The sequence below is a fragment of the Lygodium microphyllum genome, chromosome 14 (genome assembly GCF_053477565.2).
Source record: "Lygodium microphyllum isolate KBCC chromosome 14, Lygodium_microphyllum_v1.1.10, whole genome shotgun sequence".
NCBI lineage: Eukaryota > Viridiplantae > Streptophyta > Polypodiopsida > Schizaeales > Lygodiaceae > Lygodium > Lygodium microphyllum.
Window position 1 is genome coordinate 31,990,785 of NC_141148.1, and position 72,089 is coordinate 32,062,873.

At 40.9% G+C, this 72,089-nt stretch overlaps 1 protein-coding gene across 6 annotated transcripts; it reads left to right on the forward strand.

Moving 5' to 3' along the window:
- Window positions 1-2,784: 2,784 nt before the first annotated feature.
- LOC148025464 (uncharacterized) lies at window positions 2,785-54,450 on the forward strand. Of its 6 annotated transcripts, none has more exons than XM_087692601.1 (6): window positions 2,785-2,984; window positions 3,075-4,134; window positions 12,742-12,837; window positions 52,956-53,046; window positions 53,233-53,487; window positions 53,571-54,448. In XM_087692601.1, the coding sequence occupies exons 2-5, from the start codon at window positions 3,202-3,204 to the stop codon at window positions 53,484-53,486; spliced, it is 1,374 nt and encodes a 457-aa protein (XP_087548727.1). In that variant the 5' UTR covers window positions 2,785-2,984; window positions 3,075-3,201; the 3' UTR covers window position 53,487; window positions 53,571-54,448. The 6 variants fall into 6 exon arrangements, with proteins under 6 accessions (XP_087548727.1, XP_087548728.1, XP_087548729.1 ...); XM_087692602.1 differs by having other exon boundaries at window positions 2,785-2,960; XM_087692603.1 differs by lacking the exon at window positions 2,785-2,984 and having other exon boundaries at window positions 2,991-4,134; window positions 53,254-53,487; window positions 53,571-54,450.
- The last annotated feature ends 17,639 nt before the right edge of the window (window positions 54,451-72,089 follow it).

Sequence of the window (72,089 nt, forward strand, 5' to 3'; positions counted from 1 at the left end):
ACCAAACCCACTAGGATCGACCTAAAATTCGGGTTCCTAGTTGTCAAGGTCTCCTGTTAGCATTCTAGTGTCGGGTTTTGGACATCCTACTTTACGCATAGATATCCAATCCGAAGCAGATCCATGCCGCACTTGGTTCAAAGAGAATGGGAAACGAGAGGGATGCGTTGCTCAACCTCTTTGCCCATAGGGCATAGTCCCATTCCAGTCCCCTAAAACGGCATGAATCGAGGTTCTATCCTAACAATTTCTAAGGTCGAAGACGGTAAACCTTGTGAGAAGCCTCCCAGTTCTCTGGGACCACCCTGCCATAGGACGGACCCGTTGGGGGTTCCGTCCTCCCGCTTCCCTGTTCTCTAAAAGGCTTAATTAAGTCTTTTAGAGAACAGGGTTCGTTCACATAACTTATAGCACAGACACGAAAACAAAGCAAAGCAATCTATTGACAAACAAGTTCAAACAAGTTCCTTAACTTATCTTCAAGTTAATCTTTGTCTCCCGCCCATACAGGAGAAATTATGTATCGCTTCTATCCAACAGAAGTATCCCTTCTGCTCTATAGAAGTAACTGGTCCAATTCACATGGCACCACAAACTCAATCCTTTATCTAGAATAGGATCTCCCAACATGCCCAGATGTTGGGGGCCACAGAGGTCTTCAACTCCATTCTAGACCTAGCAAGGGGTATCCAGAGCTCCAACTGACCCGCAAGCTGTCTAGGAGCGAAACATCATTCCCGTGGTTGACCTTTTCACCACTCGACCTTCGGCCCATGAATCGAGTAGTGCCCTCTCGGGTTAATACGCGGTGCGATCATGGAGGTGATTCACCCGTACAATATATCCTTCCTTAATTAAATCCTTTAAGAATCAAGCACAAACAAGGCATTTAGCCTAATATCATTTTTCAAGAAAACATTCCTTTATTCCCATGGCGACTTGTCATCACAGACCCTTGCCATGCATTTACTATAAATCACAAGCACTTGGAATAATCATCCAAACAACAACTAACAACCAGTTGAATATAAAAGCACTTAGGATGTTGTTCGTTCAATCAACAAAACCAATTGCATTCTTTCCTTCCAATGCAAGAATAGATGATATAACATTTCCATCGTATATTTGCTCTTCCCCTTGGGATCTAAGAGCAATACTATGCAAACATGATCTTAACACTTCCTTTCTTTGGCTAGGGCATATGTTAAGGGTTCAAACACTATTCATGATGTAAGTTCTATAGGTCACTTACCTTGCTTAATAACCCAACACTGGATTTGGATTGGAAAAAGTCATCGTTATCGGACGGAACTCAAGACATCTTAGTTTTAACCCTTATGATTAATTTCTTGTACTAGCTCTTAGTCAAGTCATGAGGCAACTAGAAAATTATCCTCATATATCAAACATATTATAGGCATATCGTGTAAATACTTGATAAGATAAGTGCGAGATGATCTCAAGTAATTAGACTCCAATAGGCCATGCATTGAGCTAGAATCTAGTTTTTCTTAATATTTGGGCTCTTGGGCTAATTACTTTTGAAGTATCTAAACTTTTAACTAGTACTTTCTATTCATGATTCTCAATGTCATATTCTTTTAGTAATTATGCTATTTGTAACCCTTGACTATACTTTAATCTAGCACTTGTATGCACAATCTTTTAATGTCGTTCTTTTGAGGACTATGGCATTTATAACGCCCGACTAATTCTTCCTTGTAATTGCTCTACTAGCAAATAAGTCATATGTAACTAGGTGCAATTATCTTCCCTTGATATATGCACTTCACAAACTCCATCTTTCGAGTAGGTGAGATGAAATTTATCATTTCCGATGGCCTATACTCGTGCATCATAGTATGGGGCCTAACGTATCTCATACGAGAATCAAAACAAGCATCTATCAATTTGAAATACATTACTTACGACCGGAACCGCAGTTGGATTGACAGTGATGTCTTTGCCCGAAGCCTTGTTGTTGCTGATTGCATGATTGTCATCCGCACGCGACATTCTTCACTTGGAGGCCATCGTCTGCCAGGTAGACTCAAGAGATTAAGAAGGTAGAATAGATTCAAGATGGGAGAGAGTAAGAGAAGATGGTTAAGTCGAGGATCGAGATAGAGGGAATTGAGCTAATTCTCTTCCTTGCAGCCTCTCGGGGTGACTCTTCTCTCTCTCTCTCTCTCTCTCTCAAGCTCTCACTCACAATCTCTTGGAGGGGTATACTCTCTCTCTCCCTCTCTCTTGCAGCCTTTCAGGGTCTCCTTATGTTTTTTTTAATGCCTCTCCCATGCCTCATATTTATAGTGAATTAGAGAAGAGTGCTTGTGGTTGAGAAGTGGAGCTCTTTGTGGAGGGGGATCTTGGAAAGATCAGTGATCTGATGCTCAGATCATAAATATGATGGTTCCATTGGCTCCGAAAGGGGGGTAAAACTCCAAGACACTTGGTTAGAAAGCTCTCAGTTCACTCATTCTTCTTTTCTCTGTTTCGAAGTGCTGTCCACTGCCTGTGTACTGCGATCGCGGCGCGCGCGATTTCGCAAATCCTCGAGTCACCTCTCAAATTCCATATGCAAATCAAGAAGGAATGTTGTTTAAGCAATTCAAGAAAGAAGTGCTCATGGCTTGTGCCAAAAGCAAAAGGAGAGAAAATATAGAGGAAAATATGAGGAGAAGAAGGAGGATGATGAAGGACACTTTGATCTAAATGGGAAAAGGAGTGTAGTTCGATTTGATGCCCCACTAAACCATATAGAGAAAGAAAGAGAAGAAGAAGAGAAATGATAGAGGGTAGCGAGGAGGCCTAAGCCTTGAGGGACAGCATCTTGTAGAAAAGCTTAACAGTCCAACCCTTTACCTTGAGAGAACTCATCACTATGAGAACCTCGTGTCTTAGGGAGGGCATATCCTCGCGTGGGTAAACAATGACCCTAACTATTGCAACCGCCAAGTGTAAGAAATAATATGCCGTGGGTGGTAAGGAGTCGATTGATTTGCCTTAAATGGTGGGAAGTGATTTCGTGACAACGGATAAGAGAAGAAAACCATTGTTTTAATCATGTGCAGGATTTGGCGCAGCATTGGAATCTGCATGGTGATACTGCAGGATTTTGCAAGCATGAGCTGAATTAGTGGGTGACTGAAACCACTCAGCGAAGGGAGAAACGTCCTGCACATTTGACGTACGCTAGACATGACTTGTGTTGATATGGCTGAAGCTTCTGTCAACAGATTATCAGCTCCAATTACAGGACATGAAGGTGCCTTCCCAGTGGACGCGAGATGCCCTATCCGGTCCAAGGGACGTGTCTCACGCGTAGCAAGTTCATATTTGATCACGTTTAATAGCTTATCCACTCAATCCATGCAATGCACATTTGGTATCAGGGTTACAAACAGATTTGTAGCTCAGGCATGGCAGACCAGGTTCAGCATTAGGCTCCCAACTCGTCTCTCTGCTGTTACATTTATGGCTCCAATGAAAATGAGACGCCAGCATTTCGTGGAAGCTATGCAAGACAACTCCGACAGCAGCACCCCTTCTGATGGTTATGATGACCCCCCTAATCCAAGAGAAGGACCCCAAACGATCTCTTATTCGAAACTGAGATTAGGTGCAAGCGAATCCATCCAAGAGGCCCGATCCGAACCAGAGGACGAGTTCGAAAGATTAATGGCTGAGGGTTGGGCTTTGTTAAAGGAAGGGGAGGAGGGCTTGAAAGGTCGGTTAGAAGTCAGTCTTGCTTCTCGCATGCTTAAGGAGGCTGCGGATTTTTTTGAATCTGCTGTGGCATTGAAACCATCAGATTTGGAAGCCATTGAAAGCTGGGGAAATGCTCTACTTGTTCATGGGAAATTAAAACTTAGGTTGAGTGAGCATTTGAGGCTGAGATGGCTACAGCTTCAATCACAAAACCCTTCAAGTAACAGAAGCAATCAGCTGGATACATCTGCTGCTGAGAATGCACTTTATGGAGTGTGTGAAGAGAGTGAAGATTTGCTGGTTGAAGCAGGTCGAAAGTATCAAATGGCTTTGTCCTTGGACAAAACAGATGACTGTGCTCTATACAATTGGGGTTTAGCTCTTTACCACCGTGCTGAATTGATAGCAGCAGACGGGGATGAGGTAATTTCTTCCGCAAATGGGGTCCTTGCATTTTGAAAGGATTGGTGGATTTCTGTATGTATCAGGGACATACTTTAGCAAATGTACATTTAAATTTCTTCAAATAGATATTCATTTTCAAGCTTGCTATTTTATAGTTGTTGTTATATGAATTCATTAGCTCATTCTTTAGTCGTGGGCTATGTGCGGGGCCATTGACCAAATTTTGTACTACTGTAGCTTAGTTAGAGGATTATTAGTCCCTCTTTCCCCTCCTACAGCATCTGTTCTTGAAATATTCAAGCACTAGAAAGAATCCATCTGCAGTCTTGTTTTAACTGAGAGATTGGGAAAATTTCTATAGATCAGTACCAATTTCGTTTTCAGTCTATGTGGTGTCAATAAGTGAACTGGAGAGAGAGGAAGAGGAGAGAGAAGATTGCAGAAGAGAAAGATGGAGTGCAGAAGTGAGAGAAAGAGAGTGACAAGGAGAGAGAGATTAGAATAGGAGAGAGAAAGAAAGAAAGAAATAAGAAGCCATTGAAGCTGAGAGCAAGGTAATGAGGAGAATGATAGTAATGTATTAATGTGTCAAAAGATAGGAAAAATTACGTCCTCTACTTTTATACCTATGTTAGTGTAACATGATATTACTATTATTTTCACACTAAACCACTATTCTTCCTAGCTTCTTACAATCCATCCCAACCCAAGAGTTTTTACCCTAAAAAAAAACTCACAAAGATTGGAAAAGGATGGATAGAATAGAGTACTACTCTTTTTTCAGCTTTACAAAATGGAAAAATGATTGAAACATGAGAGACATATGGATTGAAATGAAGGAATGAAAGCAAGCCTCAACTATATACATAAGCAAGAATGCTTGAAAAGTACTTGGAGCCTTAAAAGTCTTCAAATGATGGACTCAAAATGAAGTAGATAGCTTGCTGTAAGAACAGATCTTGTTGAGCTAAATATGCCATAACTTTTGGTAGAAGTATCCAAACAAAGCGCGCCACATTTCAAAATATAGCTCTTGAAGAATACTTTGACTCTATTAAGGTGGCATAATTCTGAAAATTAGGTAGAATAAAAATTGTTCTAAAACAATCTGCTGTCAAGTCCTTGTTTGCATCATAACTAGCTCCATAGTAGTCAGTAATCTTCAGTCAATGTGTCCTGTAGGCAAGGTGAAACCAACCTTCCTTCCATGGATGGGTGGTAAATCCTTGATTACACCTTAATTACAGCAGCAAACAAAAAAATGCAAATCTAAAAATACAAATTTACCTACTGATCTTGGACAATGCACACTCAATTGGCCCTAAAATTGGCATCCTTTTCGATATTTCTTTAGCTTTATTGAAGAAGAAGTTGATTTACAATGGGATTCTCTCGATTCCCTTCGCAATCCAAACTCCCCTTGTTGTCCAAAGTGACCAGCAAGTCTTCAATCTGATTTGCCCCTTGATTAGGGTACTTAATTGACATTCACCCACTTCATAGACGATGGAAATGCCCCAAATTCAATGGTTGGCTAGTCCTCACCTGAATTTAGCTGAAATTCACGTTTAGCCCTGAAAAATCCAAGTCTTGGAGCTTTTATTTGTGACACGCTTCTCGAGGTTGTTGCTAAACCTTAATTTCTGTTGTAAATTAGGATTTACAGTAGAGAAATTTGCAATTTCTCAGCCTTTAAGGGTCCAAATATTGAGATCTTCGAAGCAAGGCTGTGAAATGATTGGGAGATGAGAGAGAAAGCTGTAGAGAGAGAAAATTCAGAGTTTTGTCGCGAAGAATGATCGAAAATTAGTCGAATGTAGCTGCTGTCTTGCCACAACAGTATTAAATGTTGTCGCCTACAGCTGAGATATTCAAATCAGCTGTCACCTTGTATTTGGATGTAATCGCCCAGCTGTGAAGGTCCGAATGTGCAATCGCCTCCTCAAAACTCACTTGTGGCTGGCTGCAATGGCTGAAAATAGGCTGGCCATGGTTGCTCACAGCTCTTTTACATTTGCTACAGCAAGAATGATCTCATTTTTCCTCTTTTTCAGCCTTTTACCAGCCTGTATGGGCAAATTTGCCAAGTGGCAGCCTTCCCAAATGGTTTTTTCAACATTATCTATCATTAAATATTAATTTTCAGCCTTTAATGACTGAAAATTAATCTAATAATTATTTCGGTGTCCAAAAAAATAATCTGATTGGCCAATAATTAAATTGGCTAGACATCTTTCACTCTCGAGTCTCTGTGTGCCATCTTTGACCATTAAATTAGCATTAGGTACCATTAAACTGTCAGAGTGCAGCGGTGCGGAAGCGTAGGACTGAGAGAGAGAGAACGCAGAGAGAGAAGGGAGAGAAAGAGACAGTGGACGATGAAGATCTGCTGTATAAAGAATGCTGAATACAAAGATATACACGGGCGCAGTGCGCTGGACTGCGTGTCTCCACCTCGACGATGCAACTTGCTGTCCACCTCGAAGTCTGCTGCAGTCTGCACTGTCTGCTGTCTGAAATCTGTGAACAGAGACAGAAACTGCGCGTCACCGGTCTGTAATCTGCGTCAGAGAAGTGTGTACAGACTGCTGAAAGTGTCGGCTATAAATAGCCGAAATCTGCCAGGAAATAGGGCGCCAGAAATAGGGCGCAGCCAGGAAATAAGTCTGCTGCATTAAATGCAGCCGACTGGGCTGCAAACAGTCGGACTGCCACGTGGCAGTCCGACTGCACAGTCCGACTGTGCAGCTGCCCTCCAAAACATGCTATGATCTCTAACACCCCCTCTCAGAGCCTGGACAGGGCAGAAGCCTGAGGGATCTGGAATGTCGCCGAAGCTTGAGGAAGCGCCTTCGTAAACAAATCCGCAAGATTGTCCTCTGTCTTGCAATACTCCACAGTGATGGTCTCATCCAGAAGCTTTTCTCGGATGAAGTGGTACTGGATCTCAATGTGCTTCGTCCGGGCATGAAAAACAGGGTTCCTTGCCAAGGCAATGCAACTTTCATTGTCACATCGCAGCAATGTAGGACGAGTCTGGGTGCACCCAAGCTCCTCCAACAATCTCCGAAGCCACACAACCTCGCATGTGGTGGAAGACGCGGCCCGATACTCCGCCTCAGTAGACGAAAGGGCTACCGTGGGCTGCTTCTTGCTACTCCATGAAATAACACCTGCACCCAAAGTAAAGCAGTAACCTGTAGTAGACCGCCTGTGGTCCACGTCACCGGCCCAATCCGAGTCGCTCCAACCTGCAAGTACAAGATCTGACCCATCTGTCCCTGCGGGGTAATGAATCTCTAAATCAGACGTCCCCCTTAGATACCGAAGTATCCTCTGAGCAGCCTGCCAATGCACCGTCTTAGGTTCACTCATGAACCCTGCCAAGAGCCCAACAGCAAAACATAGATCAACCCTCGTGTTGAGAAGCCAAATCAAAGACCCAATCAACTGTCGATAGCGGGACGCATCCGCCAAAGGAGAAGCTGAATGGGAAGTGGCCTTCCAGTTCGGATCCATAGGAGTAGAGAGGGCCCGACAGTCTTCCATCTCAAAAGACACCAAGAGCTCCTGTACATATCTTTGTTGGGAGAGAAAGATCCCCCTTTGAGACTGATAAATCTCATGGCCTAAAAAGAAATGGAGTAGACCCAAATCCGTCATCTCGAACGTCCGATGTAAAGCTGACTTTGTCTCCTGGACCTGTTGTGCAGCATCACCTGTGACAATCAAATCATCAACATATAAGACAAACAGCACACAACCATCCTCGGAAGTGTGTACATACAGCTGCGGATCGGCCTTGGACCGCCGATATCCCAACTGAGACTGGAGGAACGAATCAATCTTCTCGTTCCAAGCTCGCGGGGCCTGCTTGAGGCCATACAAGGCCTTCTTCAACCTGTAGACTTTCCCATCTGAAGAACCAAAGCCAGGAGGCTGCTCAACATAGATCTCCTCCTTCAAATCACCATTCAGGAAGGCCGACTTCACATCCAACTGATAAACAGGCCATCTCCTATGGCCAGCCAAAGCAAGAACAACTCTAATGGTTGCCATACAAGCTGTGGGGGCAAAAGTGTCATGACAGTCAATCCCTGGGCGCTGTGCAAAACCTTTAGCAACAAGGCGAGCCTTGTGCTTATCCAAAGTACCATCACTGAGGTATTTGGTCTTGAAGACCCACTTGACTCCAATCACCTTCTTCTTCGGGGGGCGTGGCACAAGTGACCAAGTGCCATTCCTCTCAATAGCCTCCAACTCAGCTTCCATAGCTTTCTTCCATGGGGCGGACTGTAAAGCCTCCTTCACGGAGGTGGGCTCTCGATCCTGCATAACACGGGACATCAAACAATAGTTGGAGCAAACAAGCTCCGTAGAATGTGCCTAGTGCCTCCGTGACCGCCGCGGACCATCCTGCGGTCCCCAGTCCTCAGGAACCCCCTCGATCCCTGAATCACGGAGTGTGTCACGGGCCCAGCGAGGAGGAGGCCGAACCTCCTCTCGTCGTTCTCCATCAGCAGAAGACTCTGGAATATCCACCGGTGGTAACTCCTCAGAGGGGTCCGGTGGAACAGTAGACTCTATGTCAGAAACAAAATCATAATCAAAAGGCACGGGCTCCAGTGGAACTGTAGAAGGAGCCCAACTCCCCCCTGGATCTCCAAGAACGGGATGCTCCTCACCCGTTGAAGTAGCTGGAACCCCCACAAACCGCACATCACGGCTAGTGTATACATCCCGCTTGACGGGATCATACAGTCGGTAGCCTTGGGACTGGGAGCTGTAGCCAACAAATACCTGTTTTCGAGAAGCCGCTTCAAATTTATCACGGTGAGCCTTGGGAATGTGAACATAGGCATCACACCCAAAGACCCGAAAGTAAGAAACGAGTAATGAGGAGCGAGAAAGAACAGGAGAGAGAAAGACAAAGAAATAAGAAGCCATTGAAGCTGAGAGCAAGGTAATGAGGAGAAGGACAGTAATGTATTAATGTGTCAAAAGATGAGAAAAATTGCATGTCCCCTCCTTTTATACCTATATCAGTGTGATAGGGTATTACAATTATTTTCACACTAAACCACTATTCTTTTCAGCATCTTATATGTGGATTTAATGCTTGTTGTAATAATTAATTAATGTGTAATCAAGTCATTACAACCCATTTTCAAAAGGATTGGCTACTTTCATGGTTCCATTGCTAGGACACCATCAACTCCCTTGAGTTAGTGGGTTCATGGCACCTAATTGGAAGTCAAAAGCATTGCTTTGGGGCTGAGATTGTATTCAGCTGATCAGTTAACAAGAATGCCTTCATACAGCGAGATGGGATCAAGCAGTGATGATGCCTTTCAGTTTGAACATGCATGATTTCATGCTGAAGCTGAAGGTTGTGAGGCATTATTAGAACTATTGAGATTACTGCTCTAGTGGTGTTTGGGAAGGGCAGGGCTGCAAGCAACAACTATTGGAGCCAATAGGGTGGTTTCCGTCGTTTGTTGGGGTGATGCAATGATCTGCAGACGAAGCTGGCAATGGCCTAGACAAGGAGATGACCAGAGAACAAGCAGCATCAGTCAAGATTGTAGATGAACTAGGGTTCAGACTTTAGAGGCGGCATTGATGATGGCAGCCCTTTGTAGCTTGACATCAGTGTAGTGTCCCACAGAGTGATAGGGAGATGGCAATCCCTAGCCAGCAGAAATGTTGCAGAAAGAGGGAGGGCGGGCTGATAGACAATGCAAGAGGGGCCCAAGTGGCATTGGCCCTATGGAGGTGGCATGCTGGTGAGGTAGTGGACATGCGGCACTTTTGGGCTTAGAGGTAGCATTGCTGATCAAGGGCTGTTGGAGACCTAGGTTGTGACCTTTGCAAGTAGGTGGTGATCTTGGGAGGTGGCCATTGTGGTGGTGGGTGGCTAGGTAGTAGAGGGTAGTGACAACTTGGGATGTAGGGGATACTTTTAGAGACCACATTTCTGCAGAAATGGAGGGAAATATCTGCATGTGCCTCATCTTGACGCTCCTAGGCTTTGGCTACTAGGTGCTAGTAGCACTCGGATTCTATAGGCAGCAGTGTCCCTACCAATCCGTGTTGTGTAGGCCAAGAACCGTGTCCCAAAAGAGGTGCCATTCCAGAACTGACTCCAAGGTACGTAGGGGTCCAATAGCCAAGTCTTCCCTTGGAGTACGATGACATGAATCCTCCTCCAGGGTATAGCTAGTAGCTCCTCATCATGATGACCTCTAATTGACGGCTAGCCTTCCGTGAGTTTGGACTGTGAACATTATCTCATGGGGGACACCGTTCACTGTAACTGCCACTTGTAAGAGGATGCCTATTGGCAAGAACCTAGCTGCCTGGACCTCACTAGGCAGTACCAGCTCCTGAATGGAGGGGTCTAACAAGTCTCGTAGAATCGATGCCTCGATCTCCCTCCTCCTGGTCTTAATGCCACACTAGCAACCAGATGCCTATTGTAGGATTGCTTGGTCAACAAGCTTGTAAACCTCCCTCCACATTGTAACAGTACGAGCAGGGTCACCCTCCTAGTAGTTGGCCCACTGGATGCGAGGGTACCCATAGATCTGGATCTGGTCATGATTTTAAACCTGGGGGTTTCAGACCACTGGAGAGTGGTCTATCTCCTCTTGACAAACTGAAGGCATGCAAATCAGGGCCTTATGCAGGCCCTACCTCACCCATAGTACTAGACTGCACAAGGAGGATCTAGGTGGGGTGATCTATGTTGACATGAAAATTCATCTCAAGGATGGCCTCTACTTCTCGCCGAGTTGTGGTCTACACTCTTGAAGGCCCCCTTATAAAAGGACCTTCCATGTCTATCCCCTTAGCATGAGCCCACGCACCACCAGCTTGCCCAGGAGGGCAAGACTTTGGTACTTTGGGTTGATGATCCCCAGCCCCCTCTTAAAGTGATGCCAAATGATAGGCGCCCATTCCATGTTGGCCTGAGAGTCCCTAGATCCATGCGGATCAGACCAAAGAAAATTTCGCATGAGGTGGCGAAGTTGAGCCACATAGGACAAGGAGAAACACTAGTGGGAAGCAATGTACCAAGCTATTGCTAAGAGGATCTAGTTGACCACTAGGGCCATGCGTACTAGGGAGAGGCAGGTCATACTCCAATAGGTCAACTTCCTTTTGATGGAGTCAAATACTGGGAGAAACTATTGGGATGGGTCAATGTCTAGTCCCACTTGGAAGCGAAGATAATGGATGATCTATCCCCTTCTCACCCATGTGAAACCCAAGTGGAGGATCTAGTTGACCACTAGGGCTTTGGCGGGTTGTGCTCTAATAGGTCAACTTCCTTCTGATGGAGTCAAATATTGGAAGAAACTATTGGGTGGGGGTAATGTCTAGTCCCACTTGGAAGCCAAGATAACAGACGGTCTATCCCCCTCATGCGTGTGATAATGTCAATGTGAAAGGATCGAGACAGAGTGCAGATTAGTTTGAGTAGAGAGTTCAGAGTAGGGAGACTGAGCAGAAAGAGTGAGAGCACAACACACAGTGTTTGGTACAATGACAAGATATACCACTTTAGATTTTGATAATTTATATAAAGTACAAGTGTAAGGGTGCGTGTGCACTTGAATATCGTAAAAGGCATGGAAAGCCCTTATTCCCAACAACCTCCCACTTAAAGGCAATGTGCCTGAAGGTAGATGAAAGAATCAACTAAGTCTATGTATGTACAAAGCTGAAATACACATATACTATCCAACCCCCATCATCTGGCGGCAATGAGCAAACTGCTCTATTGGAAGACCCTCCGTTAGCAGGTCTACAGGGTTATCATCTGTATATACCTTGACAAGCTCAATGCTCTAATGTCAAGCACATCTCTGATTAAATGATACTTCACCTGTATGTGCTTTGTCTTTGTGTGAAAGATAGGATTTCGTGCTAGCATGATGGCACTCTGATTGTCACAATGGAGGATAGGAACCTTTGCAATACCAAGCTCTCACAAGATGTGAAAGCCATTAAGCCTCTTTGCATGCCTCAATGGTAGCCACATACTCTACCTCTGTAGTAGACAATGCAACACACTTTTGCAGCCTGGATTTCCAAGAGACTGCTCCCCTTGTGAACATGAACACATATCTTGAAGTAGACTTTCTGCAGTCAGGATGATCAACATAGTCTGCATCTGTGAAGCCAACAACAGACGACTTCTGCTTCCCAAAGCAAATACACAAATCTAGGGAGCATTTAATGCTGGCCGACTGCATTTAATGCTCCCCCCATTTTATACCTATATATTGTTGGGGCTCCTCCTCTTGAGTACTCGAGTCATCATTTGTGGATTCTTTTGAGGAGAGAGGAGCCGGTGCCAGGGTGCCCACACAGCCAGTGACTCACTGTTGTATGCTGCTGTCTCGTTTTCGATATGGATTCCGTTTCCCGAGCATACATCTGAGTTCTCATCTGTATTTGTGTTTATTTATTCTTGTCTTGTGTTTCAACAGTTTATTTCAGCATGTTGTTTATGCTTCCATTGCTGCACCATTTTTGACATGGTATCAGTTTTCAGGTTTTGTGTTTTTGTTGTGTTTTATTGCTGATTTCAGGATTGTTTTCCCTCTTGCTGATCAGGCAACTGCTACTCCAATCAGGCGACCAGTTTTGCCTGCGTTTTTTGTTGCAGTCAGCATCCGTACAGCCTACGCCTTTATTTCAGCTTGCGTTTTGGTATTTCTGCATCTCCTCTTGGCTGGGCGCTTCTATCATTAGGTCGTTTTTGCAGTTTTTGACAGTTTTTGACTGATTTTTTGACTTTGTGCAGCAGATTTTGGCTTATTTTGATCAGATTTTGGGTTATACTGCATGTGAACTCTTGCTTTTTGCAGTCTGTGCTCGGGGTTTGGCTGTGTTCCCTCTCCCAATCCCTTCTTTTCTGGTGTGGTGGAGCGTGCGAATCGGACCATGGTAGAGATGGCCCGATCCATGTTGGAGCATCAGAGTTTTCCTCATACCCTTTGGGGTGAGGCGGTGTCTACGGCGGTGTACATACGCAACCGCTCTCCTACTTTGGCATTGTAGGACATGACTCCGTATGAGACTTTCTTTGGGAAGAAGCCTTCCGTGTCCCATTTTCGCATCTTTGGATGTGATGCTTTTGTCCATGTAGACAAGAAGAAGAGGAAGACGAAGCTCGACTCTAAGTCGCGCCAGCTTATCTTCGTGGGCTATAGCACGACCATGAAGGGATATCGGCTCTACGACCTGATGATACGGAAAATTGAGGTGAGCAGGGATATGATCTTTAATGAGGCTGCGGCCTTCGAGGATCCGATTGATGGTTCTCTTACAAGTGATTCTTCGATTGACCCTCCCCCAGCTACTCTCCTCTCCCTTCCTTAAAGATGGCTCCTCCCCCTTCACATCCCTTCTTCTTCATTGGCTCCTCCCCCTCCTCTTCCTCCCTCTTCTTTGAGTACGTCCACCTCTACCGCCTCCCTTCAAGAGTCTTCTAGGGATGTACGGCCATCCGATGGGGAGCCTTCTTCAGATGAGGAGGATCTCCCTTCTCTTGGAGGCGGGGAGTCCCTTTTCCAGCTTGGTGCTTTATAGGTTCCGGAGGCTACTCGGTCTCCCTTGCAGCAAGAGGAGGCTCATAGGATTCCTTTGTGGTATCGCCGGCTCATGCAGGATTCAGTTGTTACTCACTTTTCTGCTCCTTCTATAGGTCCATGCAGATCCGCCCAATTACAGGCCCAGTAGGATAGTTCACTCTGTGTGAACTATGCTCTTATGTCACAGATTCTTCAGGATTCCGAGCCTTCCACTGTTAAGAAGGCTCTTGCACAGGATGTTTGGAGATAGGCTATGCAGGCAGAGTTCGATTCCATTGAGCGAAATCATACTTGGGAGCTTGTATCACGTCCCAAGAAGCGGAAGGTGATAGGTGTGAAATGGGTCTTTAAGACCAAGTATCTAGTAGATGGTTCCTTGGACAAGCATAAAGCTAGGCTTGTTGCCAAGGGTTTTGCACAGCGGGCAGGATTGGATTACTTTGAGACCTTTGCTCCTACAGCTCAGATGTCTATCACTCGAGTTATTTTGGCTCTAGCAGCTCACCACTGTTGATCTGTTTACTAGATGGACGTCAAGTTAGCTTTCTTGAATGGCATCCTTGAGGAGGAGATCTATGTTTCATAGTCTCCAGGTTTTCTTGTGCAGGGGAAGAAGGCTCATGTCTACCGGTTGTGGAAGGCCCTTTATGGCCTGAAGCAGGCTCCTTGTGCTCGGTACCAGAGGATTGACCGCTTCTTTCTACAGAGTGGTTTTCAGTGCTTCGATCATGACTCTAACCTCTACTTTCGGGTTGTGGGTGACCTGTGTTTTACTGATGTTGTATGTCAATGATCTTATCATTACAAGGAGCGACACTCAGGAGGTGGATCACACTCGGTCTATTCTACGGCAAGAGTTTGACATGACGGATCTAGGATTCCTTCACTTCTTTTTTGGATTGGAGATTTATCAGATGGCACAGGGCATCTTTGTTTCGCAACACAGGTACATCTCCGAGCTTCTTTCGGAGTTTCGTATAGTCGATTGTCGGCCTATTTCCTGCCCCATGGACCCTGAGTCCAAGCTTGTGGCAGATGGAGTTTTCCTTATAGATGCTGCCTCTTACCGGTGCCTCATTGGCTCTCTCATTTGGCTTCTTTATACTCGGCCGGATATTTCTTTTGTGGTGGCATTTTTGTCTTCTTTTATGAAGACTCATACACGGGATCACTGGAGGGCAGCCTTGCGTGTCCTTCGGTATTTGTAGGGGACTCAATCCTATGGGATCATGTATGGAGAGGGTGTCATTCTTTCTGGTTGGAGTGATTTTGATTGGGTAGGTGATGTGGATTCGAGACGATCCACTACAGGTTATGCTTTCACCCTTGGCTCTGGTGCTGTCTCTTGGAGCAGCAAGAAGCAGCCTACTGTGGCACTTTCCTTATAGAGGCTGAGTATCGGGTCTATTTGATCATCGCTATGGAGGTAGTTTGGCTTTGTCAGATATTGGCGTAGATTGGCTTGCCACAGTCTTGGACCTTTGGAGCTATGCATGGACAACCAAAGTGCCCTTGCTCTTGCGAGGAAACCGGTGTTTTGTGCTCATACGAAGCACATTGAGGTTCAGTACCACTACGTTCAGGAGCGGATCGTGGATTCGGAGCTAGCGGTGGCCTACTATCCCATGGCGGACAATGTGGCTGATCTCTTCACGAAGCCTTGGCCTCAAGCTTCTTTGCTTCATCACATTCGATTGTTAGGTCTTCAGAGTCTCCAAGGATTTGAGAGGGGGTGTGAGCCTGTCTTCTTTCGTTGCTAGTCTGTCATCTCCTGGTTGTGAGCTCCTGTCCGAGTCTGGCAAGAGAGAGAGGAGCTCTGGCATTTCTTGTGTTCTTTTGAGGGTGGTACTCAGTCCAAAATGGCCCTTTTGTGTGCAGTTGGCCCATATTTGGGCAGGTCGGCCAGTTTCTGGCAGGTCGAGCTAGTTTTGATGATGGGGGGCTATTTATAGCTGCCCCCCCATCATTCTTTTTCACTTCTTCCGCAGATTCCAGCACACACTCCTCCATTCCACTCTGACATTGGTGCTGCCATTATCTCCAGCCTGATTGGTGCCCTCACTGACGCTTCGGGCTGCGTGTAGGGACTGATCAGTCCACAATTTTGTATTCAGCATTCATTGCAATTAGTGTAGATTTTCTTCCTTCATTTTCTGCTCTCTCTCTCTCTCTCTCTCTCTCTCTCTCTCTCTCTCTCTCCCTTTGTGTTCGTGTTTCTTCTTTCGTTGCGCACTTTCACATTTCTGCCCTTTAGGCAAATGCACCAAATCCCAAGTGCCATTTTTCATGAGAGATTCCATCTCTGACAACATAGCTTGATGCCATTTCTTGGTGTCTTTTCTGTCCATTGCTGCTTGGAATCATAACGGCTCACCACAATCTGTCAACATGACATAATCGGCCACGTAATTGACACCAGGAACAAACTTGTTTGGCTGTCTTTGCACTTTGGTCAACTTACGTACCCAATGGTCAAGATTTGCTGGCTGTTCAACTTGCAAATTTGCATTAACAGCTTGTTGTTCTGCAGGTTTAGCATGCTGTATAGTTGGTTCTGGTTGTTCCAAAGGCATCTATTCTCGCTGAATTTGTGGCACATCATGGGCAATATCTTGCTGATCATTTTCAGCATTATCCCTTGCATTTTCAGAGACATTTACAGCAGGTATTTGCTGCTGTCTAGTGGGCATCCTTTGCTGTCCAGTTGGTACATCCTCCTAGAATACAACCCTTCTGGCCTCCTTTGTCTTTACGGGCTGTTTGTGAATGTGATCTTCTCAGAAGATAACATCATTACTGCGTACTACTTTTCTTTTCTCAGGATTCCATAATCGATTTCCCATTTCACCTTCATCACCATACCCTAGGAAAATACATTTACAGGACTTTGACTCAAGTTTGTTGCATTCTTCCTTGCGAATATGCACAAATGCCTTGCAGCCAAATACTCTTAAGTGAGCATACAAAGGTGGCTTGCCCGACCATGCTTGAATCCTTCCCCTAAAGACTTGTTTGGTGATCGATTAATCAAGTGTATGACTATCATAACTTCCTTTGCCCAAAATCCATGAGGCAAAGCAGCATGTGACAGCATTGTACGGACCTTGTCTTGAATGGTCCTATTCATATGCTCTGCAACACAATTTTGGGGTGGATTGTGGGGGGTGCTGAGCTCCCTTTTAATCCCTTTGTTGTCACAAAAGTCTTGAAAGGCTTTGTTCACATATTTCCCACCCTTGTCAAAGTGAAGACACTTTAATGTCTTGTTGGTCCGATTTTCAGCAAGTGCTAGTAATTTTTTAAATTTATCCAAGGCCTTGTCTTTATGACGGATTGGATAAACCCATACTTTGTGTGTGGCATCATCAACAAAGGTAATGAAATATTTCTTTTTCCCTAGAGATACCCTTGGCATTTGACATACATTTAAATGTACTAACTCTAAGGGTTAAGACTTTAGAGAAATAGATTTTTTATGTGACGTTTGAGCATGCTTACCATAAATACAATGATCACACTGTTCAAAATCAGCATATCTCAAAGGATGGCAAGTAACCCAAGCGAGAAAGCACTTTCATTCCAGTTTGACTCATGTGTCCTAACCGGCTATGCCACAAAGAAACACTTGGTTGCTTGGTTAGGGCGACTACATGGTCATGTACGCTAGATATATACAAAGGATACAAAGTATCACTTTTGGAGTCCTTGGTAACAATGCGAAAGCCCTTACAAATTTTCCATTTGCTATCCCGAAAGGTGGTGTAATAGCCTTCATCATCTAGCTGCCTTGTGCTTATCAAGCTTTTCTTGAGCTGAGATACATGCTTCACATTATGCAAAACAAACACGGAGCCATGCTGAAATTCCAATTTCACATTGCCAATGCTTGTAATTTTACATGCATAGTTCTTCCTCAAGTGGATAACGCCATGTGCACCACCATTGTAGTTAGAAATCACTCATGATGTGGTGTAGCATGAAAAGATGCACCTGAATTAAGTATCCAAGTGTGCATGTCATCCTCAGAATCTGCAATCAATGCATGTGCACTCAAAGAAGTAAGAAATACATCATTGTCACTATCATTCTCATGAGTGATGGCATTTACCTTTTCTATCTTTACACTGCTTTTCTTTGTAAGCTGGCTGTCCTTTTTCTTAGCCTTGTTGTCTTCAGTGTTTTTGTTTTTGCCTCTCTATTTCTTCAATTGAAAACGGTGCCCTTTTGCTGAAATCTGCCCCTAGTGTGCAATGCATTAGAAGACTTGTTTGCTGAGTTATTTTGTCTGTTGAGTTTTTCCATCAGCAAAGAACTCTCCACATTAGAATATAACAGCTGAGCATTTGAGTTACTCAAGACTGTCCTGAAAGTATCCCAACTTTCAAGCACAGTGCATAGCAAGAAAGTAGCTTTGAACTCATCATCAATATGGAAATCCAAAGCAATCAGCTGACTGAAAATGGAATTGAACTCGTTCAAATGTATAGACATAGCTGTACCTTCCTTCATATGAAAGTCCATTAAATTTTTTAGCCAAAAAACCTTGCTGGTTGCACTTTCCTGAGCATACAAGTCTTCAAGTCTTTGCCACATTGCATATGCCGAATTCAGCTTCTCAATGTTAAAAAGCAAGTTGTCTGACATTGAGAGCTCAATGGTAGATCGTGTAAGCTCATCCAAATCATCCCTCTCTTCTTGTTCCATATCCACTGGTTTTATTCTCTTCGCTTTGATGGGCATCGCTTGTTTCTTCTGCACCAAGACATTGTAGCACTGTTTTTGCCATATTACAAAATTATGTGCACCCTATGTCCAAAAGATTGCTGTGGTCACTGTTTCTAGTCATAATTTGCAGCACTAAATTGACTCAAAAGTCACCAAATATAAGCCCAAATGTCACACAAGTGACCATGGTACACTGCAAGTACCAACCAACAGTGAAAATAAAAAAAATTGCAAAAATTTCAGATCTGCAAATAGATTTTCAGAATTAGAGTGTTTGCTATTGCACTCCACGAGCAATTACAGCCACATTTAGAGGCCAAGGCACCAATTACATGTGAAATACCCAAAATTTGATTGCAATTTCTGCTCCAAAGGCATTCATGGGTACAAATTTGACAATTTCGATCAAAAGCTCAAAATTTTCAAAAGGAAATATGTCCAGATTGCATCAATACATGTACCCAAGTGCATACACCAGGCAGTTGTTGCACAAATTGAAGAAATTTTGCAAAAGCCCCAATTTTCTTGGATCTAGCGTGCACAAATTTTAGTGAAATTAAAGAAATTTCACAAAAATGTGAAAAATCCCAAAATGTCCCGGGCAAATGTGCACCAGTTTTGCAATTTCTAGTTCAGATTGTCCTATCCTGCATCATAGTCCCCAAATCTAGGAAAAGCTCCAAATTTTAAGGCCAAGATTGCACACTATTCTTGTGCACATGAACACCCAGTAGTGGGAGAAGAAAAAGGGATTGCAGGATATTAAAAAAATTGGATAAAATCAGGCTTGTCAAGATGTTGACTAGGCATGATCTTCGCTTGGGCCGAATCGTGGCCTTGTCACTTGCTAGACTTGTGCCGGTTGCCCCTTGGACTTGCGTGCTTGCACACGTGCCACATCTGGTCACCGCCTGGTCGTAGGCCCTGGTCGCAGGCCGTCCCGTGATCCATCACGTGCTCCTATCACAGCTATTGCAGGTCTTGTCCTTTTTCGCCTGCCCTGTCAGCTTCGCCTGCAGAAAACATGCCCCTTGTCCCTGACTCCCTTTGTCAGGGAGCCAACTGTTGACTTTGACGTGTGCCTAGTGAGCCTGTGCACACCCATCGATTGTCTTGAGACGTGTCCACACTTGAGTTGTCTCTTGCCCGCTTTGATATCAATTTGATGTCGATGTGCAAGGATCAAGACAGAGTGTAGATAAATTTGAGTGCAAAGTTTAGAGTAGGGAGAGTGAGCAGAAAGAGTGAGAGCATGACACACAAAGTGTTTGGTATAATGACAAGATGTACCACTTTAGGTTTTGATAATATATATAAAGTACAAGTGAAAGGGTGCGTGCACACCCGAACACCGTAAAAGGCACGGAAAGCCTTTATTCCCAACATGTGAAACCCAAGTGGATGCCCCACTCAGTGCTAGGCTTTGGATCTATGAGAAAACCAATTGACTTTCGCCTATTTTTTATCACACCTGCAGCTATGTAGAATGCCTTCAATGCAAGTCTTACCATCGCCCTCTCTAGTATCACCTCATCGTCCTCAACATAGAGGGCCATGCCGTTTGCATACTTAGAGTCCACTAGCTTTGTCTCCTCTCTCATTGGGAGCCTAAGGCCTTGCAGGCGGCTCTCTCCTTGGCGGAGAAAGTAGGACATCGCCTATGCAAAGAATAGGAAGAGGTAGGGGCTAGAGGGCAGCCCTATCGGACTGACCTCTCCAAACAAAACTTGTCCCCCTTCCTACCTCCTATGAGTACCTTGCTGGTTGTTAACCCATATAGTGCAGATACCCCTCTGATCCACTCTTGGGGGAAGCCCAATCGTGCCATAGTATCTTCCAAGAAGTCACGATTGACCTTGCCATAGGCCTTCTTGAAATCTAGTAGAAACACAATCATCCTCTGGCTGCTATTTTGAGCCCACTTAGTGGCCTCAGAGGAGGTAAAGATGTCTAGGATGCTTCTATCCTAGGCGAAACCTCTTTGTGTGTCACGGATGATATTTGGGAGAATGGGATGAAGCCTGTTGCCAATCATCTTGGCCAGGGCCTTATATATAGGGCACTGACAACAAGGTGATCGGCTACCATTGGGACAACTCTAGACGGTCTCTCCCTTTGGGGATGAGACTAATTACTGCTAACAGGCTGCGTGGCATCTCTAACTTGAGCTGAAGATCTCCTGAAAAGCTTGGAGTACGAGATCCTTCACCACCTCCCAAAACAAGTAGTGAAGAAGACTCTAGACAACCCATTCTCTTGGGCCTTTCTGGCCCATCCTGTGTGTGGAATGCCTTAGCTAGTTCCTTCTCCATGAATGGCTTAAGGAGTGCTTGTCCCATCACCTCAGTCACAAGGGGCAGGATGCACTCCCACACCTGCTGTCTACATTGGAGTACTCTATCTGATACTGCCTCTTGCTAAACAAGATGTTTGTAGAAGATTATAACAAGTGCCAAGCTCCATCACCTCCTCCGAGCAAGAGTAGACCCTCCCATGCTAGTCATGGAGACTCCGGATTTGGTGTCCCAAGGTATGTGGCTGATATGCCTGGAAGAACTCTCTGTACATCATGTCCCCCTTCCGTGCCCAAAATGTTGTTGAGGTGTGGAGGGAGAACTTTGAATGCCTATCCTTTGGGCCCCACGAGGGCCACCCCTGCTCGAAGCTCCTGCATGTGCAAGGTGGGACCTCCAAGAGCCTCCTAGAGCAGTCTCTAGATGGGTGCTATGTCTCTCCAAAGTGCCCTCTTCTCCTCCCAGTACTACTACGAGCTTGGAGGGTTGCCTCTTGGCAAATCTTGGTCGGCTTCCCTAAAACCTCTTCCATCTCCTTTTCAATTTGGTCACCCCTTGCCCAATCCTTGGTCTAGAGCTACTCATCTCCTCCCATCCAAGGTCCAATTTGCAATGCGGCAGGAGTGAGCATCCCCACTCCCCAACATAAAACGTGTCCAACCTGCTCCAAGAGGGTGCCACCTAGCTACCTGCAACCCCAAGAGAAATCTAGTGAACCATCTCACTTGTGGAATGCGGCTTCCCTTCAAGTAGCTTGCATAGCCCCACTAAAAGAAGGAAAACCTCTCGTGCCTCTTGCTCTTCCTTTGCCATACCCTGGAAATCTTTGCCACGCCCCTGCTGATCCTCTAAGGTCTCTAGACTGTTGAAGTCACCCAAGAGTCAACTTTACCATTTTGATCCAATTGTCCAAAGATTAAAGTCCAAGCTTAAAATGGTAAAGTCCATGCTAGAGTAATAGACCATGCTAGAGACTTTGTCATCTGATAGAATCAAGTAGCTTGCGCAAGTAGTCCTCAATCACATCCATTGGTAGGATCCATTGGGGACGAGCTCGAGAGATAACGTTGAGGTGCAGGATCTTTGCACCGCACCGCCAGTTGATGTCCATTTGACATCCTGGCCACTGCTCTGCTAATAGTGCTAGTCTTGCCTTTCCCAGCCCTAGTTGTCCACATCCGACGGATGGGTCAACTTATCCTATCCATCCTGTCTAGTACGACACATCCAATCATGTCCGATGGCGTCTGATGGAACTGTCCGACTGTTTCAAGTGCCTGTTTGTGACCATTTGGGGTCACTTTTGGGGTAATTTGTAGGTGTTGTTTAGGCTTCCTCTCCACAACACACATGTACATACCCAAATCTCTTTCTCTTGGATTGTTGGACAATGGACTTTACCACTTTAATCCAATTGTTGAAGTACACTTTACCACTTTAATCTTGGACAATGGACAAAGAGAGAAGATTGAAGGAAGAAGACCTAGTTCGGTCCATCTGGTGGTACAAGTAAGTGGGATTTGCCATCCTCGATTTATGGACCACAAAGATCCTCACATCTAGGGGTAGTGAAAACTTTGCTTGTCTCACCACTCTCATGTATGGCCATGGGTATATTTCTCAAGTGATTAATTACTTATTAAAAAAAAAAAAGAGAGACTGCAATTAGCTAAAAATGGAGGTCTGACAAGTAAGAAGGCAGCATGGGCTTTAGGCAATTTGGGTATGAGCAAAATAGGTAGGAAACAAAAAGATTAGAACTTTACTTTTCAATTTTCTTGTGGCTGTCCATCAGCTTAGTTGTCCATGTCCAATGGAAAGGTCAACTCGTCCGATCCGACTTGTATAGTACGACATGCCCGACGGAAAGTGTCAGATTGTGTTAAGTGCCTGTTTGTGACCATTTGGGGTCACTTTTGGGATAAATTGTAAGTGTTATTTAGGCTTCCTCTCTACAACACACTTATATATACCCCAAGTCTCTCTCTCTTCCCCCCCCCCCCCCCCCCCCCCGCTCCCCTTCTAGGAATATACTCCCTTTCTAGGAATATACCATTTGGGGTCACTTTTGGGGTAATTTGTAGGTGTTGTTTAGGCTTCCTCTCCACAACACACATGTACATACCCAAATCTCTTTCTCTTGGATTGTTGGACAATGGACTTTACCACTTTAATCCAATTGTTGAAGTACACTTTACCACTTTAATCTTGGACAATGGACAAAGAGAGAAGATTGAAGGAAGAAGACCTAGTTCGGTCCATCTGGTGGTACAAGTAGGTGGGCTTTGCCATCCTCGATTTATGGACCACAAAGATCCTCACATCTAGGGGTAGTGAAAACTTTGCTTGTCTCACCACTCTCATGTATGGCCATGGGTATATTTCTCAAGTGATTAATTACTTATTAAAAAAAAAAAAGAGAGACTGCAATTAGCTAAAAATGGAGGTCTGACAAGTAAGAAGGCAGCATGGGCTTTAGGCAATTTGGGTAGGAGCAAAATAGGTAGGAAACAAAAAGATTAGAACTTTACTTTTCAATTTGCTTGTGGCTGTCCATCAGCTTAGTTGTCCATGTCCAATGGAAAGGTCAACTCGTCCGATCCGACTTGTATAGTACGACATGCCCGATGGAAAGTGTCAGATTGTTTTAAGTGCCTGTTTGTGACCATTTGGGGTCACTTTTGGGATAAATTGTAAGTGTTATTTAGGCTTCCTCTCTACAACACACTTATATATACCCCAAATCTCTCTCTCTTCCCCCCCCCCCGCTCCCCTTTTAGGAATATACTCCCTTTCTAGGAATATACCATTTGGGGTCACTTTTGGGGTAATTTGTAGGTGTTGTTTAGGCTTCCTCTCCACAACACACATGTACATACCCAAATCTCTTTCTCTTGGATTGTTGGACAATGGACTTTACCACTTTAATCCAATTGTTGAAGTACACTTTACCACTTTAATCTTGGACAATGGACAAAGAGAGAAGATTGAAGGAAGAAGACCTAGTTCGGTCCATCTGGTGGTACAAGTAGGTGGGCTTTGCCATCCTCGATTTATGGACCACAAAGATCCTCACATCTAGGGGTAGTGAAAACTTTGCTTGTCTCACCACTCTCATGTATGGCCATGGGTATATTTCTCAAGTGATTAATTACTTATTAAAAAAAAAAAAGAGAGACTGCAATTAGCTAAAAATGGAGGTCTGACAAGTAAGAAGGCAGCATGGGCTTTAGGCAATTTGGGTATGAGCAAAATAGGTAGGAAACAAAAAGATTAGAACTTTACTTTTCAATTTTCTTGTGGCTGTCCATCAGCTTAGTTGTCCATGTCCAATGGAAAGGTCAACTCGTCCGATCCGACTTGTATAGTACGACATGCCCGATGGAAAGTGTCAGATTGTGTTAAGTGCCTGTTTGTGACCATTTGGGGTCACTTTTGGGATAAATTGTAAGTGTTATTTAGGCTTCCTCTCTACAACACACTTATATATACCCCAAATCTCTCTCTCTTCCCCCCCCCCCCCCCCCGCTCCCCTTCTAGGAATATACTCCCTTTCTAGGAATATACCATTTGGGGTCACTTTTGGGGTAATTTGTAGGTGTTGTTTAGGCTTCCTCTCCACAACACACATGTACATACCCAAATCTCTTTCTCTTGGATTGTTGGACAATGGACTTTACCACTTTAATCCAATTGTTGAAGTACACTTTACCACTTTAATCTTGGACAATGGACAAAGAGAGAAGATTGAAGGAAGAAGACCTAGTTCGGTCCATCTGGTGGTACAAGTAGGTGGGCTTTGCCATCCTCGATTTATGGACCACAAAGATCCTCACATCTAGGGGTAGTGAAAACTTTGCTTGTCTCACCACTCTCATGTATGGCCATGGGTATATTTCTCAAGTGATTAATTACTTATTAAAAAAAAAAAAAGAGAGACTGCAATTAGCAAAAAATGGAGGTCTGACAAGTAAGAAGGCAGCATGGGCTTTAGGCAATTTGGGTATGAGCAAAATAGGTAGGAAACAAAAAGATTAGAACTTTACTTTTCAATTTGCTTGTGGCTGTCCATCAGCTTAGTTGTCCATGTCCAATGGAAAGGTCAACTCGTCCGATCCGACTTGTATAGTACGACATGCCCGATGGAAAGTGTCAGATTGTGTTAAGTGCCTGTTTGTGACCATTTGGGGTCACTTTTGGGATAAATTGTAAGTGTTATTTAGGCTTCCTCTCTACAACACACTTATATATACCCCAAATCTCTCTCTCTCTCTCTCTCTCTCTCTCTCTCTCTCTCTCTCTTCCCCCCCCCCCCCCCGTTCCCCCCTTGTTCCCCTTCTAGGAATATACTCCCTTTCTCTCTTTTCCTCTCTAATTTCAAATTCAAATTTCAAGCTCTCTATTCTCAAACTCTCTCTCCTCAATCTCTCTAACCCCACTCCCTCAAGCTCTCCTTTGCCATATCTCCACCTTGCCTCCATTTTCAAGCTCTCTATCAGCCATCCTCTCTATCCTCAGGCTTTTAGTATGTAAACTTGTGGTATAGAGTCTCTAAATGTCTCAAGTGTATTATTTTGAGTCCCAACATTAAGTATAGGTATTAAAATTATATGTACAAATTGTTTCATTGGACGTGACATTGGATGTAGGTCCAAGATTTATTAGTCCAATTAGTATTATTCTAGTGAGAGAAACCAACCTTCCTTCTTGGATAGGGTGGTAAATAACCTGACTAAGCACTAATTACAACAAGCATAAAATTCACATAAATTGAAAATGCACACTTTAACACCTCAATCCTAGGCAATGGATAGCTTGTTGGCCCCAAATCTGGTACCCCTTGTGGTATTTCTTTTTCTTTGAATTGCAATCTTGATAAAATACAATGAGATTCCGTGAATCTCCTTTCCTCTCCGATTGTCTCTTGTTGTTATAAAAGACCAGCAAGTCTTCAAACTAATTTTTCCTTTGTGGCCTTCACCCTGCTTCTTGCGAGACAAATTTAGCCCCAAGTTGACATTAGTTGACTGGCCTCTTGAATTTCCTTGAAATTTTTCAATTTTAGTTGTTGAAATTCAAGTCCTAGGCTTTCAATTCTGAGCACCATCCCATGGTGGTTGTCAAATCCTAGTTTTTGCTATAAATTAGGATTTACAGCGGAGATTTTTCAATATCTCCACCTCTGCTCATCTAAATGGCTGGATTTTGGTAAGATAATTCGAGAGATGGCTATAGGATGAGAGAGAATGAGCTTAGGACCACCAGAAAGGCTGTTGCCTGCTCTTGTATGCTGTCACTTATACTAGGACCTTGGTTTGCTATTACCTCTTGTACCTAGAGGGCCCCAAATGGCTGTTACCTGTTGTAGGACTGATTCTTGGTGGCTGCAAATTACATTAGTAGTATCTCCTTGCTCTCTAACAATCTCCTTCCTCTCTCACAATAGCTGTAATAGACTTCTACCAGGCCCCAAAAACGTTTTTCGTACTTTGTGTGGGCAAGTTTAGCCAAGTGGTAGCCTTCTAATCCCATTTTTCGGCATTATTCATCTTATTAAATTATTTTTCAGAATATTAATTTGTGAAAATACTTGATCATTATTCTTGTGCTAAAAAAATTGATTTCACCAGTCAATAATTAAATTGGCTAAGCCAATTTGTTTCCCAAGTGTCCCTGAGTAGTTATTGACCCTTAGATTGGTATTAATTAATTAACTAATGCTTAGTCTCTAATGTCACCATTGACATTAATGGCCAATGAATTGGTATAGGCCGAAATTTGAGATCAAGCACCACCTAGTATTTGTCAAGTATAACTTATTAAAACTTTTGCCTTTGGCATCCATTGATATCTCGGGGTCCTGGGTCCCACACTGTGAAATAATTAACTTGCACCTCATATGCAAGTCACATTTGTACATTTGGTTAACTTTTAATCAAATGCTAAGCAAAGCAATAAAATTTCACATCCTCATGACAGACCATCACCTTGAAATCCTTGCAATTGTTATTGATTATATTGAAATGTGCCAAAGTATCCGTTGTCACTGTTGGATATATATGATGGCATCATAGTCAAACAACATGTGCTCCTAGTGGGTAACCAGGTTCATGCCCTCTACATGTTTGAAATTCCAGTCACTTAAGCCAGTTTTGTTCTACACACACGAATTATAACCATTATAAAAAACACCTCATAGCAATGATGTACCATATGGTAGTCACGCGAAGCATACATCAGTTGCAAGCCACATGTAATTGATGCAATTGTACTTGTTTTGCATCACTTGCAAATATTCATTGTATGCCATCCATGTATTCCATATATGCCTTGCAAATGTATATCACATTAAAATATACATTCCATGTATTCCATACATGCCTAGCAACCTTCCAAATGTATAGTTTCAGAGCCTAGGTGCAAACCATACCATATGCATACTGACTCACAATGACTAGTACACTGAATAGTGATCTCAATGGAAGAAATGCTGTCAGTGCATAGTATATTGGATACAAGCCAAGTACATCCAAGATCCACTATATAATCGAGATGTCCATCACTAGGGGAGTGGAGACGCAACCTTCCCTTTTAAGTGTTGGGCAATACTTTGGACCTTCTATGCAATGCAATTGAGGATGATTGTAGGGATTTCAAGGGGGAGGTTTATCTCACGGGGGACATGAAAGTTTTAAGATGCTTTAATCTTGCTAGTAATATATGATTAATTTAATAATCAAGCATACAAGGTTGTAGGGCACATATGAGACACATGGTACTTATTTCACGGTAATAGGTTAAGGACCTTAAGAAGTCAGTGGATGTTAAAGCAAAAGTTATGACAAGTTGTGTGAGCTGGGCTTTGGGTGTCAGTTGGTGTCTGTTTTGACCCTAGGACAATTATTTGACCATTAATTGTCAGTGGGTGACACTAGGGACTAGACATTGATTAATTAATTAATGCCAGTCTAAGGGTCAATTGAGGTTGGGGACCACTTTAGGTTGCAAATGGCCTAGCCAATTTAATTATGGATGGGCACATTTAGTTTTGGGCAGGATTAGAAGGGCTGAAATTAATTTTCAAGATTATTTAATTCTGAAAATTAATTAAATGATTGGATAATGTTGAAAAATGGGTTTAGAAGGTTGCAACTTGGTAAAATCACCCATGCAAGTGAAAAAAATGCTTTTGGGGCTAGTGAAGAGCGATTCATTGTATGCAAGCTATAGGAGAGGAAGAGAGAATGTTGTTGGTCATTCTTGTTGTGCAGAAATCAGCATTTGCTATAGCAGGCGACAGCCATTTGGGGTCTTCAAGAGGGAGGCGACATCAGGGAGATACTTTCCAGGGGCTGGTGACAGCATTATTCATGAGGTAACATCATTTATGAGGTGACATCATTTATGAGGGCTTAGGACAGCAAGTGACTGCATTAATTTCAGAATTGAGAGGCTAGTAATCAGTTCTGGGCATTTCATCGCAAAGAATCTTTGAATTCTCTCTCATTTTAGCATTCTCTCACCTTCTTTGACTTGCGCTCAGCCATTTTGAGCAGATCTCAGTCAAATTTGGTGGACAGCAGTGAGCATTCTACTGTAAACCCAAAAATTTTGCAGAAATTAGGGTTTACCAGCCACCTTGGGACCCGTGTCATTAGTAAGAGCATTGTACACTGAAATCAGCAATTGAAACTCAAGGAATTGTCAAGGATTTCAGATGCTAGCTCATCCCCTATGAATTAGGGCAACTTTTGGCCAAATGGTGATTCCATTTGTGAAAATCGCAGGTGAAAATCAAGGGGCAATTGGTCCGAATTGCTTGCTGATTGTTTGTATAGCAAGGGGCTTTTGGATCGGCAAAGGAGATTGCGGAAATGTAGCTTCTACTCAATTCATTAGCAATTCAAGTTAAAGAAATACTGCAAGGAACTCCAATTTTGGGGCCAATAGGATGTCTACTGCCCACAATTGTTAAGGTAAAGTGTGTGTTTCAGTTTATGCTTGTTTATTGATTGTTATAATTAAGTGCTTGATTGGATTTTACCACCCAATCTGAGAAGGAAGGTTGGTTTTAGAGATGGTGATGTGAAATATACCTCTGGGTAGTTGTTGCTGAGTGACTTGAGAGAGGAAGAATTGAGTTCGCAGTAAGACGAACTCCAATGTGGACTCTTGGTAAAACATATGTTCAACAGATGGGACGTCTTTGATATACGGGATTTAGACCTTACGACACTCCGCGCGAAGGGATGGGGGTTGTCGATAGTTTCTTGCCACGTGGGCTAGGGGACAATCACTCCAATCTAAAAACGTGGCATGAACGTGGAAGGCAGAGTGTTCAATAGTGAATCATGGTCAAGTTCATTTTTGCCATGTCTGACTTTCCTTTTGCAAGATGGGAGAGTAGTAAGACTTAAAAACGGTTTGCGAGATAGAAGAGTTAGAAAAAACGTTTTCCATTCAAAATTGTTTTAAAAAAAAGCGTTTTTAACATTTTCCACTCAAAATGATTTTAAACTTGCTCTTTGTCACTGTTTGCAAAGCTCTCCTCTTGCTTGTCCCATCACGGCCTTTTAAAAAAAGAGGGTTTAGTTCTACATTAAATGCAGATAATTTCTACTACTTCTACTCTTCTCTCTTGTACTCGATCTTCAAATTATCATTTTTCTGTGGTTCTCTAAAACCTCTTCTCTTATCTATACCATGTCTTCTCACGGGGTGTCTCCTTTTGATGCGCCCGTTCCCACTAAACCTCAGCACATGGAGGATGCTCGTCTTCTCTCGAACCCAAACATGTGCATCGGCAGTATCCTGAAGCCTCTTTTTTCTTCAAATCCGAAGGAGACTTGTCCATTGTGGCAATTCTTTAAGCTCAAGTTAAAGAAATGTAGTGCCAATTTACTGAGTTGCGTACTCTCAATTTTTCGTTTGTATCCGCAGCCGTGAGGACATTGCCTCTTCAATTCTAGCCCGATCCCTTTAAAGGGGAGAAGAAGGAATGTGATGAGAGGAATATTGATTCATGGATGGTCAAATGTGTGAAGAAATATCCTAACATAGAAACATAAATGAAAGCATACAACAAAGTATAAACTCAACAGAACATAGTTAGGGTTTGAGTTACGTATCCGCAGCCGTGAGGACATTGCCTCTTCAATTCTAGCCCGATCCCTTTAAAGGGGAGAAGAAGGAATGCGATGAGAGGAATATTGATTTATGGCTAGCCAAATGTGTGAAGAAATACCCTAACACAGAAACATAAATGAAAGCATACGACAAAGCATAAACTCAACAGAACATAGTTAGGGTTAGAGTAACTCAGAGACAATGAACATAGTGAAATTTGAATGAAAGATTGAATACTGATGCTCATGCAGCAAACAGATTGTGTAGAAATGAAAACTATACGCGGAACTCTTGTGTCTTGAGGATCGAGGCAGAGGTACTGAGTGGGAGAGTGTGTCGTACTCTTGCTAACAAATCCCAAAACATAGCTATGGAAGATGGATCTGATGCAGACATGGAGTGAGGAGAGAGAATATGCAACCAATGCAATGATTTGGAGGTTGAGATCAGCCTGGGCGACAACAGAAGACTAAAAACACAAATGTTGATGTGGTCCTCCCAACGAGGCAACATAAAAAATAATAGGGCGACAATGTACGGATGATCGCTAGCTAGAGGAAGTGGTCTAGAAGTAATTGCCAACCATGGTGAGGGATCGCCAGGTAGCAAACACAGTAATTGTGTGGCTGGATCAACAAAGCGATGGTTGGAAAGTGAGAGAACAGCAGGGTGGAGGTTGAAATAGGTGCCAAACTGATGTAGATAGTAATGGGCAGCTTCAGATGAGATGTCCTTTGTGAAGGGGGTGTGGGCAGCAAAGCTAGAGGGCCTAAAACCTATAAAAACGAGATTGGACTGAATGGAGGGCGGCATGTCTATTTATAGAAAGTTTCGGGACCTTGTATTGCACACCGTTTTAAAACTCTCTTGAACCATGCACCTATTTAGGGTTTTGATTAATTAAGCATTTTTGGAGCTATTTAAGTAGCTAATTCAGCACGTAATGCTTATGTTAGCTCAATATCCCCTCTTAGGCCCAAAAACTGAGCTAGAAAGAAAGGCCAACCCAAAGTTTTGAGTTTTTTTGGTTTTTATTGGAATTTTGATTTTGTTTATCCTTTCCTTATTACCCCTTATGAGAAGAACCAATGAAAGTCCCTTTGTAGAGGTCAAACTATGAAATTGATCGAATAGTAGAGCGTAACGAAGTAGCTGACACTCAAATTCATAGATAGTGGGCATGGTGGGTTGTGAGATCACTTGTTGTACAAAATGGAAATATTTCCTTGGTAGCTTGTTTAGAAACAATGTGACTTGATCATTGGAGGAGTTAGGAGCCCCCATGGTAGAGAACTCCACGAGAAGGTTGTCGAGCTCAGAGGTGGCACGAGGATCGAGACACGTAGTGCTTGCTACCAGCAGAGAGACAGAGAGAGAGAGAGTGCAGAGTTGAGATAGAGAGTGAGTATGACTTGTGGGTACAATCGAGAGTGTACCTCTTTAGATTTTTAGATAGATATATATATAAAAGTACAATGTGCTAAGGGTGCGTTCACACCCGTGCACATATAAAAGAGCACGATGGCCCTTTATTCCCAACAACCTCCCACCTAAAGGCAATGTGCCTTAAGAGGAGAAAAGAATGAGCCAAGTCTAGGTATGTACAAAGCTGAAATACATATATCTATCCAACTCCCATCATCTGTCGGCAATGAGCAAACCGTTCTGCTGGAAGACCCTTCGTGAGAAGGTCTGCAGGATTATCATCTGTATGCACTTTGACAAGCTCAATGCTCTTGCTGTCAAGTACATCTCTAATAAAGTGGTACTTCACCTGTATGTGCTTTGTCTTTGCATGAAAGATGGGATTCTGTGCTAGCATGATAGCACTCTGACTATCACAATGAAGAACATGTAACTTTGTAATGCCAAGCTCTCCCACCAGACGTGAAAGCCATAAAGCCTCCTTGCATGCCTTAGTGGCAGCCACATACTCTGCCTTTGTAGTGGACAATGCAACACACATTTGTAGCCTAGAGATCCAAGAGACTGCTCCTCCTGTGAAGGTAATCTGCACAACTTCTTTGTGCCTTTGAGGTATCTCATAATACCTTTCACTACTTCCCAATGCTTTTTACCAGGGTTTGCCATGTATTTTCTAACCACTCCCATTGCAAAGGCAATGTCAGGACGTGTAGCAACCATAGCATACATCAAACTGCCAAGAGCTGAAGCATATGGTATCTTGGCCATTTCAGCCGTCTCATCATCAGATGTAGGGCTGTCCTCTGCATTGAGTTTCACATATGGAGGCAATGGAACCCCAATTGTTTTCCCCCCCTCCATATTGAGATGCTGCAAAACCTTGGAGACATACTCCTGCTGAGATAGATAGAGTAATCCTTTCGACCTATCTCTGAGTATTCGCATGCCAAGAATGTGATTTGCATCACCAAGATCCTTCATGTCAAAGCTGCCATGAAGACTTTGCTTCAGTGAGTCCAAGGCATGAGTATCCCTGCCAACAATTAGCATGTCATCAACATATAGAACCAAGATAATCAGGCTGCCATCTACTGCCTTCTTGGTGTACAAGCAGCGATCCACTTGACTTCTATGGAAACCTTGAGACTGCATAAATGTATTAAACTTATGATACCATTCTTTTGGTGCTTGTTTTAGCCCATACAAACTCCTTTTGAGTTTACATACCATCTTCTCTTTCCCTTTTTCCACAAACTCTTCAAGTTGTTGCATATATATGTCTTCATGCAGATCGCCATGTAAGAATGCAGTCTTTACATCCATCTGTATGAGCTCCATATCTTCAGCTGCGTACTACTTTTCTTTTTTCGAGATTCCATAATCTATACCCCATTTCACTCTCGTCACCATATCCTAGGAAAATGCATTTACAGGACTTTGGCTCAAGTTTGCTGCGTTTTTCTTTAGGAATGTGGACAAAAGCTTCGCAGCCAAACACTTTGACACGCACGGTCAAAAGCCCCAAAATTTTTGTGCTCAAAGCATCAACCATACATTTGCACTATCTCTAACATGCGTAGAACATGCCAATTTTGCCAAAATAGAGCAATTTCAGCAAAACCCCCAAAATTTTCCAAGTGCTAGGTGTCCAAATTGCATGGAATTAAACCTGCATGTATATAAATGACCAAATGGTGCACAAATTCTGCCCAAACAACAAAAGTCCCAAATTGCACGGGGTCCAATGTGCATCAATGTCGAGAAATTGGGTAAATTTCAGCCCAATTTTGCATGTACATGAAAAACCCCAAATGCCTGAGGCAAAATGTCACAGATTCCTGCAATTTTTGAGACAAATTGTCTTGGCATCACAATCTCCAAATCCGGGAAAAGCCCCAAATTTTCGGGCCAAGATTGCACAAATTTGCACTTTGTGTGTTATGTGCGCGAACCCTGGTTAGAGGGAGGAGTTTCAAAAAAAATTGAAGGAAAAAGAAATATTGGATAACAAGTCCGTTGACCCGTCATGGTTGACAGCACCCATTCGCGCCACGCGGGTCTCGTCAGCCTGCGTGCATCGTCAACTGCCTCGTTGGTCGTCGCTAGCTGGTCCTGCCGTCAGCGTCAACTGCCTTGTTGGCCGTCGCTAGCTGGTCCTGCCGTCAGCGTGCCGTCGCAGTCCTGTCGCCTGCCATGCACGTCACGCAGTCCTGTTGCGCCGTTTGCCACCTGTTGCTTGTGTGCTGTCACTCCCGCTGGACATGCTTGCTTGTCGATTGGTCGTCTGCAGTCCGTCGAATTTGCTGATTGCTGCCCGCTAGCGACTCCTGCTTGTACCCACCCTCCTACTGACGACTGATGCCAACTCTGGAAAGCGTGCACGACCTGCGAGCTCTAATACCAATTTGTTGAGCTCAAAGGCGGCGCGAGGATCGAGACATGCAGTGCTTGCTACCAGCAGAGAGACAGAGAGAGAGAGTGCAGAGTTGAGATAGAGAGTAAGCACGACTTGTGGGTACAACGAGATAGAGAGTGAGCACGACTTGTGGGTACAATCGAGAGTGTACCTCTTTAGGTTTTTAGATAGATATATATATGAAAGTAGAATGTGCTAAGGGTGTGTTCACACCCGTGCACATATAAAAGAGCACGACGGCCCTTTATTCCCAACAAAGGCGCTAATATTTAGCTTACTTAACTTTCAAGTCATTTTGATAAGTGATTTTAAAGTTTTGGAGCTCATGATCCAAATTGATGTGACAGGTTCTATCTCGAGCCGCATAGCAATCAATCAAGTATGCCCGACACTCAGATGCTAAGTCAAAATGCTGAAGTTGTGAATGAAATTCAGGTAATAGACCTTGCATCAGCTCGATAATAGCAGAGATATTTCTAGCCTTACGTGAACGGACAACCTCGTATGAAACAAGTGTTGGATTAGATTGGGATTGCAATCCCTACACAAGATCCAATAGTTTTTGGGAGTCAGGGATATGTCTTATCGGGTTTGATGCAATAAAGTAAAATTAACACCTTAGCCAATATTTAGCCTTAGGTCTAGGGTTAGATATAAAAGACTAACTTGTAACTTACCAAGCATCTTTTGCCCATTGTAAACATCTCTTGTTTGAGGCTTCCTTCTCCCACCATCCATTGAGGGTGCATACTCTTTGGCCACCATGGTATTGGGGTGGATTTCATACCCCTCCATATAGCATGAGGAGGATATCATGCTGCTGCCTCTCATGAATGATTCTCAGTCTTCGTATTCAAGTGGTAACATGATTCATGGCAATCTAGCTACCTTGGCTATGGATTTCTTGGCATTTTAAGTGTATTTCTTTTATTTTAAGTATTTTTAACTTGCTGTGGGAATTAGCTTCTTTACAATGGTATTAGACCCTTGAATTTGATTCTTAGCAAGGTCGTTTTCAAGGCCAGATCTGGTTACTATTGGGATGTAAAGTTCCTTTATTCACCTCCGTGTATTGTACATGTGTATTATTATATTGTACATGTGAATACACCCTTACGTGCCCTAAGTATAAATACATTTTATTCTTTGTGTACCAACACATTGTTTGTACACCCAGATCAGATCATACTCTCTCTCTCTCTCTCTCGCTCTCACTCACTTGCATACTCCTTTTGCTGCAAATCTTCACGCTTTCTCTATCCGCCCACTCTCAACAACTGGTATTAGAGCGAAGGTTTTGCACGCTTCTCGAGACCAACAGGCGCAGGCGACTGACACATGACCAGACAGCCATCGACAAGGCTGACAGTTGACGAGGTCTAGCGGGGACCAGCGTGGAGACGGGGTCCAGCAGGGACCAGGCGGATGAGATGGACTGCTCGCAATCAGGACCTGCTCCATGCGACGACGTGGGCTTTAAATTGGGAGGCAACAAGTTGCGACGCCAGTGGGCAAACGGCACGAGACGTGGTGTGCACGGACGTTGCGTGATGGGCCGTTAGATGGGACAGGCAAGTCCCACCGCCCCCCCCCCCCCCCCCCCCCACTCCGCCCAAATTTCTTTTAATAAAAAATTCCAGTTTTATTTCTTCCCTTTTGGGCGTTCACATGCATAAGCACAGATTACAAATTTGTGCAAATCTGCTTCGGAAAATTTGGGGCTTTTCCCAGATTTGATGCTGTTTATGCTTGACAGTGACATTTGTGTCAGAAATTACTAACATTGTGCATATTGACCTCAGTTAAATTGGGGATTTTGCCAAATTTATTGGAATTTTTCTCATCCGAGTAAAATTTCTTGACATTGGACCCGAAAAAATTGGGGCTTTTCATGTATTGATGAAATTTTGCTTAGCTTGTTCAGATTGGGTTGACATTTATGCATTGTTGGACCTGGAAATTTGGGATTTTGTGCAGATTTTGGTAAATTTCTGCAGTATTTGCCCGTGTGGTGGCTGGTTTATGTAAAAACAACAGAGGTTTATTGCTGGTTGGGCAAGAACAACGGTGTATTTGCTGGTTTAGCTTGTGCTCTTGTAGTTCAGTGCATTTACACTTGGGTTTATGATAAAACTGGTTGCAACTTCTTCCGGTTCTGACATTAAGAGTTTGAATCAAACGGTTTGATGGTTAGGGTTTTGACCTTTCGAAAGATCGTATGCAAGGCATATTGTTCTTAAAGGATTGTGAGGATGCTTTGCAGGAAGATAAATCTGCACAAATGTCTGATGCAGATTGGGCCAGAGTCAACAAAAAGGCTGTGGCTTATATACAGATGGGTGTCACTGATGACGTTTTGACAAACATTAAGGGCTTAGATACTGGTCATGCAATATGGGAGAAGTTGAAAACTACCTATGAGATCACCACACCTGTTAATCAGGTGCATTTAACGCGCAAGTTGGTGAATATGCGGCTGGATGAGTCCAAACGTGTAGCTGGCACTCGAGTGCATTTACTAGTGTTTTAAATCAGCTCAAGGATGCTAATTTGGATTTTGATGATAAGTTGAGGGCGATCTTTTAGATCATGACATTGCCTGATTCGTGGGAGACATTGGTGGTTTCTCTTAGTAATAACCCCAATCTCTCATATGATGGTGTGGGGTTCAATCTTGAATGAAGAAATTAGATGTAAGTCTAGTGGAGAAGGCAACAACTCAGCTTACAATGTTAGAGGCAAGGCTGAAAAGAAAAATGCAAATGCTGGACAGAGAAGTAGAAGTAAGAGCAAAGGAAAGGAAAAGAGTGATGTTGCTTGCTATCTGTGTGGTTGGAAGGGCCACAAGAAGCCTGATTGTAGGTACTACAAGAAGGAACAAGAGAGAAAGAAGAATGCAGGAGACAAAAAGAAGAAAGAGGATAAGACAAATGTATCTGAGGCAGCCAAAGGCAAGGAAAAGGCCAATGTGGCCTCCAGTGTAGTCATAGAGGAGCTCTCGGATGCAGAGGCTGATGTACTATGTGCAGTAGATTATGATACTCTTGTATGTCACATGCAAGATATGCCGATTACCAAGGCTGATGTGATTGATGCACTTTTGTCAGTTGATGATGGTGTCACTTAGACTTGGATTGTAGACTTTGGTGCCTCTTTCCATGTAACTCCTTGTTTGGAGTGTTTTGCTATGTTCAATGCAGGTAGTTATGGAAAAGTATATCTTGGAAATAACCATGCTTGCAGCATTGATGGGATAGGCATTGTACACTTGTCTTTGGATAATGGGCAAGAGCTTGTGTTGAAAGATGTCAGATATGTGCATGGCATTAAGAAGAGTTTACGATCTGTTGGACAGCTTGACTTGCATGGTTACACTACACTGTTTGGTGGTGGTTTGTGGAAATTGAAAAAGGGTTCCATGCTGATTGCAAAAGGAAGTTGAAAAAGAAAAGTGAGGTGTTTGCTGTTTTTAAAACTTTTCATGCATTTGTGACTACTCAGACAAGTAGAAAGCTGAAATGCTTGAGAACTGATAATGGGGGTGAGCTCACATCTACTGAGTTTAAGTCTTTTTGTGACTTGCATGGAATCAAGAGAGAGCTTACAACTCCTTACAGCCCTTCTTCAAATGGTGTGGCTGAGAGATACAATAGGACTTTATGTGAAAGAGTACGGTGCATGCTGTCCATTGCTAATCTCCCTCATGAATTTTGGGGAGAGGCACTTAAAACCGCGGTTCACATTTGCAACCGCATGGCAACCTTGAGGAGGTTTGGTTTGGCAAATCGGCCTCATATGACCATTTACGGATATTCGGTTGTGATGCTATTGTGCATGTTAGAGATGAGTTGAGGAGTAAACTTGACCCAAAATCCATCGAAGGCATTTTCATGGGCTATGGTGATGAGGGTGAATTTGGCTATAGAGTGTGGTTACCACACGCCAAGAATATTGTATGCAATCATAATTTTTTTAAAAAAATGAGGCAAAGCTGTTGAAAAGTACTTTAGCCTCTAATAAAGACATGAAAAAGGTCAAATTTCAGAATTTGCAGCCACCTAGTACTTCAAATGATGAGCCTTATGATGCTGTACCACAGGCTGAAACTGATGATCAGCCGGTTATTTTTGAGCAAGATGATGATGGATAGCAAATAGAAGCACAAGGAGGTCATAGACAACAAGATAAAATTGCTGATTATGAAAATGCAGGTGCTGGAAATGAAAATGAAGGTGCTATACAGCATGAACAACATGCTGAAAATGGCTTATAGCAGCCAATAAATACTGAAAATAACATACCTCTTGATGTAGACCCGATTTGTGAGAATGTGGATCATTGGGTACGTAGGTCTACACGCTTAAGAAGGCAGCCACATAGGTATGACCCCTCTTTGCACTATGTGATGCTTACAGATGAGGGTGAGCCTCTTACATATAAAGAGGTCAAGTCGTGCAAATTCAGCAGTAAGTGGGAGCTAGCTATGCAGGAAGAGATTAAATCTCTGAATGCTAATGATACTTGGAATCTTGTGTCCTTGCCCAAGGAAAGAAAGCCCCTTCCAAATAAATGGGTTTACAAAGTAAAGACAGTTGATGGAAAACCCAAGTACAAGGCAAGACTGGTTGCCAAAGGGTATGTAAAGAAGGAAGGAATTGACTTCCAAGAGGTCTTCTTACTTGTTGTGAAGATGACCACTCTACGTGTGCTTTTTGCTCTCACTGCTGTATTGGATTTAGAGTCGTACCAAATGGATGTGAAAATAATTTTTTTGCCTGGTGACATAATAAGAAAATCTACATGAAACAGCTCGAGGGCTTTGTAGTTCCTGGAAAAGAGCAGTTGGTGTGTAAACTAAAACGTAGCTTGTATGGGCTGAAGCAAGCACCACGGTAGTGGTACAAAAAATTTAACACTTTTGTGCTTTCTCATGGATTTATACGCAGCCATGCAGATCATTGTTTGTACATGAAAAAGGATACATATGGCAACCCCATCATACTTGTTTTGTATGTGGATGATATGTTGCTAGTTGGGAAAAGAAAGACTAGCTTGGATGCTCTCAAAGATTAGCTAAAATCAGCTTTCTCCATGAAATATTTGGGGGATGCAAAGCATATATTGGGCATGAGGATTGTTGTTCTTATCTCAAGAAAAGTACATTGAAAAAGTACTGGACAGATTTAACATGGCTGAAGCTAAGCCTCTTGGGGTACCCTTACCTCCATATCTTAAGCTTAGTAAAGCCAACATCCCAAACGATGAGGTGGAAGCCAATGCTATGAAGGGAGTCCCTTATGCATTAGCTTGTAGCTCTCTTATGTATGCTATGGTCGCTACTCGTCTAGGCATTGCTTATGCTGTAAAGAAAGTGTATTTGTTATGGGTAGGGTGCACTTAGTCTTAGGGTTATTATGATGCACACATGGCAAGTAACTTGGACACTCGCAGGTCCACTAGTGGGTATGTCTTTACAGTTGTTGGTGGGGCCGTTTCTTGGTGCTCCAGGTTGCAGAACATCATAGCACTGAGCACTGCTGAAGCTGAATACATATCAGCTTACTGAAGCTTCTAAGGAAGCTATATGGTTGAGTAGACTTGTAGAGGATCTTGGCTTGTCTATGAGTACTCCAGTGTTGGGATGTGACAGTGAGAGTGTTGTGTATCTGGCTAAGAATGCGATGTATCATTCACGCATAAAGCATATAGATGTGTGATATTACTTTACCAGATAGATTCTGTAAGATGGTCTAATCACATTGACCAAGATCAAAACACAGGACAACCCTGCAGATGTTCTCACTAAAAGTCCAAGCAAGGCTTAGCATTAGCATTGCATACGACTAGTGGGATTTGGTTAAAGGTTCACTTCGGACCTTTAAGTGGGAGGTTGTTGGGATGTAAAGGTCCTTTATTCACCTCTGTGTATTGTACACGCGTATTATTATATTGCATATGTGAATGCACCCTTACGTGCCCTAAGTATAAATACATTTTATTCTTTCTGTACCAACACATTGTTGGTACACCCAAATCAGATCGTACTCTCTCTCTGTTGCTCTCACTCACCTGCACACTCTTGTTGCAAATCTTTATACTTCCTCTATCCACGCACTCTCAATAGTTACTAATACCATTTTGAGTAACTGGGGTTCAAGATTTGGTTACAGGACTTGGTACAGTTCAAACCATGACTAGTCCGAGTCAGGGTTTTGTGCAGTTAGCCTTGACCAATTTTAGAGCTCTTGGAGAATATCTGAAGAGGAAATGGCAGGTTCTCCACGTTTCTAGGTCAGCCATGGATTCTCTTCCCTCTTTTTTTGGCCAGGTACATGCCTTCCCTCTTTTTTTGGCCAAGTAGCATGTACCTTGCCATTTTCATTCCCGCAAGGAAAAAGTAGATGCCAGGTGAGTTAGGAAGAGTATAGCAGTATCTCAGCCTAATTAGACGTGGGAATAAACAATGGATAAGAAACAGGGTATTTCTTGCTCTCTTGATACCAATAGGTTCTTATAGGTTTTACAGGTTTACACAACAGGTACCCATTATGTTATAGGTTTACTTTGATCCCCACAGATGTCCCAAAATCATTTTCAAGCTCCTACAAGTGTTTACAAGGTTTGTTGTACCTAGGGAGTTCTTACAGGTCCAAATAGGGCATTTACAGGTAGTAGACAGGGTGCAGGAAACTTCAGTACAGCAGTGAAGATCTTATTACAGAATTTATATATTGATCCATAATTGGCTTGATAGCTTGATACGTAGAGGGAATATTCAGCTCCATTTTGAATCAAAAATCTCATTGATCCGATATCAGGAGCTCAAGATATTTCAACTTTATTGACAGGTGGTATAGTGGGACAGCCCTTGGACATCATAATGGGGTAACATTGTTTGACATTATTTCACCTAGACCTTTATTCCAAGTTGAAACCTCTTTAAATCTAATATATCCTCATAAGCTTCCTATTGAGCTATAGAACACTTGGACTGGAGCTATACTTAAGAAGATACAAAGAATTTACTGACAAGCAGTCCACTATTACAACACTCTTTTTTCAATGGCCAGGAATGAGAAGAAGGATCTTGTTTTAGAAGCAATGAATGATGATATCAGAGAGTTTCATGAAGATCAAAATTTCACTATTGAGGTTCAAAATCATGAGCAAGTGGATGAAGACATTAGTGTAGGAGTTGCCTATAGCATGTATCAAAGGATTGAAGCTACTCACCACTTGTTATTATCCAAAGTGTTGGGCCACATGAATAAATGGATTTCTAACAACTTGAAGAAATTGAATGAAGTTTTGACATAAATGAATAATGGGTTGATTCAAGAAGTGGCACAAATGAATAAGGGGATTACTGAACTACAGCAAAGCAACAAATCTCTATCTGAAGAGCTTATTTCACCCATAAGGAATATGGACAACAAGTCACAAAGAGAATTCCAACCTATTGGTGACCTTCATAGAATCTCTCGTGATTCCAATCCAACCTACCCGCTCATGGTAATTATATTTCAAGACCTCAGTTTAGCAGCCCTAAAGATGATCATAGATATGTAGATGAACAAGATGACATTATGAAGAAAATTATGGATGTGATTCCTTTTATAAATCCTTTTACCATTAGCCCATTAATGTGGATGAAGATTATTATGGATGTGGTCCCTTTTATAAATCCTTTTACCATTAGCCCATTAATGTGCCTAAAGGCAATGCAGTCAATAACCAAGCTTATGTTGATGGGAGAAACGACGGAAGAAGATCAACCCAAGATCACTCAAGTAAAGAGCACATTTCAAATGGTTAGTCTTCGTCACTTGGTTTTGGATAACCCTATCCTAAGCAACATTCTTGAAATAAGGATTCATGGAGATAACACTCTTTATGGATAGCCAAATAACAATTTGCAACCATCTTACAATAAGGAGTACAAAGAAAAGATCAATATCATCAACTTCATGGGAGAAAATTCTTTACCTTCGGAGTGGGAGGAGTAAATAAACAAACTTGAGATGTGTTTCACTCTCTATTCTCAAAGTGATTAAGCAAAAATTTATTTTGCGGCTCTTCATCTTGAAGGCTATGTTTATACTTGGTGGTGATATATGTGCAACGTTGGTCAATACTTTTCTACATGGGAAGAGTTTAAGCAAGCCATACTTGATGTTTTTGTTTCCCCTTTAGAGAAGGAAAGACTTCAAAGAAGATGGTATGTATGGCCTCAAAGAGGAATGTCTATTAGAGATTATTCAAATACCTATTTGAATCTCTCTATGTATGTTGAGGGCATTTCAGATTTTGCAAAGTTGAACAAGTATATCTTTGGTCTTGACCCCACCTTATCATTGGAAGTAGGAGCTCAACAACCCAAAATTTTGCATGAAGCAATTTAGTTGGCTGAAAGATATTCTTACAGATACAAGAGAGATGCATGAATTTTCAGCAAAGAAGTTTGGGGAATAATTCCTTCAATCAATCTACAAGATATGAACAAGTTTTCAGCCAATCGAGAGAGGGTTTCAAGCAATAAAACAAGGGTTTTAGTAGTCATAACAGTAATTACAGCAAAGTGTCAACTTTTTCCATTGTTTATGCTTCTAAACAGGGTAGGAATTAAGCTCCAAAACAGAGAGAAAATTTTAGAAATATGGCTGAGGTAAAAGAAAAATTTTGAAGGGTTGAAAGTCCTCTAAAATTTACCTAAAATAGTTCAAACAACAACTTCCTTCCTCATGACAAGCTTAGGGAAATGCACGCCAAAGGATTGTGCTTTAAATGTGGAGAGAAGTGGTCCTAAGATCACAAGCTGAAGTGCAAAGCCAAAAATTCCAAGATCAACATGGTGATTACCAAGTGTGGAAGTTGAAGAAGAAGAGGAACAACAGGGTAATTTATTGCGTGTTGATGCTTATCCAATGGTGGAAGAAATACATGAAGAAAAGAATGTCACCAATGAGGAATTTTATGATCCTATGGATGGGTTTTCATTCGATCCAGGTGGTACCAATGATTCTTATTTTTCCTTAAGTTCTATTTCACATGATACATGGATGGGTTGCAAAGGAGAAAATACACTTAGAGTCAAAGGTATTATCAATAGTAAGATTGCACATATTCTTGTGGATATGGACATCACTCATAGCTTTCGTCAATACCAACTCCTTAAGTGGGCTGAAGTTGCTACCCATTGATATGGAATCATCCTTGCGGATACATGTTGCAAATGGTGCCTATGAATCTAGTAAAGAAGTGTATCCATATACTCCTATTGAATTGTCTTTTACTTGCACCATAAAAGTGGATTTGATCACTTTGGATATGGGCCCAATTGATGTTGTTATTGACTGTAATTGGTTGAAAACTCTTGGCAAATTTATTTTGGATTCGAAATAAAAGCAAATGGAAATTAATTGGCACGGACAGCACATAGAATTGAAGGGCATTGACCATAAACACGTAGAGCTCATCTCCATGAAGAAATTGCGGAAGGAAATCAATGTCAAGTAATTTATTTTCACTCTTTTGCTTGCAAAAGTAGATGAAGATCATCCACCAAATTAGCCATCTTCTTCTCCTAAGAAAAAGGATCCAAGATTGGAAGAGCTATTGGAGGAATATAAGGATTTTTTTCAGGCACCATCATCCTTACCTCCTAAATGAGAGGTTGACCATTCTATCAACTTCTTGCCCAACACAAGACCCATCAATAAACCTCTCTATTGCTTATCTAAGTTTGAGAGGGAAAAGGTGGAGTGCCAAGTCAAATTGTTGTTGGAAATGGGCTTGATTCAGCCAAGTCAATCACCGTTTGCCTCTTTCGTGCTCTTGGTTAAGAAGAAGAATAGATCGTTTCGCATGTGTATTGATTATAGGGATTTGAACAAGTCAACGGTTAAGAATAGGTATCCTATTCCTTGCATTGACGATCTTTTGGATGAGCTTAAGGACGCAAAAGTCTTCACCAAAATAGATATTTATTCGGGTTATCATCAAATTCGAATGAAGCAAAGGGATGAGTTTAAAACAGCCTTTCGGACTGAAAGGGAATTATATCACCTCTTGGTTATGCCTTTTGGACTTTCCAATGCATCCACTACTTTTTAAGCCCTTAATAATAAAATATTGCAACCATTCTTATTCAAAACGGTCCTTGTATTCTTTGATGATATCCTTGTATATAGCAAGTCTAAGGATGAGCATTTGAAGCATGAACGGGAGGTCTTTGATACACTAAGAAGACATGCACTCTTTATCAAGATGACGAATCGTTCTTTCATGGAAGATGAAGTGGAATACTTAGGTTATGTTATGGGAGAGAAAGCAATTAGAGTGAATCCAAACAAAGTGAAATGTGTCAAAGAATCCCCTATGAATTCAACATTTTTGGGAGGATTCCTTGGATTATCTTCTTTTTAGAGGAGGTTCATTAGGAATTATGCTCATGTGGTGGCTCCATTGATAGATAGGCTTAAAAAAGAAGCTTTCTATTGGGACTCTATAGCTGATTAAAGCTTTAATGAGTTGAAATCTCTTCTAATTTCAACGCCTATTCTTGCGCATCCGAATTTCTCTAAGGAGTTTATTATATATGCAGATGCTTGTGGAAGAGGAGTAGGGACTGTTTTATATTAAGATCATGGAGTCATATCTTATGAGAGCCAAAAGCTTGATGATAAGGAGTGCCAACTACATGTTTATGAGCAAGAGATGTTAGCAATGTTGTACGCTATTAAAAAGTGGTATCACTATATCTATGGCATTCATTTCAAAGTCAAAAGCGATCATTGTGCTGACATACTTTCTTTTGCAACCAAATTTGTCTCCCAAGCAACGAAGATGGTTGGCCATTCTTCAAGGATATGGCTTTGAGATATCATATATGGTTGGACAAAATAATGTGGTAGCGGATGCTTTGTCAAGAATGTGGGTGTGTTTCATTTCCACTATCTCCATCGTACATAAAGATTGGATCCTTGACATTCAAAAAGAATACTTGCTTGATGAGCAAGTATAAAAAATGATGAAGGAATTTCAGTAACGCAAAGGAAAAGAGTATCCAAATTATAAGTAGCATAAAATTTTTTTTGGTATCATGGATAGGTTTATTTGACTCCTCATTCATCTTTCAAAGACCTTATTTTGCAAGAGATGTACTCTTCACCTTTAGCGGGCCATTATGATTTGTTCAAGACATTTGATAATATCCATAAGAGCTTTTATTGGAAAGAAATTTGGAGGGATGTTAAAGATTATGTTATGAGATGTCATCTGTGTTAATAAAATAAGGATTTCACACTTCTACCAAGTGGATTGCTTCAGCTACTATCTATTCCTCATAGGAAGTGGACCGACATTAGCATGGATTTTATTACGGGGTTGTCTACAACGAAGCATGGTTGGAATAGCATTTATGTGGGTGTATACCAGTTGACTAAATCAGCCCATTTCATCCCAATAAAGGTTCAATTTACAACAAAGCAAGTGGTTGATTAGTTTATAGAAAGTATCTTTAAACTTCATGGGACGCCAATGAAGATTGTGTCCGATTGTGACATTAAATGTATGGGCAACTTTTGGAAGAGTTTGTTCTCTTCTATGGGGACTATTTTAACTCCTAGCACCGCTTATCATCCACAAACAAACGGCCAAACTGAAAGGGTCAATAAATGGCTAGAGGTTTATTTGCGACACTTTTGCCATGATACACAAAATGCATGGGATCATTGGCTTCACCTTGCGGATTTTTGCTATAATAATACTCATCACATGAGTATTGGAATGTCTCCTTTCGAAGCATTGTATGGTTACAAAGTTCAAATGCCTTCCACGTTGTTTTATAATGATGTGAATCCTCGTGCTCGTGAAGGGTTAGAGAAGATGGAGGCTCTTATACAGCAATGCAAGGATAATATCAGAATAGCTCAAGAGACAATGAAAACCTATGCGAATGAGAAATGAAGGCATGTGGAATTGGACAAAGGTGAATGAGTTTTCTTGAAGGTTCCAAAATCTCAATATGCTTCTCTTAAGGGAGGGCATAATAAACTTGCCCATCACTTTTATGGTCCATACAAAATAATCAAACAAGTTGGGGATCTTGCATATCAACTTGATTTACCTTCAACTACTCGTATCCACAATGTCTTCTACGTATCTTAACTTAATAAGTATGTTGGCCCTGAAATTCAAGTTCTTGAAGAACTACCTCCCCTTGATGAAGATGGTTTGATCATTTACGAATCCGAAAAGATTATTGGCAAGCGGGAGAAGGTTCTAAGGAACCGAATTCTTGTGGAGTATCTCATTAAGTGGAAAGGTTTGCTTATGGAAGAGTCTTCTTGGCAACATGCTTCATATTTGGGACAATTTCCATGTCTACTTCAAGAGGATACTTTCCTCAATGACTAGTAAACAGCTTGCTGTATTACATTTCTGTACAGAAATTAATTGCCTTATCTTCAGCAAAACTAGATTTTGACGGCATGGCTAGATACTACATATTGTTCTCTACATTTCTATAGTTCGTACATGGAAATTGGGCACTTCTACTTCAAGTTATGGCTAGAATTGTACTGTAGCCTGTTTTGGACAATCTAAAGTAGTTTCTTCACCTAACGTACTTCTCCTTCATTGACTTACATGATATTCTTCAACTTGAAGTTTCATTACAGCACAGTCCATATGCTTCGAGCTATCCTTGTAATCTTCATTTGTAATTTTTCCCAATTTCAGCTTTGAGGACAAAGCTCTTGTATGCCAGGATGGCTTGTAATAAAGCAAAATTAACACCTTAGCCAATATTTAGCCTTAGGTCTAGGGTTAGATATAAAAGGCCGACTTGTAACTTGCCAAGCATTTTTTGCCAATTGTAAACATTTCTTGTTTGAGGCTAACTTCTCCCACCATCCATTGAGGGTCCATACTCTTTGGCCACCATGATATTGGGGTGGATTCCATATCCCTCCATATAGCATGAGGAGGATATCATTAAAGGCATGTTTGGCTAATGAGGAGAAAGAACCATGAGGTGTCGAATGAGTGGAATAGGAATGAGGTGGTGGAGGGAGATAAGTAGGAGGAGGAGGTGGGTAGGCAGATAGATTGATAATATCCAATGGGTGGCGATTGATGTGAAGGCATTGGAACATGAATGTTTCCATAAAGTGCCAGCGGAGGTGGAGGCACCGAGACACGTTGTCCCCGTTCAATGGTCGACTGGGGCACAATAAAATGACCAAAAGGTCCTCTAGGTAATGCCATGGAGACAAATTGTGGTACCAATTGATCCACACTTGGTAGTGGCTGAAAGGCATTCCCAAGCTATGAAAAACCCAAAAGTGTGGGGATGGGAGAATGAACCTTCATTATGGAGACACTATCCGGTTGGGGAAGACAAGGTCCTAAAAGGCATGCCTAACTAAGGGTGAAGGACGCCGTGGTGTGTTGTGGGAAGACATGTATGATGCACTTAATGGAGGTTGAAAGAAAGGTACAGCGGAACTAGTGGGTGGGATGGGTGGGGGATTAAGTGGATTTGTCATTTGGGTTTTCGTGGGAAATGTGTTAGGTTCCTTTTTTCCATTAAATGCAAATGAAGAAATAGATGAATCACCAAAATCATATTGACCATGAGATGTAAAAGTGGAAGGAAAAGATAAAAAGGGAGCACTTACCATAGATTCTTGCAACTTTTTCTTACATTGTCTTGAGTTCAAAAAGAGAGATCTGTCCTCTTTAGGGCTTATGAACCAATACTTGGAATGAAGAGTTCCCTCATCTTGAGCATTACCAATGTCTTGCAGAAAAGAAATAGGCTCAAAAGATTGAGAAGTAGTAGCATACTTACCTGACATAAGAGTGAACGAGGGTGGAGAAGTGTATGAAAAAGATGAAAGATGTAGAGTGGAGATGATTGTGGTAGAGAGAAAAATGGTTTGTACTTCATGCTAGTTTCCACATTAGGGTGATTAGTCCTTTGTGGAGCTTTTATTCTTCTTGCAAAATCATTAGATGGGTGCACTGAATCTAAAGGGGAAAACTCAAATTTACCTTTGATCTATTGTTGAGCTCGATACATGAGGATGAGATTGCATTTGGCTCATGAGATCTCGTATGGTATATGGACTATATGGCAGTATGAGGACTTTTCGGCCATGTTGGATGGAGGAGCAAGTTGTGAAGTCCACTTTGTCGGGTGTCTTGATGTGCTAGGCTTGGGAGCATTGTGATGATGTGGTGAAGATATGTTCAAAGTTATATTGCATTCCTATTGTTTTTGCTTCTTGCGAAGGGTTCTCAGATCAAAGGCTGAGGTTTTATGGAAAAGAAACTTGCTTTGATACTATGTAAAGAAATATCCTAACGTAAAAAAAAAATGAAAGTGTATGACAAAGCATAAACTCAACATAATACAGTTAGAGTTAGGGTAACTCAAAGACAATGAACACAGTGGAATTTGAATGAAAGACAAACTGAATATACAATGCTCATGCAACAGACAAACCGTATAGGAATGAAAAATGTACCCCAAACTCTCGTGTCTCAAGGACCGAGGTAGAGGTACCAAGCGGGAGAGTGTGTCGTACTCTTGATGGATTTTGAAATGCAGCAAAGGTAGCCTCCCTCTGAGAGTCGAACACCAGCAAATACAGCTATGGAAGTTGGATCTGATATAGACATGCAATGAGGAGAGAGAATATGCAGTAAACACAAGTACCGGGAGGTGGAGATCAGCTTGGGTGATAGCAAAAGATTGAAAACACAAATGCTGATGTGGTTCTCCCAGCCAAGCGAGAACAAAAACAATAGGGCAACAATGTTTGGATAGTCGCCAATAGTAGGAAGTGGTCCAGAACCAATCGCTGGCTATGGAGAGGGGTTGCTAGACAGTAAACACAGCAATTGTGTGGTTGGATCAGCAAAGTGATGGCTACAAAGTGAGAGAACAACAAGGTGGAGGCTGGAAACAGGTGCTAGACTAATGTAGACAACAATGGCAAGCTTTAGATGAGATGTTCTCCACGAAGGGGTTGTGGGTAGCAAAGCTAGAGGGCCTGAAACTGTTATGGGAGTACTAGACTGTGCTCGAGAGACTAGACTAGATGCAAGATTTGTTACAAGAGTTCTAAGTACAAGATAATCCCACGTAGAGGCACAAGGTACAATGATAACTTAACAAGTTAAGGGAAATGCCACAACCCAAGACTGTAGGTATAAACAATAGGACTTGATAGGATATAAAGGATTGTGCAACCCGGGACCGTAGATATGGATACAAGATATCAAAATTACAAGATCTCCCTCGACGGGGATGAACAAGATACAAGACAGTACTAGACAAGATTTTGTTCTACGAGATTACAAGGTGACAAGACAATAGGAGTATAATGGAAGACAAGACAAGACTAGATACCACGACTAGACAAGAACTAGAACTGGAACTTGAAGTTACTTACTTGGAGGTCTAGACTCCTTGAGCTTCCAAGACTGGCATTGGCAAGACTGAGGAGCTCTATGGCGAGCCTCACCTTTATAGGTGTTGGAGGGCAGCTAAAGATCTTCTAGAATGTTTCATGATAACATTATCGATGATGTAGGTGATGACATGGCATATCTTGTAGAAGGTTCTATGATGACATGGCAAGGGTGGGTTCGCATGGTTGGCTCGAGGATGTCCTATTAAGGGTGCTTTCGCATGGAGTGTGGATTTATATGGCACGAGTAAGAATTAATTTGTATACTTGATTATGGCATGTCCATGATAAAAACCTATAAAATGAGATTGGATTCAATGGAGGGCATCATGCTTGTTTATAGAAAGTTTTAGGACCTCTTATCGCACACCATTTTAAAACTGTCTCGAATCATGTATCAATTTGGAGTTTTGCTTAATTAAGCATTTTTGGGATTGTTTAAGTGGCTAATTTAAGATGTAATGCTTATGTTAGCTCAACAAAACGGACAACATATTTTGATTTGTATTAGTTCAATGATGCTTAGTGCATTGGACAGATACAAATCATGTTGTAGGGAAAGGCATATGTTTAGTGGGTGGGCTTACACCCTAAGTTGGCGGCTTATGAATTTCAATTAGTTTTTTAAAAACGTTTCGTGACGGATGATCAGATTGAAAATTTTCGAAAATTATTTGAGCTTGATATGGGGAAGAAGAGCTTGGATGCATACTCTTAGGAATTCAAAGATTTATTGCATAAGATAAAGGCCTTGGACGACCCTCAAGCATTGCTCTATATGGGATATCTTTTTGGATTGCCATGGGACTACCAGAATGAGGTGCTCCGCAATCCTCTTCACTCTCGAGGATGTCTATAGGTATGCAAATAATTTTTACAATACTTTGGTTGTAAGTAGGGACATGTAGTCGACTGGGGGTTCCCATTGAGCTATCTCAATCTTTAAGTCAAAGAAGTCATTTACCCCAGTAGCAACTTGTTAGCTGACCTCGGAGTTATATAAGAAAAAAGATGACAAGTGTAAGGTCACTTGTAGTGAGGATCGCTTGAAGGGCTTTTGTTTTGTGTGTCATTAGATGAGTCATTTTCGCCGTGATCACGAGTATCTCTAGAATAAAAAGATGAAGTCTACTTTCAAGACTTCGATAAATACTTTTGAGGCTCTAGGTATTTCCTTTGAAATTTTATTCAAAGAATGTTTTGTTAATGCTAGTAGTAGCAATAGTAGTTCCATTGATAAAACTGTTTTTGGTTCCCTTGATCTTTTCAAGGTTATTGGGCTTATAAATGGCCAAGACGTTATAGTTTTATTTGATAATGGTTCTACTCATAGTTTTATTTCTTCTTGCTTGATGCAGACTGCGACTCCACACAGTATCCATTGATCGAGTTTATTGTGTCCGATATGCAGAGATCTAAGGTCCAAATACCATTAGTTATGGATAGCTTTAGAGCATGCTCGAAAAATGCATTTTGAACGCGGTATGGACATTATCAGTTTTTGGTTCTTCCTTTTGGATTTACCAATGCTGTTGCAACTTTTTAATAGATGATGAATGATTTATTTCGTCCGTATCTAGAAAAGTGGATAGTCATTTTCCTAGATGACATGCTTATTTATAGTAACTCGTTGGAGAAACATGCCAAATACTTGTATATCGTTTTACATCTCTTAAGATGAGAGCAATTTTTTGCTAAACTATCCAAGTGTAAATTCTTTCACATAGAGTTGTTATATCTTGGTTATGTCATCTCAATTGATGGCATTTAGATCGATCCTAAAAATGTACAAGCAGTGCTTGATTGGTCTATTCCGAGGACGTAAGGTAAGTAAAATATTTTTTAGGTTTTATGAGTTTTTTTTTTTGGAAACTCATTAAGGACTATGCTCATATTGTTGAATCCTTAATACGTTTGCTTAAGAGTATTAGAAGCAAGAAGCAGCATGTTAGTCCACTTGCTGTTTGGACTAGTGAGCTCAATCTATGTTTTCAAACATTGAAATGACTTGTTACTACTGCACTGATATTGCAGATTATTGATTCAAATAAACCTTTTGAGGTTCATATAGATGCGAGCAATTGTGCTTTAGGTGGTGTTCTTTATCAGAACGACGTTCATGCTCTTAAAGTATGGAGTCATTATTTGTACGATGCCCGGCTTATTATTTGGATGAATCACCACTCATTGAAATACCTTTGTGATTAGTCCGATCTCGAGTTCGCAAGGCAAGATAGGTGAAGCTTTTGCAAGATATTGACTTTGAAATTCGCTATAGAAAGGCTGCATCTAATATGATTGTCGATGCTTTTAGTCAAATTTTTGAAGTCAATGCCTTATCCTTATCCGGAATTTTGACTGATTTCTTTCTATCTAAGAATGTTGCCAAAAGGATCTTCACTTCAGTAAGATCTAACAACTAGTTAAAGAGGGACATAGTAGCCTAGGAAGCTTAGGTGGTCTAGACACTTGAAGACTGACTGGCTATTGAGAGAAAGATGGGAAAAAAGTATTCCATCATGATATTTGTAAGAAAAATTTATACGAGTGCCACAACTTGAGGATGAAAGTCCCATGACTTGAGGATATTGCCCGTTATGTTCCACGTGAACTTGAATTGGTTCTTGACCTTAGGACTAAACAATCTTGCTGAATTGTTTATTTGGAGTATTTGGTCAAGTGAAAAAATGCTCGGAGGCGAAGGCTACTTGGGAGTTGGTACGTTCATTGAAGAGTTGTTTTCCTCACGTCATTTTTGAGAATATTGCTGAGGACAGCAATCATTCATAAGGGGGAAGCATAATGTTCTTGGATATCCGAATGGGTGCTAGTAGCATTGGTCATGGTGGTTAAGGACACTTCGGGGTTAGGGTAGATGAGTCCTCAAGGCCCTATTGTGCACATTGATTGTGTGATCACCACTCTTGGACTCTTGGCCTGTTGGCCGACACATCCGTACACTGGGATGGTGTGGGCTGGTGGTATGAGATGCCAACCCTTGGGATGTGGTCGTGACTGAAAGTGTTGCTAGCTCCTAGGCTCCGGGGTGAGCCCATTTGGCTCTATGGCTGGGAGGTGGGTCTGATGTCCAGTCTCTTTTATGGTGAGCTAGGCTTGCATCGTGTCTCGCATGTAGGTTGGATCCTAGGGGGATGCGTCAGGGGGGAGGCAGGTAACAACATTGTTATCCTTCTTATGGCCATCATTATTAACATATGTTAATCATCATAACCATCATCAAAATCATGAGCTCACCACTATCCCATTGCTCCTTACTGTCATTGTTGGTACATGCAAGGTGGAAACTCTCTAAACTACAACAAAACACCAATTGCTGAGTTACTCAAGGGCAGAGTAGCACCAATAGAAGATGGTGCATGAGTGCAAAACTCCAGAGAATACCAAACTACATGGATCCATGTTATACTCTATGTTCATGCTGCATTGTGATTAGGGAAAGACCAAGAGTTGTGTGTGTAGATGTGCTTTAGCCATTCTGGATCAAGTGTCAAAGAAAAATAAGAGAAGCCTCAAAGAAAAATAAGAGAAGTGTTGTACACATTGTCTAGTGTGTATTGTGATTAGGGAAAGACCAAGAGTTGTGTGCGTAGATGTGCTTTAGAAAAATTAGAGAAGCATTGTACATATCGTCTAGTGTGTATGGTTGCATGCCTACTGTGCTGAAGCTATCTTTGTAACCTGCTTCCAATTTATCACTTTGTTCATGTTACAGAAATAATAAAGTGTCTGAATGCTTTTGAAATAGGAAGCAATCGAAGGTGCAGACAAGATCTACTCGGCAGCTATAGCAAAGTTTGAGGCTGCCTTAGCATTAAGCAAAACATTTGCTCCTGGTGGTAAGAGTCAGCCTTTCCATGGATTTGTTACACTTGGCTTTGGTTATACAGTATGTAAAATTTAGCTTCTGGAGTCAAAATTAGTTTAGTAGTTCCAATGGTAAAGAGGTCGTTCGCATGTTCTAGCACTGTATTAAAAGGATGTAGTTTGGAGCAACAATGAAAGGTTTCCTTGTACTTGACCAGCCCTATTGAACTTGGGTTTAGCCCTTCGCGACCGGTCGTGGTTACGGCCAACGGACAGCGAGGAAAGAATCGAGCTTATGCAGCAAGCAAAGGTGGCATTTCAAGAGGCTCTTCGATATGATCCTGATTATGTGCAAGCCAAGCGGGCAGTTGAAGCCTCCACTAAGGAACTGAAGAAGCTTGAGGTTTTAAATACAAGTAAAGTGAAAAGAGCTCAAAGAAAAAAACCCGAAAATTGGTGGGATTGGAGCTGAGGTATGCACATAGAATCTTCTGATGCTTTGCTGATATGACTCTGACCTATTTAAAGTATGTTTTCTGTCTTCTGCTTATCACAGATAATTGAAGACTCTCGTCAAGATGATTCTATTTCCAAGTGGCTGCAATATAACATCTAGAGAATGCGCCATGGACAAATGTATTGTATTCAAGAATTTCTGCTTATATCAACAGTACAACCAGAGCCTGGAAGGATAAGAAAGGCTATGGGTAAAAAAGAAAAGCTTGTGCTATGCCTTACAGTCACTGTGGAAGGCTATGGGTAAAAAAGAAAAGCTTGTGCTATGCCTTACAGTCACTGTGGATGTCTCCAAATGTAATGCTCTTTGCAGGATTTACATGAACAAATACGCATGCACATGTACAGTAATAACTATGCGCGCGGCTCCACACACACACGTACTCACTCTTGACACCCAGTCTGACTGCTTGACAATACAATTGTTGTATGGTTCTGGAGGCTTCATAGGCTCACACATCAGTAAGCAAGCTTTACCAGAGAACATGCAAGTGTAGATTGCAATAGAATGAAGAGAATATCAGGTAAAAGCCACAAAAAGGATATTATAATTAGTCCTCAACATGTCCTCTGACCTCTTCTTTCCCTTTGTAAAAAAACAAAAAGTTGGCCATATCCTTCTTATGGAAGTCCTGAGCAAACAAAGCATTTTTCAAGCTTTATTATTCAGTTACACCTGGTAGAAAGGGCATGAAAATCTTGTAAGCCTTATTCTGATAGTGAATACCAGCACCTTGCTTCTATATGAATGTACTGTTGCACTTCCGGATGAGGAAAGGGGGCGTGTGCATGGAAAAACTAAGGTTTAGTGTCAATTGCAAAAATTGGCCAAAAAACCTCTACATATTGGAGGGGTGGATGAGTCCACGTTGATTTTTAGCTGTTTTTTTGTGAAAGACCATCTGAATTCCTCGAAAAGGACCTACAAATACTTAGTTGAAGGTTTCATATCGGTGAAAATGTTTTGACTGATGCTTGTGCTTTCAGTTTTGACCATCAATGGTTTCTGCCATCAGTATGGATACCTCAATGTAAATACAAAAATGAAAATGGCCAAATTTAGATGGTAGAGAGAGAGAGAGAGAGAGAGAGAGAGAGAGAGAGAGAGAGAGGGTTCTTTTAGGGTGGCCATAGCTATTGAGAATACGATTGAAACGGGGAGGTCCCATTCCAAGCATATGGAGGTGAATTTAGGATTTTTTCCATAATTTTGAGATGAACACCTAACGAATATTCAAAGAGACTTTGAAAGCACACTCTAAAAATCATATTACACTATTAAAGACAAAATGAATGGTGCATCATACGTGAAGGACAATTGATTCTACAAAATGAGTATATGCTTCCCTAGAAGGTCTAAAGACTCTAGCTATAAATGGAGGCAAACCTTGAAGGTTGAACCACATATCATGAAAGCCAAGGTCGAACTGCAAGGCCAATAGTAGATACAAATGCCTAGTCAAAATGTTGAACATGTTGGACATAAGCATCGTAGATGGCGAGTTGAAGTCCCAAGCTACATCTATCAAAGCTCTAAGCCTTGAGGATTGTTGGACTCCTTCGAGATGCCCATGATAGCATCCACATCTTACACCTTAGTTATAGTTTTTCAACTTTGTATTTATCTTATTGTCATCTTCAATGTTAGCAACTCTGATAGTAGCCTTACCTCTAGTAACTTAGTTACTAGTGTGAATGCCATTGGATCAAAACAACTCGAGCAAACAATGAATTGGCAACTCTAGCAATCAATAAATGGGTTTTTTTTCAAAGGTGCGAAATAGGTTCTTCTATACATTGCCTCCTCTCATCTTCTTCATCAACATCCTCTTATCATTAGTGCCCTTTTGTGTGCTAGCCCTAATTGGCTAACTAGATGCTGTAAGTATGTTTATACTCTAAAGCTAAAGATTCATGAAGAGGAAGAGATGATCTTACAATGTAAACACTTGTGGTGAGAAGCTCTTTGTGTTCATGTAACTTTTGACTTGACATTTGGAGTTGTGCATCGCTAGAGCCTTTGGCCTAAGCTAGTTCTTCCTTCTTTGTTAATTCAACTTTGTGTTTTGGTCTTAAAAGATTGTTAGTGGGGTGTCCATAGCTCTATGGTTGTCTACTCCCTTTCTAGGCTCTTAGACATGTCCTCTTGCTTGCTTCCCTTCTTGATCCATCTCTTGTTGAGTAAAGGGATTGGCCTTTTGAGTTGTGTCCTTGCAAGTGTATAGAAATTTGCATGGAGAAGACAAGATCACTAGCCTTTTGCATGTGAAGATTGCTCCTTTTCTTGGAGGCAATGTAATAGTAAGAGCTCCATATTTGTTCCACGTAACAAAGGCTAATAGATTGGCCCAAAATGCGAATTATTAGGTGCTAAAGGTTAGGCCTATTTGATTCAAAATCCTTCCACTAGAAGGTAGCTCCCTAATAAACTTGTCCTCTTATGTATCAACATAATCAAATGAGCCTAGAACAATGATAGCATTCATAAGTCAAGTGGTTTGTTGCATCCATTGCCTATCCTTGAAGGAGAATGGAGACATATTACTATGGATTTCATTACTGACTTATCTACAATAAAAAAGGGATGGAATAATATCTATATAGTTGTCAATAGACTTACCAAGGCAGTCCATTTTATTCCTACAAAGATACAACTTACTACTGCACAGGTGGCTGGTCAGTTTATGGAGTAGATATTTAGAATTCATGGATTACTGTAGGTGATTGTGCATGATAGGAATACAAAGTTCATGAGCAACATTTGACCGGCAGTATTCAACTCTATGGGTACTAAGTTGGCTCCTTCTACAACCTATCATCCACAGACTAATGGCTAGATAGAAATGATAAATAAGTGGTTGGAGATCTATTGTTGCCATTTTTGTCATGATGTGTAGCATGGACGGGATTCATGTTTGCAATTGGTTGAGTTTTCTTATAATAACTCTATTTATGCTAGTATTGGAGTTTTACCCTTTGAAGCTATGTATGGTTATAAGGTATCTTTATCCATAATCATTTTCAGTGAGAAGATCAACTCTCCTAGAAAAGAAGATTTGGAAAGAATGTAGGCTCTTCTTCAGTAGTGTAAGATGGATCTTAGAAAAGCTTAAGATGAAATGAAGATGTATACTGATGAGAAGAGGTAACCTTTAGAGTTCTAGGAAGAGAGTTGGTTTTGTTGAAAGTATTCAAGTCTTGTTACTTTACTTTGAAGGATGAATCTAGTAACAAACTTACTTACAGGCTTTATGGACCTTATAGGGTTTTGAAGTGTATCCAAGACTTGGTATATAGACTAGAACTACTCTCTTCTACTAAGATTCATAATGTGTTTCATGCCAGCCAACTCAAACCCTTTTATGGTACTCAAATGGAAATAGTTGAGTTGCCTCCTATAAATGAAGAAGGTCTTATTCAGTATATTCATGAGGATATCATAGGCAAGAGTGAGGAGAGGTTTGCCACATGAGTATTTGTTTTTATTCTATCATTGAGTATTTGATTAAATGGAGAGGCTTGTCACTTGAGGAAGCTTCTTGGAGGCCATATTCTATATTGGATGAGTTTTCTTACCTATGGGATGCATTAATGGTTGAGATAGTTAGCAGTGGTGTCAGTTTTTGTATAGACAGGGTTTATACAACAATCCATTTTAGAAAATTATTTATTCTATCTAAAGTTAAAAAATATACTACCTATATAGGGTCGAAATACTCATCAACAGTTATGTTTTATCATGTGGTATGCTTCATTTGGATACTTCTATCAGAAGTTATGGCAAATTTTGTTTAGTAAGGCATGTTTTTACAATGAGCTATCTATTCATTCTAGAGTTTATTTCTTGAAAAATTTAAAGGCCCAAATTTCTTTTTGAAGACATCAAAATTATATACATGGTATAGGCTTCCCTTTATGTCTTTATTTTAATTAATAAATCTTAAAATTTATGTTAATTTTATATATTGTATAGTTGAAATCAGAGTAGTACTCTATTTCATCTATCCTTCTTCACCATTGTAAGTTTATTTTTGTCGGCAAAAGCATTTGAGAAGGGATGGATTGTGACAAGCTGGTTAGACATATGTTTCAGTGAGAGATCATTAATAATACCTTGTGACACTAGTGTGGTATAAAACATATGAGACATGTAAATTTTGGCATCTTTTTGCAATAATACAATAACTGTCTCTCATCTCACGTCTTTGTTCACAATTTTAATGGATTCTCTCTTCTTTTCTATCTTTTTAGTATTTCTCTCTCCTCGTCACTCATTCTCTTTTTTCTTTGCTCTCTCTTCTACTTTCCCTTTTATCACCTCTCAGCCCTCTTCTTGACACTTTTATAAGCTTAAAATATTTTTCCTTTTACCCTGCAGTGTTCTACCTTATAGATAGAAAGTCTAACCTCTTCTGGCTAATCTAAGTAATTATAAGATATGACTAGCCTTGACTCTTAACAGTGCATAGAATCCTATCTTCAAGCATACAAAGCATCTTTAAATTGTAAATTTGGCAAGTACCAAAAATTGATTTGAGGGTTAGTTTTGGGTTTATCCTTAAATTTGTTTCTAACTTGCTAAACTTGCCTAATATCATTCATCACAAACTACATCCCAACCTTTGGTTGGTTAAGAACCTCATTATTTCAACACAAAACAATGAATCTTATTGTTATCTTGTTTAAGGCTATGAGGGCTCATGTAGTATTTTACTATCCTTTCAATCCTAAGAAAGTATGGGGCCTAATTTATAGGATTAGTTTTAGGTGAAACCTCTATAGTAAGATATACTTTCGTAAGGGAAGGTAATACTTTAGGTGACTCATCGAGAAACACAATAGTCTCTAATCAAATCTTCCAAAACTTATCTAACACATTTCATCTCTTAGTTGCATTTATTAGTTTTATATCACCAATTGTAGAAGCATTAATTTTTTTTGAACTATATGTACTTTATTCTCATGATTAAAATAAGCGGGATGCAACAAAACCTTTGACCTTTGTTTCTAATCTATCTTTATGATCATTTCCGCCCTCTTGATTCTTTGAAAAATTATGGTATTTGATCCAAGGACTCTCTTGTCCCTTTTTTGGTCCTCTTGTGAAAACTAGGGTGGTATGATCTTGTTATATGAACACATAAACCAAAGCCTTTATTCTTGGTTTCAATCCAATTCTTATTTAGATAAGTAGCATTCAACCCTTGTCTCATCAAGGCTTTTAGCTTATACATATATACAGTTCTATTGATTGGCATTATTGTTATGCATATGGCTATACTAACTATCTAGTTATCTAACTACCTTAGTCATACAAAGGGCTCGAGGTTTTACTAATTATATGTAAACACACTACACTGTTGGGTTGTGCTAATTATATGAATTAGGTAAGTGATGTGGTTCTATTAACTAGGAAAACCTTGGATGATATAGTTGTAATGATTGCATTATTATACTAATTGCTTTGGTTATAATAACTTTCTTACTTTTATTAGTGAAAATGGTATTAACCATACGACTACATCTTATGAACAAACCACTCATTTATTTAGTAATAAGTGGATACATGTGTTTAGCAGTCGAGTTGGATGCAACTATAGGCCTTCGAATAAAAGGATACATCCATAATCTAAGACATAGAACCTTTTCCTCATGTTACATGCATAGGCTTTTCGATCAAAGACAATGTTGCGACAAGCTCAAAAGTTTTATAGATAGATGGTGCTCCATGATTTTATGTGACTATGGTTGTCTACACTACTAAAGGGGCACGTGCAAGTTCAGACAAGCAGTGATCCACATTTTCACATCTCTCTGACCTTACACATGTATAGCAAACCATGCAAAATTCCATAGTTTTAAAGATGGATCCAACTAAAGCTACTAATCAAGTAGACTTTAAGCAACTTTGATATTTTCTTGGCTTTTTTTGTAATGAATGAAGTTGAGAGGAGAGAGGGGAAGAGTTGAAGAGTTGAAGAGAGAGAAAAAGAGCAAGAAGAAGGGGAAAGAAAACGAGAAGAGGAGAGAGAAAGATAAAAAAGAGGAGAGAAGGAAGGAGGAAGCCATGGAAGTTGGAGATGAAGGTGAAGAGTATGATTTTGATAATAATTGGTTGCCTTAATCTGGCGATCTTACACCTTATATACCCCGGTCAGTGTGATTGGTTGTCTAAACCCTAGTCGGTGTGTGTCTCGCTTGTTACAATCAATCCCCACTCTAAAGGTTTTTTCCCTAAAAAACAAGGAGAAGTAGAAGGGAGTGATGGATGGGATAAAGGAGGGTTGTAGAGTACTAATATGAGCCCTTTGACAATGAAAATTGGGTGGGTAGAGAGTAGGGACAGCATGCTGTCCAGGACCGGCCTGCTGAAGTAAATAGGTCATAACTTTTGATAGGTTGCTCCAAATAGGGCATACCATATGTCAAAACGGAGCTTATGACGAGTATTTTCAGCCTATGTAGGATGCACATGCCTCAGATTTGAGTAAGTACAAAAATGTTCTAAAACAGTGTGCAATTTGCAAGCAGAGGGTCCTCAATTGGGGCATGACCGACTAGTCTTCCAGTCGTGGGGCCTCATGGAGGTAAGGGAATTCACTGACAATGGTTGCTGGGTGCTAGGAGGCTTCTTCTAGGGGTAGACCTTTCCATTTGATGAGGTATTCTTTGATGGATCGAGATGGTAAGTGCTTATCTCACTGCCCGATGATTGCTTCAGGAATATTTTGAGTGATGCCTTCTTCATCTATGGGAGGAAGTTCTTCCACATAGTCCACTGAGGAACCCACGAAGGGTTTCAGCTAGCTGACATGAAACACATTGTGAAATTTGGTGGTAGGGGGGAGTTCTAAGCGATAGGCCAAGTCACCAACTCTGTTTAGGATTTGGTATGGGCCATAGAAGTGGTGGGCCAACTTGTTACTGTTGCCTTCTTTAAGAGTCAAGTAGCGAGACTTAGGCACCTTCAAAAGAACCAATTCCCCTTCTTGGAATTCCAAATGCCTTTGTTTCTCATTAGCATGGAGTTTCATGTGTGTTTGGGCCTTTTAAAGGTTCATTTTACATTGCTGAAGTAAGGCTTGCATGTGATCCAACTCCGCTTGACTCTGAGGATTGATCTTATCATTAAATAAGACAACGGGGAGGGAAACCTTATACCCATATAAGGCCTCAAAAGAGGAAACTCCAATGCTAGAGTGTGTGAAGTTATTATATGCAAACTCAGCCAAGTGGAGCTACGTATCCCAGCTGTGTTGTACATCATGGCAAAAGTGCCTCAAATATGTCTCAAGCCATTTGTTCACTCTTTCAGTTTGGCCATCAGTCTGAGGGTGGTATGCAGTGGATGGAGCAAGCTCCCCATGGAGGTGAAACCGTCTGCTAGAAGTTGCTCATAAACTTTGCATCCCGATCATGTACTATGACTTGTGGCAAGCCATGCAACTTGAAGACATGTTCCAAAAAATAATGGCCACTTGAGAGGCAGTATATTGGGTCTTAGTGGGGATAAAGTGGGCAGCTTTGGTGAGGCGATCAGCTACCACATAGATACTATTCCATCCTTTCTTGGTCGCGGGAAGGCCAGTGATAAAGTCCATTGTGATGTGAGTCCATTTCCCTTTTGAGATAGGGAGAGGCTACAAAAGGCCAGTGGGCCTGAGTGTACTATCCTTGTTCTGTTGGCATGGAACAGATTTGGTCACAAAGTCCTTGACATCCCTCCATAAGCCTTTCCAATGAAAGCTCTTGGCAATCGTGTCACATGTTTTGAAAACATCCAAGTGACTAGCAGTGGGGCAAAAATGCATCTCTTCCATGATCTTCCGCGTGAAGGGGGACGTGTGGGGGATAACAATCTTGCCATGGGACTTGAGCTGATATTGGGAGTTTTCAGCCATGGCCCCATGCTGTAATTTCTGAAATATGTGGCTGAAGTGATCATCTAACAAGTAAGCCTCTTGAAGCTCTTCAACCCAATCACTGTGCAATTCAGAGATAGAGGATACTCTACATGCCCACATTCGAGAAAGTGAATCAGCCACAATATTATCCTTGCCCCAAGTGTGCGAAATGTCAAAGTCAATAGTTTTGTAAGGTTGCCACCCATCGCCTTTGCTTAGGAGTTAAAGTGGACTGAGTCAAGAAGTACTAGAGGACTCGATGGTCACTTTTCACCTGGAAGCGGCTGCCATACAAATAGTGGTGCCATTTCTTGATGGCATGGAGAATGGCCAACATCTCCTGGTCATATACATTCATTTGCATCTCCTTCTCATCAAGTTTGCGGCTCTCAAATGCAATCATACCATGCTCTTGCAATAGTACTGCACCAATACCCCGGCCAATGTGACTGGGTGTCTAAACCCTAGTTGTTGTGTGTTCCGCTCTGATACCACTTGTAATGAATGAAGCTGAGAGGTGAGAGGGGAAGAGCTGAAGAGAGAGAAAGAGAGCAAGAAGAAGGGGACTAGAAGAGGAGAGTGAAAGATAAAAAAGAGGAGATAAGGGAGGATGAAGCCATGGAAGCTGGAGATGAAGGTGAAGTGTATGATCTTGATAATAACTGGTTGCCCTAATCTGGGGCTCTTACACCTTATATACCCTGATTAGTGTGACTTGGTGTCTAAACCCTAGTCGGTGTGTGTCCCGCTTGTTACATTTTTAATTTTGGTCAACATTAGGAAAAACTTAGACTCATGTTGAGTAGTCAAGAGGCGACAAATATTGCAAACAAATAAGCATTTTAATTTCCTTTAAGGGACATGTGCCCAAGATGGTGATACCAAAGAGGTACATGTGGATGGTTAGTCATAGCCAAACCATGATTAAAAAATTCAGATACAAGCAAAGGATATAGGTTGCCAACCTTTGCACCTCTAGCAAAAATGAGGTTGGCATGTATAATCTTCCATGCAAAATCACCAAAAGAGACATGGTACATGTCATCATCCAACTATCCTATGGATATAAAGCTTTTAGTCAAAACCAAGACATGGCATGCATCATGAAGGACAAATGGAGAACTAGTACTAAACTGCAATCTCACATTACATGTGTCAACAATGTCACATACTTGATTATCACTCTCTCTAATTGAACTTATAATAATGTGGTAGGTATAACCCAATGATGATGTGGGGTAACGTTGAAATAAGCCCTCGAATTAAGAAGCCAACACTAAGAATAAGCAAACTGAGTATCAAGTAAAAAAAATAGCGTCAAGTGAGAAGCAACAAGTATGTAATCATTTAAGCAACCCTCCAAGGTATTTATCCAAAGTTTGGAGTTTGGAGCTATGTTTATGGTAGAAAAGTGGCTTAAGACACTAGAAAAGTAGCTCCAAACTCCAAACATTGGACAAGGGAGCTTTCTTTTGCCAAAAGAAATATAGGGCTTTGGCCACCTAGCGGGTGCGTATGTGAAGTTTTGTTACATTCTAATATAGTTTGGTATTTTAAAAATTATCCTTCATCAAAATGATGGATATATCGATGATCGAGAAAATCTTAATATTGGACTTAAGAAAAATGCTATGATCATTGGAAGATTTGGCATTATCCTACACTTTTCCTTTGCCTTTTTTGCACCTATCATTCCACATCTTATGGCACTTTAATCTTATATGACCCTATTGCCCATAATAATGAAAATTAAGAGAGGACTTTGGACCATAGGACTTACTATGTGATTGCCCATGAGACTTAGACTTGCCCTTGTTGGGTTGTGAGTTCAAGAGAAGTATGGTCACTTGGAGGATTATGATGGATATATTCTTTAGGCTAAGATCACTTGGAGGATTACACTGGATACATTCTCTTTGCCTAGGATCTTAAGATATTAGATAGAGACCATCATCCTTGAAAAACCTTTTGAGGATTCAATTAAGGTGCAAGAACCATAAATTTATGGTGTAAAGTGTTGAGAAATAGACAAATGATGTATGTTCCAGGAAGAGATGTCCTGAATCCCATATGCATAGTGAGGAGAGTGGAGAAGCTAGAAAGCTATAAAAGCATGTACTTGGCTCACTTTTCAATGCAATGCTATTGCACTTTGTACTTAGAGTTTGTAACCCTATCCACTCAAGATTGTGTTCATGAGTCCAAGCTAATCTATCTTGGAACCTAATTCACTTGAGTGAAAGTCTGTGTCTAGTCATCAGTTTTCATGTCTCTTGCTTATGAGTTCAAGCCTCCATAGCTAAATTGTGTTCAAGATCCATGTTTCTCAACATGGTATTAGAGCCATGGTGAGCTCAGTTTAGCTCTTCTCCCTGCTCCTCCAACTTCTCATAGCTCAGCTTCAGCTCAGGACAAGTGTTTGAGTTCATCTCCTACTTCATTCTCAACATCTCTTCTTGGCAGCCATAGCCAATAGCACCCTGCCTGTTTGGAGGCCTTGGATCTAGCCAAAGAAGAGGAGATAGCTCAGGCTTTAAACTAATAAAATCTTCTCCTACTCAGGACGCTTCATGCCAGCATATCGAACCTTGACATTGGCCTCTTCCTTGCTCGACATTATGCATTTCCCAGGTCGCTGCTGCCAGAATTGCGCCAATTTCAGTTCGTACAATCGGTTCGTCCTCCACACGGTGAAATCTATCTTGCTGGCATAGGGCTTTTGAAGCCTATCTAATAGGCTATCTCCCCAACAATTCTTGTCCCGAATAATTGTGTGTACGATCTGCTATAGCTCAAAAATTAGTTGCTTGTTCCTGCAAACCCTAATTCCACCATAGCCTGAAACTTAAAAAGCTTGGCAACCTTGTTCTTTTCTCAATGCCATCATCAATAGTGACTTTGATCACTCTGACATTACCTCTAAATCCTATTGCAGATCTGGAAGTGCCCAAGGAAGTTCAAAAAATACCTAGCAACATCGAGCCAAATATCAAGATCTTCAAGACATAATATCTATTGATACTCAACTAGTGCTTCTTGGCACTTAGGGATTTAGCTTAATCAAGAGTAACTCATCTTATGATTTCATTTAAGCTAGTTCAAAGCCTATTCTAAGACTGTAATGATTTGAAATTTTGATCCAATTCCTTGTAAGTCTCAATCTCATTGTAAAAGGACAGACACTGCCTGAATGTCCTCGTGGTAACACCTCCTTCTAAGATGACTGAACTCAAGCATATATCAAAGTTTAATGGTGAAGGCTTCCACACATGGAAGGAGAAGACCATGTACCATCTCATGAGGAAAGACCTCTAGGATCTCTTTGAGGACAATGATGCAGATGACAAGAAAGAAGATGCTAAAGAGGAAGATGCTGCAGAAGCAACCTAAAACAAAGGCATGGAAGAAGATGAACAACAAAGCTCTATGCATTATTGCTTGTGGTCTATCAGATGATGTATTACACCACATCTCTAGCATCAGGGATGCAAAGAAGCCATGGGAAGAACTTGACAAGATCTTTGGTACACAAGCAAAGAACTCAAAAGTAAAATTACTCATGCAGTTTTATAAGTTGGATGTTAAAGACAGTTTGTCTATTACTGTACACATCAATAAGTTCAAGAGTCTTAAAACTCAGCTTGCAACTCTTAAAAATAACATTGATGAGGATGAGGCAATAGCGGTGCTACTTGCCAGTGCTAATCATGAACCATATGAGAACCTACTTTCAACACTAAGTAATGTTCCCAGCCTCTCACTTAAAGATATTGACCACTCTCTTCTTGATGAAGAGAATAAACAGAAGAACAAGAATGCAAAAGATGGTATCCCATCATCTAGGGAAAATCTCTTATACACCAAAGGAGCTGCTGGACCCAAAGGAAGAGGTTGAGGATTCAACACCGGCAACAAAAAATGAATGACATGTCATTATTGTGGTAAGACTGGCCATATAGCCAGTGAATGTTTCCACAAGAAAAGAGCACAACAGATGCAGAATGATCACCACTAGAACCAATTCATGAATGAAGAAGAAGAAGAAGATACTTCTGCTACCATCAACAACTCTGACAGTTTATTCTAAAAAGAATTTTCATTATATCTTTCATATGTTTCTTCTTAATGGATTTGCTTTGTAGAAACTCTTGCCAAAGATGTAAAGTTTCAAGCTTTAACTTGACTAGGCTGCCTATGAGCTAGTCTCCTGGGCCATGACGTCATGAAGGGGGGGCAAAAGCCAACAAGTGTAGGAACTCATCATTTGAGGGGGGTGTTGAGAAATAGACAAATGACGTATGCTCTAGGAAGAGATGTTCTGAATCCCATATGCATAGTGAGGAGAGTGGAGAAGCTGGAAAGCTATAAAAGCATGTACTTGGCTCACTTTTCAATGCAATGCTATTGTACTTTGTACTTAGAGTCTGTAACCCTATCCACTCAAGATTGTGTTTATGAGTCCAAGCTAATCTATCTTGGAACCTAATTCATTTGAGTGAAAGTTTATGTCTAGTCATCAATTTTCATGTCTCTTGCTTATGAGTTCAAGCCTTCATAGCTAAACTATGTTCAAGATCCATGTTTCTCAACATAAAGGACACTGTAAAGCTCTACTCTAGAAGGAACCTTACAAGGATAAATGAGTACCCTCAAAATTGATGCTTTGGATGGTGATCTTAGTCAATAAAATTTGAGCTAAAAATAGCTATGAAACACTAAGTTTAGGGCAAGAACCCCAAGTAACTACTAAGACCTCAAGAAGAGGAAAGGAGCTGAGTATAATTAACCTTGATAGACCCAAGGTTTAATCCCCTTTTCCAAAAAGACAACTTGAGATTATTTCACTTCATGACTACAAGAGACCTTGTGCTAGAGGATAAATCACTTAGGTGAGTTTAAGCATGCATTTTTAATCGAAATATAGCTTGATGTATCAGGACTCTATTTGATTGTGATTATGTATTCTTCTAAAAGATATTTTGTCTACACATGATAATTTTGAGGGACATGCTTGACAAGTCCTCCAAAGCTAATCATGAGTTTCCCTCACCAAGAGCCGATGTCCACTCTAGATGCTAGAACCAACACTCAATGCAAGAGTTCTCTAAAGGGATATAACTAACGAGGAGGCATCAAGGAGCCAAGGGGGTTCTAGCCATAATTCCATTGATGTGCTAGGATTAGGTTAACTCCATGCCAATTGAGGATAGGTTTTTTGAAAGGCCTCGATGCTAGCTAAGGGAAAATTGTGCTAATGGGTAGAGTTCAATTTTTTGGATCGTGATTGATGGAATGAAGCTATGGTTGTACAAATTTCTTGGAATAAAGATCATGTTTTCTTAAATAAATGTTTTACTTGTTTTTGTACATGTGTTTAACATTATGTGAAGAAACATGTTTTAACCGATTAATTAAGGAAATTGTATTTATATGTCTAATGTGAACTTGATAAAACTTAATTAGAAAATTAGAGGTGCACCTTTGAGGGAAGTAGGTGGGTGAATCCCCGATTCATACTATAGCAGGATGGTCTTGCTTTGCAAAAGAAAATGTTAGATTAGGAAAGGGCCAAAATGTTGACGGTCATAGAGTATTATCATAGAAACCCAATTTAGTACTATTTAGGGGGCTAGGGTGAGAGTTAACATAGAGGGGTTGATGCACATAGGCCCCCCTTGTTTCTCACTCTTGATGAGCTAAGTGCAGTACTAGTTTGCTTTGGCTTTGATATTGACATAAGCAACTATTATTCGGTGCTAGAAAGTTGATAGGAGTCTAAAAAGTCAATTAGAAACCCATAGGTTGATCCTTGTGGGAATGAGGCAAAGCTTCTTTTGTGAGGTTGACTCAAGTGAAACTATGTGATAAACTTTGGTTATGAGAGTTCTGGATGGTGCCACCTAGACATGTCTCTTGATGGACTACTAAAACGTGCCATTAGGGTTATGCTAGGTAGAAACATTACATGTGGTGTCAAAACAGAAATTATAATTCATAAGCTTAGGACTTGTGTGTTAAAAACATTACTAAAAGGGTTTGAAAACTCATAAGGTTCAAAAAGACCTTTAAACACATATAATCCAACCACAAAAGAAGTGTAACAAAATCTTGTTAGTAGTTATGATTAAAATTAATAACATTATTAACGCTTTTGCTATTAATGAATAATGGTTTTTTGCTAAAAGAGTTTAGAAACTCATAAGAGCCAAAAACCCTTTAAATCCATATCCTCCAACCACAAAAGAAGTGTAACAAAATCTTCTTAGTAGTTATGATTAAAAGTAAATAAAATTCTTGTATATAATACTTTTTCCATGAATGAATAATGGATTTTTTTCTAGAATGACAAAGCTTAGCAATGCTTCTTGACATTTATCTTACCTATGCATTCCTAAGATTTTGATTGGAGGCATCATTAATATGTATCCTCGAGTGGATCTACAACCCATCTCCATTAGAATCCATTAGACTATAGATAGTGTTGGATGTGAAATATGTAATATTTCATGGACACCCTATGATGAAATATAGATATAATGGATGGAGAACTTGCAACAAAAAGGTAGATCCAAGTGGAAGCACACAAGCGAAAGGAAGATCAAAGCTAGAGCTATGGTGGATGAAGCAAACAAGCAAGAGAGAGAGATACTGTATGTGGGAACTCCAATAGTCCCAATGTGTGACTAGCCTTTCCTTATTTAATAGTCATTGAAAGAATAAAGAATAAAGTGACAATGATATGTGCTTGCTACCTCCAATGTATAGGTGTGCAATCACAGTGCGCAAAGTAAAAAACATGGTGGCATGGGCATACATGACTTTATCCCCAACAAAAACTTCTCTCCTTTGTGAAATTGAACTTGAAGGGCTTAAACAGTGAGACATCTAAATGGAGCTTATGGAAGGTGTGGATTCAAAGTTTGATAATATGCATGCCAACCTTGTGTGTCTACCATGACCATCCATAATGAGCAATTATCACAAAGGAGTGGGAAGATTTGAGACCACCATCTTAAAGTGCTTCAACCACACTTCAAATGGTTTCTTAATCATCCAAGCCTTGTTTTGTGTTAACACTACAATCTCTTCTTCATACTCTAGTATATAATTTTACATAACATTTTTTTTGAAGATGTAGTTGCCTAATTATAAATACCCAACAATATTTATGAAACATAGTGTATTTAACCACTCCATGCTATTGAGTGTCATGCAATACACATTCTTAAACCCTTTCCTTTCCAATACCCACACACCTCTATCCTTACTGCCTCACACTCTTGTCTCATCCAAATTTGAAATATTTCCAGGGGTAGTGATCCTAATTGTACATGGTTGCCAAGCTAACATGAAATGTTTTGACCACTTCAGGATGCAAAGTTTTGCATAAGACCTATCAAGGTTCTCACATATATGGATTGTGAGTTGTTGTTGGTGTTGTCAATGAGATCTATGCCACCAAATTTTTCTAGGGATGCCATTATTAAAGGTGTTAATGTGGGATTAGACTACCTTAGTTTCCTTTAGCTTCAAAGTATTTGCAAGCACCCCATGATCAACATCTTGGATGCTACATTTCCAATCAACAAGGGTATTTTTTCTTCCAATACTATATTAGGTGGGCCTTCCTATTTTTCTTAGTCTTATCATCAATCCACCTTCTCAATGATGTTGTACTCATTTTATCCTCATTGAGACACCATCCTCATGAGGTACAATTGCCTTCAAGTTATCAACTACACCCCTCACGACAAACCATCCTCACGAGCTATAATTTTCTTTATTAACTTCAATCCACCTTGGTTTATTTATCTTCTTGCAAATAATTTTTGTAAGGGCTTCAAAGGAGAGGTGGATGGGCATTGACGGACCCTTGCTAAATTAGATAGGGAAAGAAGGGCCATCACTAGATTGGATGCTTTGACATGAACTTTTTTTTTGGAGATCTAGTAGGATGTGCCTTTCTATAGTGCAAACAAGTTCTTTTAGTGGAGGAGCTATGGTTCCATGATTTTCAAGTCCACAAATAACCTTCCCAAGTTGCCTTTGTGCATTTGTCACCTTCCTTGGCATGATACATGAAGAATAAATGAGATATGTGTTTAAAAGAAAATCAAGGAAGAGTAAATAAGAGATGAGTTAAAGGACACAATAGATGAGGATGGATTTTGATAGGTCTAGATATGGAGTCAATTGAGGGTGGGATGCCCAACATAACAAAACATGTTAGAAGGTGTACTCAGTGGTACCTTAGTCAAGTAAAAGAGCACAAACATAACAAAACATGTTAGAAGGTGCACTTAATGGTACCTTAATCAAGTAAAAGAGCATAGCCATGATATCAAACTATCTTCTTTGGTGGTTGCTCCATCAACAAATCTTTAAGAACTCGAACTTCTCCTTTAGCTTTAAGCAAATTGGATAACCTAATTTTCTATGGTAGAATGTGGGCTTGAGTTGGTTTGACTTCTTCCTTAATGAGACAAGATGAAAGGGACATCACATGGATCCTCCAGATTGACAAACTTTGTGCCCTTGCTTTTCTAATAACAATTTAATGCATAGGGTGTGGGAGCCAAAGGGAATCTTGAAGACATACATGATTTGCACTTGCATAATTGAGACATGGCACAAATAGGAAAATTATAATGAATTGATAGGGCAATGATGGTTATGGGATTCTTCTTGACTATGACACTTAGCATATTAGGCTACTTGGAAGGAGAGATCTCTACATTTGTTGAGCCATCATCTCTTATCTTGATTCTACTTGCCTATGCAATGATCTCATAGCCATAGCTTGTTAGATTTGTGAAGGGAGAGAGATCCATCTTTTGTTGCAACCAACAAGCAAACCCAAAAACTAGGGTAAAAACCTTAAATAACTTTCTTTTTATCTAGGGAAACCCTAAATCTCACCAAGGCCATATAGACACCACCTTGGTATAATGCTTTTTAACTACAAAATACCATGATAAATTTCTTGCCTTGACTATGATTGCATATGATGGCTGCTTGAACACAACTACATGAGTGCCTCCCTATCCACAATTGCTAGTCACCAAGACTTTTGATTGACTATTGACCACAAATGCCACTACTTTGTGGATGTAGTCCTAATCACCATTGGTATTCTAGCACCTTGACCTCACATATCACTAATACCACTACATATTGATCTCATACACAATTTAAAACCATCGTAAGCTTCTCAAACATACTCAACCCATTATAATACACTTCAAAACACTTTATAACCATCCAAAATCCAATCAATCAACCACAAAATAAAACAAAAATCACCCAAAATCCAACAAAAATAGCTAAAAATCTAGTGAATCTAGCACTTAACATATCCCCACACTTAGCTAAGGGAGCATCCTCATGACCTTGAAAAAAGAATAATAAAATCTCTATAATCACCATTATCAATCACCAACTCTAGCTCGAACAAATCCTCAATCCCTTCTAATAACCTACATCTGGCAAACAAGTTTAATGAAAAAAAAAACACATTTTATCCATTAACTCATCCGAAAAAGACCAAATCGTGACAAACTTGTAAAGAATGTTGGAGGTTTCTTATGTCCATTGCAATTATAAAAAACTAGGAAATCACCAAAGAACCACCATCTTGATCAGCTTCATCAAACCACAACCCTTTCATACACAACTCACACAGCACATACACAAACTAGGCATATAATAGTTACTTGAATGGCACCTCTAAAAAACATAACATGTCATTATAGCAAAAAAAAAAAAAAAAAACATCAAGAATCAATGGAGTGTATCATGCTTAAAAGCTTGATGGTTTTGAAATCTATCTATAGAGAAGGATTTATCCACAAATGTTTTGGGAGGATTTCGAAAGAATTGCAAGTAGCACGTTCTCTCCACAAGTACAAGATATCTGCTTAGAACACAAAGAGTATGAAAATACAATATGTCTAATTGATGCGGACAAATATCCACATTAGCACTAAGGCACAATTTAGGTACTAGCTTCTAATCATTATGAGAATGCTTATGCATGTATGCTAAGTACCAAGCAAAATGAGTAGCCAATCTAACTGAAGGATCAATAGATTGATAATAGATTTGGGCAAACTGAAAATAACTTTGATAAGCTTGTATAGGAATATTCCATTTCCTTGGAGTGACAGGACAATTAATATGGGGACCTATCAACGAATGTGTTTGACTCCATCCTTTGCATCTAGGTATCTACAAATCAAAACCTAAGTGGTTACTAACCAATTGAGGTGGATCAAGAATGAAAGATATGAAAGAAGGAATAGGAACAAGCATTAAAGGATGAAATGACAAATATGAAAAATAAAAAGAGAAGAGAGGCTTAAACATGGAGATTTAGGCAATTTAACAAAATATGATAAGAAAGGAGTTAAGAAGTATGCTAGAAAAGTAGAAAGGAGTGTATTAGATGATGGAGAATAAGGAGGTGAAAAAACGAGATCTACAATGAATGAGAAATGAGCGAAAATAAGAATTTTTGGATCCAATTGAGGTTTAAAAAGAAGAGGTGGAATATGGAAGTCCATTAAAGTATAGACATATACGAATTAAATCTATGGGCTATCTATTAATAATAAATGAGTGAAGGTACCGATGTACCTAAAATAGATCAATGATTG

Bases quoted from the DNA above. Each gene is read 5' to 3' on its own strand.
- LOC148025464 (XM_087692601.1), top strand. From the start codon at position 3,202: ATGACTTGTGTTGATATGGCTGAAGCTTCTGTCAACAGATTATCAGCT. The intron at 4,135-12,741 runs GTAATTTCTTCC...CTTGCTGATCAG, and splicing joins TAGCAGCAGACGGGGATGAG to GCAACTGCTACTCCAATCAG. The intron at 53,047-53,232 runs GTAAGAGTCAGC...GTACTTGACCAG, and splicing joins CAAAACATTTGCTCCTGGTG to CCCTATTGAACTTGGGTTTA.